This window comes from Centroberyx gerrardi, chromosome 1 (assembly GCF_048128805.1).
Source record: "Centroberyx gerrardi isolate f3 chromosome 1, fCenGer3.hap1.cur.20231027, whole genome shotgun sequence".
In the NCBI taxonomy this organism is placed as follows: domain Eukaryota; kingdom Metazoa; phylum Chordata; class Actinopteri; order Beryciformes; family Berycidae; genus Centroberyx; species Centroberyx gerrardi.
This window is the reverse complement of record NC_135997.1, coordinates 36,996,155-37,067,612: the sequence shown is the minus strand read 5'-3', so window position 1 is coordinate 37,067,612 and position 71,458 is coordinate 36,996,155. Positions and strand designations below refer to the sequence as shown.

Sequence of the window (71,458 nt, the reverse complement as noted above, 5' to 3'; positions counted from 1 at the left end):
CGGTCTTGCATTTGGTGTTTTGTACAGACAGTTAATAGAAAAAAATACAGGCATTTAGACTAACGTACAAACTAAATGTGACAATGATTTGGGAATGCGAATGGGAGTCGTCCAAAAAAAAACAGATCCTGAAGTGCAGGGTTTTTTGAAAAATTATGACGCTCCTGAAAGACTTGACCCCAGAAAGGCATTGTTTGGCGGACGTACTAATGCATAACAGTTGTACTACAAAGCGGCAGAGGGCGAAAAAATTCATTATTATGACTTTACCTCCTTGTACCCTACAGTGCAGTCCCACAAAAGTTACGCGATCGGACACCCCAAAATTATCTTTCGCGATTTCGAACCTGTTGAAAACTATTTTGGATTGATAAAATGCACTGTGCAACCTCCTCGTGGTTTGTACCACCCAGTACTCCCATTCAGATGTAACAACAAACTAATGTTTCCCTGTGTAGGACATGCGCTGAGACACAAAATCAGACCGGGGATTGTAACCACAACAATTCTGAGAGGGCTCTCTCATATGGGTCAGTTTTGAGCTACAAAAGGCCGGTGAAAAAGGGAACGTAGTTGATAAAATTGACGAGGTGACATTTTCCACAAAACAGCGACTCTGTTTAAGGAGTATGTAAAAACCTTTTTACAATGAAAACAGGACGCTTCCGGGTATCCCAGCATTGCAAAAGATAACGAGTCAAAGGCTAAATACATTAAAGAATACCATGAAAAAGAGGGCATCCAGTTAAATCCCGAGAAAATAGTTGTCAAAGCCGTGCGAAGCATCAACAAAACCGCTGCTCAATTCTTTATGGGGTCGTTTTTCAATGCGTGAAAATCTACCCACATGCAAATTAGTAACAGATCCTGAACAGTTTGCCTGTTACATGTTTGGAGATCAATACGATGTTAGACAATTTGCATTTGTGTCTGATCATGTAGCGATTGTTCAGTGGCAATATGCAAACGCACAGGTAGCTAAAACCAAAGACATAAACATCTTTATGGGTGCCATGACAACTGCATACGCTCGACTCATGTTGTATGATTTAATGGACAAACTAGGGGAGCGAGATGTTTCTATTCTGATACAGACAGTGTGGTGTTTGTGTCCAAGGAAGGAGACTAGGTTCTAGAGTTGGGCCTTTTTTAGGTGACCTAACTGATGAGATTAATGAGGATACTGGAGAGGAGGACTACATTCTGGAGTTTGTCAGGCGGCCCAAAATGTTACGCGTATCAGACACGGCACAACAAAACCCAGTTGAAATGCAAGGGTATCACTCTAAATGCCCGAAATGCCTGTGTTGTCAGGCATGACACCCTTGTAGATCTAGTTAAACAGTTTGTGTCCCATGATAGAACTCAAAAATATGACAAAAACAGACACGATCGTAAGAAATAAAAAGACCTTTCAGCTTAAAAACACTTCAGTTGAAAAACGACTTCAGGTGGTGTACACGAAGCGTAGGGTGTTTCCAGATTTTACAACATTGCCTTATGGTTTCTGTTATGACCCTGGGTCATAATTTGTATTTGAGAGTGTATTTGTGCTGTTTATCCCTCCCTGCCTGAGGGTGGCGGTGTTCACCCTGTTTGTGTGTTCTCCCCAGTATGTTGAGTTGCAGGTGGCGGCTGGTGATTGGACGGGAGACTGATGGCGCCTACTTTAAAAAGGGCGTCTGTCCGATGCCGGCTCACTCCTTCTCCTTCCTGGCTCCCAACCAGACTGTGCTGTGTGTTACCAAATGAATGCTGTATTGACCTAGTATTGTAGATTGGCTTGGTTGTTAATTATGTAAATAACTTCTGAAAGAGCAGTCCCGGTAGCCGTAGGGGTGAGAAGCCTTTTCCTTTGTTTCCTTTTCTCCTGTTTATGTTAGGGAGGCAGGTAAGCTGCTTGTACTTTTGTTTTCTTTTGCTTAAGTTAGGTAAGTTAGTTATCTTTCATCATAGATCATTAGGTTTGTTATTTTGGCTGTCCTCCCCGACGCTTTTGCTGCCGTATTGAAGAATTGTTAAATAAATCAATTCTGTTTGGACTGCACCTGCTGTGGCACTGGTCATCCTTGGGAGTGGGGAAGGAGGGGAGTCACTTTTTGTGCTATGCCCGGTTTTCCCCTAGGCCGGGCGTAACAGTTTCTGAAATGGCTGTTAAAGAAATTACTGAATTTGATTTTAGACTACAACATTCTTTTAGTCTAATTGCATCAGGCCCGTCAAACAGCGGAAAGACTTTTTTTGTAAAAATGTTAATTGAAAATGCAGACAAACTCAGGTCTAAAAACGTTTATATCTATTCGTGTTGGCAACAGTTATGATGACTTGTCGAAAATTAGAAATGCGAATTTTGTTGAAGGTTTGCCCGTTTCTCTGTGATGAATCTTTGCTACCTGTACATAAAACAACCTGTTATTGATGATTTGATGAATGATGCTAGCAATAATGTTGAAGTGCAAAATGAGTTTACAAAGTATGTGCATCATAGGAATTTGAGCTGTTTATTTAGTACAGAATTTGTTTTTTCAAGGGAAAGTTAGCAGAACAATTAATTTGAATACCAATCTAATTCTATTTAAAAATCCTAGAGATAAATATCAGGTTTTTCTTATGGCTAGACAAATGTTTCCTGGTAAAAGTAAAAATTTTATGGAATGTTTTGAAGATGCTACAAGTGTGCCTTATGGGTATCTTTTGATTGATTATAAAGCCAAGACAGTTTCTTAAACACACAGATCAACACCAAAAGAACAAAAACAAGCAACATGTCCAATTCTAATACGGTCATCGCTTAAAGGAAAACACAATTTTTTAAATTGTTGTGAGAGTAGTTTTTACATCTGAATATTTGTTTGCTCCTAGGAGCATCATGCTGGACCAATCTATACCAGGTAAATCCTTTGCTACAAGTCTAACACACCTCATCTGCTTTTTAAACCCCTGGTGTTGTTGAGATCTGTAAGCATCGACGTTATTGTCAACATCATGTAGTTCATTATCAGTTTCACACATCAACATTGTAAGCTTATACGACACACTCTGGTTTGTAGCATAATCCGCCAGAGAGCTATCTGTATTCCCCGTTTTTGTCAAACGGCTTCACTTTTTCCTCCAAATGTCGAAAGACTGCTTGACTGCATCGTTAAGTCTTTTGGTACCACACTGTTCCTTTATCTGCCTCAGATTTGGGATGATGTAGCGACTCCCCTTTAGTTCGTGCAACGGCCGCTGCAACGTCTTGAATTTTTGACAAAGATGGTGGCACAATCCCGAGACAGTCCAGAACATACGCTTGAGCTCTTGTGTAATTTTCATTAAAAAGCTCTTTTGCAATTTCTTGAAAACATTCGTCAAAATATGGAGGTAATTCGTCAATACATGAGTGATATGGCCTTGAGTGGATGGTAATAAGTCCATAGTATGGACATTGACAGATTGCACAAGCACTTCTCACTTTTAGAGTAATAACTTTGTACAAAACATGTCCAATAATTACCTTTACAACATTCCACATAGGTGTGATGGTTGTATCTTCCGTGACATCATCCGAAGAGTCTGTATGTTCTTCCAAAGAAGTATTCTGTATGTCTACTCTTTCCATGGGGCAGAAATGTCAGATTTCTCTTCCCCAACTCCTCGCCGAATCGGTCTACCCAATTGTCATTGTTGTCATCACCCTGGGAGCTTGAGAAATAAGCAGGCATGTCATGAGTCATACTCCTGCACAAACATATACAGATTTTTTTTTTTTGAGGCCTTCGTAGGATTTGTAGGTCTCATACCACTTGAACAAAACATTGATGTGAGAGAAAACATCTTGTGTTCCCTCCCAATCACTCCAGTGGATTAGAAATCCTGTAGTAAACCATGATCCCCATTTTTGAGCAGTGAGGGGGTGTAACTTGTCCTCATCAGGGGTGCCATGCCGTGCATTGTGGATAACAGAGTTATCCAGACATTTTCTGAAAGAGCTGTAGGATTCAGGGTCCTTGATGCTATATCAGTTTCCACCCGGTAGGTTTCACCTTCCACTGACCCATCCCATTGGGCCTCGTACAGTCCTTGAGTGTTATTTAGCCCCGGGCATATTTTATCTCTAGTCACACTCCAGTCTTTTTAAAAAGACAAATGTGTGGAGTAACTTCTTTCAAAAACATCTCATCAGACTCTCTTGTATAAAGACACACTTGTCCTTTCTCAAACAGATACCCAGAGACACGCCCGTCATCCATATTCCACTCATATAGTGGAGAACATGCTTTCGGTCTAGAAAACATGCCAGGGTTTTAGGAACACTCCTTTTCTTTTTGGGAGCCATAAGTAAACGCAGCATCAACTATGTTCACTCTACGAAGCGGTGTTGAAGCGTTAGAGGGCGTACCTGTGTTTTCCATCGTGATGCACGTAGCCGGAAAATACGATAGGGATACAGATGAGGACGGAAGGCGCTGGAATTAAAAGAAGAAAACAGTCCGGTCGGTGCAGCAGACAGCGGTGAGTCCTACAGCTGTCAGCGTTGATTCTGTGTTGTCTAGGCATCGAAGAAGCACTCACACTTTAAATAGTTAGAAGCGTTTAGGCCACTCCTAGAACACCCCAAAATTTTAATAAAGCCCAATAAAAAACGTGTTTAGACACAACCCCCAAATGGGCTTTATGATGACAGGACAGCTGTCAATAGGCGAATTCTTCTATCTTTAATTATCTACCTTGGAGAAATTAATTCAGAGGAGAGGACGTAAGGTTGTGAACACCCCACCTCTAAGCCTCCTACACAGACAATGTCGGTGCGGGTCACCGTTTTCGTTTTTCCTGTTATTGTCAGAGGGGTGTGACCTGGTTTGTTGTAGACCACCAGGAACCTAGTTCTGGTCAATATTGTCTCTTCTTTTATTTTCAGACTGATCACGTCTGTCAGTACAACCCAACAACTTCTAGTTGTCAATACACTATCGCGTCAGTTTTTTCTATTATATTATATTTGTTTGTCCAATTAACATAAGCAGACATGTCCCATTTTAGGCGATTCAACTAGCGATCCCTGACCTGTCCTAGCAACCCGTCGGTATTTATGAATCCCCACAGACACACCCCTCCCACCTGGACCAAACGGGCTTTATGATGACAGGACAGCTGTCAATAGGCGGAAAAGGATAGGTAAAATACAATCCCATCCTTTCTCTCACACACCCCCACCTCCCGACTGACAGGCACCAAGGCATAGGATACACACACTATCGAAACAAGTAATTATAACACATCCGATGACAAACGGACGGGGTCGGTGGCAAATGTTAAAATTATAAAAGTCACACTTCCAGAGACACACACCTAAAGTTCCTACAATCCATCCTTTCTCTCACACACACCTGCAACACACATTTGGCATCGCGTAATGGTGACAGCATATGGCACACACATCAGGAATGACATGACACCCCCCGGTCCCAATAAAAAAAAAAAATCATCTCTGGTAAATTGGCTCTGGTAATTTGGTAAACATACAACAAAACCCTCACAACTTCTGCCTATACTATATCTTATATCATGGACACTCTAGAGGATTACGCATATGAATGGCTGTCAAGAATAAAATAATTTAATAATACGGACATTTTGAGGAAGACGCTGCAATCAGACAGACAATCCTATCACAGAAGAAGGCTGGCTCTGATGAGATCCTACCACGACTTGTTGGCATTTGCCATACGGGATGAGTGAGGGAAGTTGGTCTATTCCAAACTATAGAGCAGACGATTGCAATCATGTAAAAATCCCAAAAAGTTGATCCATGCAAACGCTAGTTTTACCAGTCACCAAAACAGGATGTGAAGACGTTTTTAACCAATAAAAATTCAGATTAAATGGTTCGAATGGTGTTGTCACCAGAAATGAATCGCTCCACACTTCACTTGGAAGCGGCCTGAGACCAGCTCTTCGAGGCGGACCAGAGAGCAGTTATTTGGTCCGCACCAGGGTTCGATTAGGGAGTTCACACCACCCCAAACGATCCGAACCCAGGGGGTAAACGCTCCGGGGTTCGATTCAAACGGACTAAACAAGGCTGGTGTGAAAGCACCCTTATACTACTTCTGTGCCTCGCTCCTCATCGGATTTAAAAAATATATAATTATAGGTTAACCCAAACACTTCAATGTGTGGATGTGAAGCTTCAAATGAATGTAGCCGTGTACCAACAACTCATGTTCAGTGCCTAGTTCATTATTTGGGCTAGAGGCCCTGTCCCACTAGATGGTGCTGCTTACCATCTTTAACAGCAGAGCCTCTTCTCCCACAATGTAGTTGATGCCATGTCACTGACATACAGCAGACTTCCTTCTGTAGTTGTAGTGTCAGGGAGCCAGGAGGGGTGCCAGGTCGGCCTTTGTTGTAACAGCCACACAATGAAAGACATTTTTCTACTAAATGAACAATGCCTCTAGTCATTTAAAAAAAAAAGTTCCATATTAAGGATTATGGCATGTTTCCCCTCCATTTATATACATGATTAAAGATGTTTAATGAAGACATTGTTAATATTTCATTTTTTAAGTTTTAAAAAACCCCATCTTTCCCCAGGCAGTTTCAGTCTAACTCCAGGAAACGCAACACAGCTGGACTCGGTCTTGATTGGCTCCCTCACTAAAGGATGAATGAAATCCAGTCAATCAGGGTCCAGTCTGTAGCATTTGAACTGGAAAGCCTCCAGCAGGTTTACCTCTTTTGAATTAGGAGCCGCTGGTGTCGGCCAATCAGGAGCCATTATTGTGACGACTCAGTCTTCACATTCATTCAGTTGAACTCATTCAATTCAACTTTGAATGAAACTACATTCATCTGCAGAACATCATGAAGAACTTTATTCTGATCCTGAGACAGATTTGAAACAAAATCACTTCCTGGAAAACAGGATCATTAGTGGTGACATCATGCTGCACTAGTAGGCATAAATACAAATTCCAGCCAATAAAACATGTCATTTTTGAACAGTCCCGACCCTCCGATCAAATCAAACTGCCCTTCTCTTCCCGACCCTGATATCCCATTGGTTTAGACTTTTGCATGAGCCCTGACTGTTATGTCCCGCCCCCACATCCTGTTGGAAAGAAAATACATCCCATCAAGGAAGTAAAGATGCTGTTCCATGGGGTTTTAAGAAAAATGGTGTGTATAGCGGGGCGTAAACAACTTGCATCTCACACACACACACACACACACATAGAGCTGACAGGGTTTCAGCTCGTCTCCCCTGCCGCTCTACAAACAAAACCCCTTTGCAGCAGATTTGGCTGTTTTTATAGAGAAGATTCAAAGTACCAACCAAACAGAACTTCTTTCTCTAAAGGAAAAAAACAGTGTGTGTACAACACAAACCTCTTATTCAGCTGTAAAAGGTCTAAAAGTTTCTAGCTGGCATGCAGCCTTCCAGGTGAGGGGAAGGCAGAGCAGCCAGCAGATCGGCTCTTCACTTCCTCTTTTAAAGAGGAAGGGGAGGGGCTTCCACCAACCAATGAGGACTCAGTTAACTGAACAACAACACCTGCTCTGCCACAACTTGATTGACAGGACAAGCAAAAAGGACTGAAACTGAGAAAATGAGCAGGATTAGGAACCATGTGCCACAGAGAGCCGACAGGTTTTCACTCCAACCGAACTCTGCAGCAGCTGTCCACAAAAATAAAAACATCCACTGGACTTAACACTGAATCCTCCTTTTTTTCTTTACCGGTTGATTTTGTTTTTATTTTTTGGACATCTTACTTTACTATCAGACTGAAATGAATCTACACACATATCTACAGCAGCTGATTTCACTGATTAGCTCAACTTCAACCAGAGAAGAAGAACTCCTCAGTGAAGTCAGCTGCTGCAGAGTTTGTCACGGCACATGGTCGCCCAAACCTGGAACAATTTGTTAGGGTTCACTTTCACAGAAATATGATGTTCCCCCAAAAATGTAAATGTCTTTGGCAGTTTTAGTGGACCAATTTAATTTGGGCTACATGAGTAAAATATTTTCCGTGTAACATGTTTATCCACCATGTGCTTTTCTCAATAGAATCAGGACATACTTTTGTTATTTTCTCAGTAAAAATGACCATGAACCAGGAGAAAACTACAGTCCCCCTGTAAGAATCCAATATCTTGATTTGGTCGTGTCTTGTCTTATATTGGCTTTAGTAAAATGCTCCTGGACAACTTGACAGAGTATATTTTCACATATACTGCTTTATTTAACTTTACTTGTCAGCCATACAATGCCTGGTCTCTACAGCAGTATATTCTCTAAACATACATGTATAGATTAATATAGTGTAACGTGTACCAAGTATCTCTATAGAATAGAAAGATGAGTAAAACCCTCTAAAGTGAGAAGATTTAGCCACTCCTCACTACTAAGGGGCGAGGTTAGGGTTAGGGTTAAATTTTTTTCCCTTGTTCCCCTCTCCTTTTGCTGTCCATTAATGTTTGTTGTTTAATGTTGTCTGTCGGTTTTGTCCCTTAATATTGAATGTTTGTATGTCTGAGTTTTATTTTATCCCTGCCTTTCCCCCAAGAGGCAAACCTCTGGCCAGGCCGTCCGTGGAAATAAGAATTTGTTCTTGAGTGACCTGCCTGGTAAAATAATGGGTAAATAAAAAAATAAAAAAAATAAAATGTTAGGGTGCCTCTCCCTGCGACAGTCCACTGACTCTGCTGAGCCAAAGGCAAAACACTTTTTATTCCACAGCTTTGTCATAAACTTATATTTTTGTAGTTTTGTGTCAACTGTACAGGTTTTAGGAGCTTTATTATCAGACTTTCAGGACACCGTATCAGTAGTGTACCTCAGAATAATCTACATTTTCGGACTAAATTTACATCTTCTCAGAGATGAATCTTCCTGGTGTATTCAGCCTCAACTGGCTTTTAAGGTAACATCTCTTTTTTTAGCTCTTAGATGTAAAAGGAAATAACTCATCAAACCTGTGCCTTACGAGCTGAACTGAACTTTGTGTATTTTCCCCCTCTTTAGGAACCCAGGCAGGGCCAATACTTAACATTAGAGTCGGCTTTTGTTAACACAGCAAGGAACCCTAACCCTAACCACAAGGTTCAGTATGTTTAAAGCAACACTTAAAACAACTTTTGTACGGAATCAGCTGTTTATCAGCATGGAAAGTATGTTATGTATATTTGGTATGCAGCTGTCCTATGTGATGAATTGTTAATGGGTTTGTTAACTGTATTGTTTTAATGTTTTAAATTAATGTTGAGGACTAAGAAAGTCCACATGCTGGGTAAGAAAATGAACATAAAATAAAGCTCTTCTGGTTTCAAATGGGCTTAATTAAAATAAAAAATAAAAAATAGGGTTAGATCTTGATTGATATATTAAAAACATGTAGAATAAATCAATCAAGATCTTTTTGATTTCCCTTTGTAAATGAATGTTGTAAATTAGCTAACTCTGGCACAGGTACTGTGTTGTGAATGGTCTCTGTTAAATAAACTGAACTACAGCTAGGGTTAGGGTTTAACTTTTAGGATCTGGCTTACTGAACAATGAATAGGGGTTAGGGTTAGGGTTAGGGTTCAAATGCCTGTCTGGGCATTTTCCCATGCAGACTCCCAACCAAGGCAGAGGGTTAGGTGAATTTAAATTACAACTTCTCCCTGCACACAACCTGAAGGTTAGACGGCTGAAATGGAGTAGCTGAGATACATACCACTTAATTACCTGCAGCAACAATAAAAATTAAATAATTCCAATCAAAATACATTAATTTTGCCTCCATCATCAAATCAAAAAATCCAAATTTCAGGACACATCATCAGTAGTATACCTCAGGATCAGGATTTCACTGCAGGTTGATCAGACCTGTGTCCCGTATCTATTAAACCTATTAGTCCCCATAAAGCTCCAACATCTTACTCTTCCAGAACGAAAGAGGTTTGCCACCCCAGTCAAGACAAGGCAGAAAATAAAAAAGATCAAGGTCGAGGTTAGAGATGGGAAAACACAAAGCTGAGGGTTAAATTACAGTAAAGACAAGATTAAAAAGAAGGTAGAAGTTAAGGTAAGGGCTTTCTTCGCCTCCCTTGCTTCCGAGGAATAAAATAAAGGTTGAGACAAGATTAAAGAAAAGATAGAGATTAAGGTTAGGAGGAGATGAGGTTGAGGGATAGAATAAAGGTTAAGACAAGATTAGAGAGAAGGTAGAGGTTAAGGTTAGGATGAGATCAGGTTAAGGGTTAGAATAGAAACCAGAACTAAACCAAAACCAACAGAGGTGAAACTCTAACCACATATCCAACCTCACCAACGACCAACCAACAACAACAGTCATCAACTGCCCAATTACCACACTCCAACTACCTCTTCCTGTTATAGTAACATCTTACAATAGTCCGAACTGGTATCAGATACTTGTTAGTAGTAATTTACCTTAACTTTAGTTTAGGGATATCAGATATTGTTCTTCAGATAAATTGATCTTTGCAGAATCATAACCATCCCGTATCCCCAGCTATGACCTCTGGTCATAACTATGACTGAATTAAGACTGTCTAATTATATAGGTTTGTCCACAAAGTCTATGCAGATCGAACCCTATAGCCCAAGTCTAGGGCTTTCGTGTTTCCAAATAGACTTACTATTCGATCTCATAGATCATCAGTAAACCTAATGGAAGGAAGTCCCTAACCTCTTAATCAATTATCTAGGTTCGTCCACAAAGTCTATGCAGATCAAACCTGTGCCCGAGTCTAGGGCTTCACATTTCCAAATAGACTTACCTTCTGATCACGCAGATCATTAGTAAGCTAGGTGGAAAGAGGTCCCTAACTCATTCAACAAACTTTCTCATTCAATCCTCCTGGTATACTGTTCCCAATCTTTTAATCCATGCCGATTCCACTCTCCGTCTTTCCCCTGTCGACCGTCTCTGATTACTTATCGAACCCCAAACTCTTAAACTCTTCAACCCACTTTCCCTAAAGTGAGCCATCAGCCTAGTCTGAGCATTTTTCCCATGTCTGATATTATATCTATGTGCATACATCCTACACAGAATTGTGTTCCTTGTTTCCCCCACATATTGTTTTTGCACTTATCACAAAAAATCTGATATACACAACTAGCTGCTCCTAATGGCACTACTGGATCCAGCTTGTAAACCGCCCCTGTCAGTTGGTTCTTGACTACCCTCATTTTCCTACCTGTCCCACCCTCTTCTCCTCCTTCTTCTGGCAACTTCGCTCTAATAAATCTCTCAAATTAGTTTTTCTTGTATGCAGATATCACCTCCCCACTTTCCTTAATTGATGTACCCTCCATTATCCTCTCAAAATGACTCTTCAAGACCATATTTGCTATCGTCGTATATCCCGAAAACTCTGTAATCAACGGGATAACATTGTCCCCCTCTATATCCACAGCTCTACTAGTTCTCACTGTACCTCTCCTCCTTAAAACTCATTCCTTGCTGCTCTTAACTCCGACCCAGAATACCCCCTCCTTCAAATTTTTATTGCTTCATCTCTATCCTCCGTGTGTGTACAAATCCTATCAACAGCTGCGCTTTCAAAATTCCCTTATATGTGTGCCTAGGGTGAAAACTCTTCCTATGTAATAAGGCATGGGAATCTGTTGGCTTAAAGAACATCTTAAACGTCATTGTATCCAGGAAATTCATCTGGACCTCACTGAGCTCATACTTCACTTTAATTGAAGCATGATGGCTATTCAGGGTGTTCATAAACTCTTCAAATTCTCCCTTTTGTTCCCTCCCATACCCCCCAGATATCATCCAAATATCTCAAATACTTTGTGGGCAACTTCTTCAACTTTTACCCATTGCTGTTCCTTTAATTTGTAAATAATACTCCTTATTTCCTCATCTGGCCTACCCTCTTCTGGGTATTTCTCAAAACACCCCCATACTGCCTGTAGCCCTCTTGGAGTTGCAGTTTTGGTGTGTAAGCTGTCCACAGAACCTTCCTTCTTCAATCTCAATTGCTCTATTTTTGACACAAAGTCCTCCATATCCTTAACATAACTTCCGTGCCGGTTAGATAATCAATATATTCTGCAATTCTATATCTTTCATTGCCACAATCCAAAACAATAGGCATCCCAGGTGGAATCACATATGGCACTGTCCATGACTTAAGAATCCTTATGGATTTTAGGTAGCAAATAAAACCACCTTGGATGTGGAGGATCTTCCCCTTCTAGGTATTCCACCTGAGTCTTGTTCAAACTCTTTTTCTCCACCAATCTTCCCAAAACTTCTTCTATAATCTCCACTGATTCTTCAGCTACTGACTCCTCCAGCTTCTGATAATGCTCCTCATCATTCAATTGTCTTAATCACAGTGACACTCCCCTTGTCCGCTTGTTTAATCACAATATCCGTATTCAGCATCAGTTCCCGTAAAGCTTCCTCCTCCTTTTTTATAAAATTTGGCTTGTCCCTCCAACAGTTCACCCCCAACCTAGACATGGCTTCATAATCTGCCTCCATTAGTCTTCACACCTGGAAGATCATCATCTTTTGGTTCCCATTTCGATTTTGGCATAAAAGGCTTTCTCCTTCTTCTTCTTTTTGTCCCTTTACCCCCATTAAAAGGTAAACATTAAAAGATGAATCACAGCACACAAAATATCAAAACTCATAAAATTATAATAAGTGCTAATTAGGTTTAGGTTAGGAGAGGGTGAAGGTTAGGGAATGAATCAAGTAAATAAAGGTCTAAATACAGCAAAGCAAACGTGTGTGTGTGTGTGCCTGTGTGTGTGCATGTGTGATTGGATGCAGGAGTCCCGGGGCAGCGCCGGGTCAAATCCGCTCATTCATATTCGCTGTGACTCCGGGACTCGTGCTGCAGCGGGGATTTGTTGCATCTTTTTTTTTTTTTTTTTTAGAGTCTAGTGTTGGTGAGTGTTTATTTGATTGCTGAATTTAATTTCAATCCTCAGCTGACGAACGTGAAAAGGAGCCGGTGGAGAGCGAGTGATTTAATGTGTGTGACTCCGCGAGCTTTAATCAACCTGTAACCTGCATGAAAATCGACCCGGGTCGGATTAATGCGATACTCAATTATAATCCTGCAGCATGGAGAACTGCCCTTATTTAAACTCACAGGCTGAAACACAGAGGGACCAAAATGGAAACTAATGTATTTCATCATAAATGTTCATATTAAATAGGAATAAAAACATCTGTAAATATCAGAGTGGTTGGGTATGAGAGTAATATTTCAGATTAGACTGAAGCATTATGGTGGAAAACAGTCATTCCATTACAAATATTCAATAAGGATTCGTATTCAAATAAATTCTAGATTATTTGGATTACAACTAAATATATAAATACTATATATAATATTTTTTTATCAATAAAAGATATATTGTAAAAGATACATCGCAGCATTTATAATGGTTATAACCTTACTAATTAAGCTTTATATGTGACCAGCCAACCTGTTATTTATCTGGATTCTTCATCCAAGTCATCTTAAATTAACTCCTTTTTTTTATTTGACCTTTATTCAACCAGGTAATCTCAGTAAAACCAACAACACCCAACAATTTATTGGACTAAAAATACAATAAAAATAGCTGTAAGGACTGTAAGCCCGGGTCTGGAGTGAAGCTGGCAGGACAACCGCTGTATTTTATGAAATTTCTGAAAGGAAGAAAATGTCGACACTCTCAGGAAGAGAAACAACAGAAACATGAAGAGTGCGATGAAGTTGAGTTTCTCTGACTGAACCAGTGATGGAGTGTTGTTCATATCGTTTCACCTGCCAACACAGTAAATGATTAACCTCTAAACAGAGTAGTCGCATTGACATTTCATCTTTAAGTGAACATCATGCAGAACGCACCATGCTGCAAGTTACAAAATGCCATCCCACTTTGGACGTCTCTCTGCTGCGTGCCAGTGTCATACCTTTATTTTGTCAGGGGTGAAAAAAAATGTAAGTGCTACAGATAAAAAAGATTCAAGAATACCAAATGAAGGTAGGCCTGTTAGATTATTTGTGGAATTATTTTAAAGAGTTGTATAAATACAATGCGTTTTGTTTGTGTTTTCCTATAGCAACAAGAGAATCAATAACACTTGAGTAAACTGTTAAACTCTTTCATTCTCATTTTCAAGACAAATTGAGTTGTGATGGCCTCTCCTGCCAGAGGGTCGGTCAGGTGTGATGGGGTCAACAACATCAGGGGGTGAAGGGTTGCAGTGGGGACTCCCTCCTTCCTTATGTTGGATATATTATAGAGCACCACACATGCTGACACACCTCAGATGCCCCCTGTGGAGACTCCCTCAGGCCTCGACAGCTGAATCTGGTCATCTCTGTCCTGACCCTGGTTTTACTCTGGGCCACGCTGAAGCTGATTTGAGGTCAGGATAGCAGGTCATCAAATACCTCTGGCAGCCATAACCCCCGTCTCCCACCAGTATGCCACCAAGGAGTCCTGTCAAAGGGGAGCGGTGGAGAAAGGCATAAGTGTGACAATAATCCAACCCATTTATAGTGCCAAGTGTTGTGTGTGAATGCCATACCTGCACATTGAGGCTGTGAGAAGATTTTCTGCTCACACTCGCCTCATGTTCCCGGGGCTGCGGTGAGAGGAAGAGGGGTTCAGTCTGTTGCACCGATCACTCTCTGGAGTCCGATCCTCTTTTACAGCCGGAGTGGGGAAACTATGGTTCTTGGCACACCTATACCAGGAGACAGGTGTGTAGGAGAGGACTGGGAAGCCGGCAGAACATAAGAAGAGATTCCCGCGCACTACTTGCAATTAAAACATTTATTAGAAAATAAGCAATGTTTCGGTACTGAGACCTTCGTCAAGCAAATGTGGGCAAATGGCCTGGAAACACTACAAACACATCAAGTCGTTCTCTGAGAGCGTACTTACTACCGCGAGGCAGACTGTATGTTTGTTGAGATTTTCAGCATCACTGATGGTATGCAGATATGTGCCGGTAGCCAAAAAACGCAAGGCAACGCACACAGTCTGCGGCACAGTTACGGCATCGCTCCGCAGAGCTGCGTTTGCTATATAAGGCTCTAACAGAGTGCAGAGGTAAGCCAGTCCCTCAGCAGAGAGACTATATCGCTGGTATGATAATTCATCTGGGAAATCGAAGCGGTTCTGACGGTCTCTAAACCGGTTTCCCTGTGAAGAGCCCTTCTTACAGTCTGTGCACCCAGGTCTAGAGGATCCTGTAGGAGAGTTGACGCCATTTCTCCAGTGAGCTGATTGGTCAGGAGGTGGGTTTTATATGTCCTGGTCTGATGTCCTGAACGTGAAGCTGCAGGTTAGCTGTGTAGCTTCAGTTACCATGGTGATCTACCCCGGTTAAAAGTGAGCCACCTTTGTGAGATTCAAATTACTTTATTTTCTGTGAGGAACTTCATTTGTGCAGCGGACAGACAAGAATAAAAAGGACAATCACAAGACAATCGGCACGGGCTCACCATTGGTCTTAAAGGTGAGTCGATGGTGGTGCCAAGATATTTATACTGCTCAGTTGTCTGGCCGGGGTAATGGGCTATAAGTTTTATCCCCTATGGATACTCTCATACTGTCATACATCATCAGTCTGTGACGTTCAATACATTCCAGGAGTTATTCTGTCATTTACTGTTTTGGTGAACCCACTTCCTCTTCACCTGCCTCGTCTACTTCTGCTGCAGTTAGTGATTTCCTACATCTCCCAGAATGCCTTTCGTCAACCGCCAGAAAATGGGCACTTGTTCCGTTCAGCTGTGGGTTTTACATGTTGGTGGAGAGAGCGAGAGCAATAGAGTGAGTTTTTCCAGTCTAGAAAAAGTGAGTCTCCCTTTATTGGAGGTGGGTGGAGAAACTGGTCTCTCTCCTCTTCTACGATGGATTTCTCCCTGTATGATTGTTGAACGTCTCTTGGTGCAAAATGGCGGCTCTAGAAAGAAGCCCTCGCTCTTTGATGCTGAGGGACTGACACCAAAACCTGACGTTTACCGCCGATGTTTTACATCCTGAAACATTTTCTCATATCAAACTCCACTGTAGCTGCTGGAAATGTCTGGAGGTGACGTCACCTCGTCTACGATTGGCCGGTTATCCACCAAGAAGAAAAACACAACAAACTACTGAATGGAGCCAGGAATGAAAAGAACATCACCAATAGCTGTTTTTATGTGTTAAAGTGTTTTAGGATGGATTTGTCATGTAAAGAGCGCCCCAAAACACTCCTCAGAATATTTGGTCCCCAACAAAAATCACATGAAAAGATGAGCGCATAATCTTAAAGTTCTGTATCTGTAGTTTTTGACAGGAGAAGGTTGATTTGTACTGTATTGTATTGGTGTATATATTGCATAAATTGTGTCCTATTGTACTTGAAATTTAGAAGTGTTCTCTTGTAACATCTGCTGCTGTCGGGCCTGGATAAAGGCCCGTACTGTACACAGGTCAATCTCCTACATATATCCATTTATGTTTTGCTTCAATATATTGCAAATCCATTTACACTCCATTCTTTATAACATCTGTAGAACGTCTCTCGCAGCGCTTCCCCGTCCCATATGCACAATATCCTTGTGTTTCCCTGCATGTTTGAAAGCCTTTTTGGAGCCAGAGTTGTCCTAAAGTAGATTTACCTTCAATCACCATTTATTAAATCTCCATCCATTAAAGAGCACTGCCCTCTGTCCCCAGCCATGTCCATTAATCCTGATTACGGAGAGAAAGGCAGAGGAAGAGGGACGGGGTCTCTGTGTCAAGCTGCTGCTGCTGAGCTTCAGTCCCAACTCCATCATTTCCTATTTGTCTTTGTACCGAGCGCAGAGGAGAGATCAGCAGGCGGAGGGACGGAGACTAAATTTGGACGATTGAAGCACTGGGTGTCCCGGAAGTCCGGCTGTTATCAGAGTCGAGTCTGCAGAGTCCGAGTGTTGGTTTGCGCTCCGGTTGGGATGCGGGCTGAAGTTGGCGGAGTGGAGGGCGATGAGTGAATGAAACAGAGAGTCGAACCGCAGGATCAACATGGAGAGCCGAGGCTTCGCGGGCCGGAGAGGGACCAGCGGCTCGTTCAAACGGTCCTCCGTCAAGCGCAGCGCGTCGTCCGCATCGCAGAAGGTAAGACCGGCCTTCTCCTTTAACCCCGACCCCGGCGACGCTGGGGCTCCCGTCCAGTGACCAGCAAATTCAAGGATTTAATTATTCCCCGAAATTGTCAAAGGTTAATAGTTTCAGGATTCCTACTGGAATTCACTGGAATTTAGAAAGGTGTATTCCAGACTGAGAAAGTCAGAGGATTTCATAAATTCTCGGGGGAATTTTCCAAATGGGTCACTTTTAAGGATCATAGCAGAATGTTTTTTCCAGCTTGTTTCCTACCTTCATTGATGGTTTTTTAGCCCAATTGGAGTGGAAACCAGACTGAAAAGCAACTTTAACAAACCAGGAAGGAAGAACAGTCTTAGCTCACGGAAGCGCTCCGACTTAGTTATGTAAAGTCCTGGAATCTTACATCCGGTCCACAGTGGGAACCTTCTGGTTTCTATGGTTCGTGGTTGAGGAATACCAGCCTGACAGAGTTTATAGAGAACCGTCCTGTATCTGACAGGTCACAGGTTCAATCCTGACAAAAAACACCTAAAAAACACCAAACCCCAGAGTCACACTGATAAGAGTGTCAGCTAAATGCCTGAACTGTAAAATGTTAGAGCACACACCGACACACCACCATGTTGGAGGAGTGGCAACAAAATCAGAGATTGTAATATCGGCTCTTCATCTCTGTGCTTGGTGTATCAGTTATCTTTTCCCCATCTCGTAGCATTCAAACAGCCTACAGCTGCACAGAAATTTGCAGTTTTCTTTGTTTTGTCAGAGAGGAGGAAGGACTGCTGATTCTGGGGATTGACGGATATGGATTTTTGAAGGCCGAACAGATACCGATCTTTCATTTTCATGCCAAAAAAAATAAAATACAAGTATTCAGTGCTTTCCTCAGGATTTTATTATTTATGGGATGGAAAAGCCTCTGAAGCAGCATTTAGACCATGAGACACTAAATCTCTCTCCACTGAAAATAAAACTGTACAAAAACAAAAAAATCTTTATAGGGTCAGTAGCTCTTTAAGGCAGGGTTTGACCCTGTGAGTCTGAAACGGCAGTAACTGTGTGAGAAGTGAAACTGAAGTTTATCTCCTGTTCCAACAACATTCTCCATAACACCACACACTGTACATCTGTGCAGATGAAAACACAACAGATGAAGTTGTCAGCGAAAAGTTCTCTATTTCTCTTTTGATTTCATTTGAGACTGATTCAGCTTCAATCAGTTTCTGTACTTAATATTGATTAGCTGTGTGTGTGTGTGTGTGTGTGTGTAGCCACGTTTCTGGATTTCTGCCTGTTGCGATCCCTGATCACAGCATCATTTAATCAGGCAGGTTTTAGGGGATTTTGCCTTCACTTCCAATGGGGAGTGAGAAGCGAACTCAAACACAAACTGCTGACCTGAAAACCAAACTGAAGGCACGTGCCTCATCGGATATTTGATATGTAATATCTCTCAGGTATAAAATAAATAGGGATTTTTATAGAATTTCATTTTTGATATTCAGTCATGATGGTTCACATGTGAAATGGATCGTTCCTCGGTAATCCATCCTCCTCATGTTTCCAGTTCCTTCCACAAATAACTCGGCATCACCAAGCTGCCAATAACTGTTCACATGTGTTCAGTAGTGATTTACAATGTGGAAATGTTTGTGTCAGTTTGTTCCCTCTCTTTGGATGCACTGCAAACCTGCTGAAAACAAACAGGATCTAAACACCTGACAGCAGCAGGAAGGTTCAGTCCACCAGAAGAAACAGTCACAGAATATTTTGCGAATTGAGCAGGAACTCTGAAATACAGATTCTGTATTGTGGACAGGAATCCAGTTCAGACCAGGTTCCTCCAGTAAAGGATTCTGGTCCAGTAGCAGGAATTGTTCTGGACATTTCCACCTGTTGGTCATGTAAAGGTTAGCTAACGCTTCAGTTCAGCAGCTGAAACAGTTAGCTTCAGGTTAGCTTCAGGTTTTGCTCACGGTTCAATAAATGAAAACTTGTTGTCATGAGTTGGGAGTTGAACCATCCGACCTCCACACCCACCGCCAAACTACTTCCTGTTTCCAGTCCTGTCTCCTCCTGATCCTTTCTGCTGGGAAACACTTTTCCTGCACTGAGCGACTTATTCGCATTTTAAGACTTAATGTTCTTTCACTTAAACACACTGAATCCCTCCCAGCTCCCTGAGTCACTCTGTCCTGCCTGTTGGGGGCAAAAGGATAAAAAAAATTCCCCTCAGGGATCAACGCAGCATCACAAAAAAAAGAACAGAAGAAACATAATAAGAACAGTATAATAATTTGTAGTTTTTTTATTAATCTTCCAGCCACTACTGTCTTTCAGTGAGTGTTCACAGCTGCTCTGTAGCTTTAGGAAAGATTTCTGAACCTCAGAAATGGATAAATAAAGTTTCTAAATTGCATCCCTGGAACAGTAAAGCTACAGTAGAAAGTAACTGTGTAGTCGTGGCAGTCTTCCCTCCCAACACCTCTGCAATATAAAGGACCTTCTAGGTTTATAGTTGATTTATTTTCAACCAAAAGGTCTCTTTTTGATATGTGATGAGATTTGAAATCACTTTAAATATTTGCTTTGCTCAACAAATCATTATTGTATGAGTATTTTTCCCGTCTTTCCAAGACTTTAAAGCCACAAGGAAAAAGCATTTTCATGGCGTCTTGCTTCTGTAATTTGACGCATTTCCAGTTGAAGAGAGGGGCAGTTCAGAAGTGTGTGTGTGTGTGTGTGTGTGTGTGTGTTTTGTAATCTTGAACTTCACAAACTCCAGATTCTTCCAAATGAATAAGTTCAGCCACCGGGACAAAATCACTCAGTCTTAGGAAAAGGAAACGGGGTTTTCACCACCGCACCATGTTGGCACTCTGTCACTTTGAAAGATGTGAAGTTGTGAAGGTGTTGCATGATGGGAGAAGGAGGGGAGGGTCAAGTTGTAGGTGTTGCATGATGGGAGAAGGAGGGGAGGGTCAGAGAGGTCAGAATCTGTGATGGTGTTATTGGTTGGAATTCTTTATGTACCAATAAAACTACACTGTATTCCAGGAAGGAAAAGTAATGGGGTTTTGATGTAAAAATACAAGAAAATTAAAATTTTGGGGAATTTGTCAACATTAACACTCCTTTCTATATTTCCATCTGTAACAAAATATCTCAAAAGGAAATCTGATGTATTTCAAGTCAGTTTTCTCTGATCCTTTGTGGGAAACAGACGAACACTAATCAGACAGAGAGTCGGAGAGCAGCAGCCGTTCCTCCTGCCGCCGACCAGCTGACCCGGTTTTGTTTCAGGCTAATCGACGGCACGGCGCCTCCATGTGACTCCGCTTCCTCCGAGCCGTGCGGACACACAATCGGCCGCTTCATCGCTCGCTCCGCCTCCAAACGCTGACGAACTCATGCGACCGTGAAATCGCAGACTGAAGACAGAATTTAAGCCGCCATCAGTTCCAGCTTCGCCACGCTGCGCCCAGCTTCGCTCCCGTCAGTTACAACCAGACACCAGAAATCAACGAATGAGTCCTCAGATATCCTCAGAGCAGTGAAATATTTTACTGCTAATTCAGTTTGATTTTTCCTCAACTCAGTTAGAAAACTACTTAAGTAAAAAAGTATCTCCCTAAAGAAATACTCAAGTACCTCTTACTTCTCGCAGGATCTTACATCTACACAAAATCTTACACAAAATTAAAAAATAAAATTACTATCCATTAACTAGAGTCGCTGCAGCTTGTTCAGTTGAGAGTGCTCACTTCAAAAAATCCTCAAGTAAAAAAGTGGCTCACTACAAAATATTCAAGTACCTGTTACTTTCCAGCAAAACCTCACTGTATTTGCTGTTCTTATGTTTAAAAAGAAAACATACAGGCGTGAAATTGTGAGTACATGTTCTTAATAATTCTTAAAGTACAGACTTTTAAGAAGTACTCAGAAAACCGGCATTGCTCTAAAAGTCACTGAAGTAAGTCGAGTATTTGTAGTTTTATTCCACAGCTTATTTAATCAGTCTTTCCCCTGCTTCTCTCCGTCTCTTTTCATCTCCATCAGTGGCAGCTTACATTTAGCTCTGATCCCACATCATACTCTCTGAGGTATCTGTGTGTGTGTGTGTGTGTGTGTGTGTGTGTGTGCTGTTCAGTCCCAGGTCGTCTTTATATTGAAATAAAAACAGTGATATAACTGCTCATTATGCAAACAACTTGTTCCCTTCTAAGCGCCAGTAATCTCATTTTTAAGCCTAAACCCCCATAAACCCAATCCTTCTGCTGCATTTGCACTCTCCATCTCTCCATCCCCTTGTTTATTGTTTTCCTGTTTCCGACAGTCTTTCATTTAAAACCACTAATAAGCCGGACAGCTTGTTTTGCAAAGAGGAATAAAAACCTGTTCATTTCTAAAAGTTGGATGCTGCTCTTGTTGATTTGCTTAAGAAATAAAATCCTAATCTGATGCCGTTGTTCACTGGAGCTCCTAACAAAGTTATTCATTGCTGCTGGGATTTCCGTATTAAATAGTGTTAAAGTTGCTGTAATAGGTTTGACCTGTTGCTCATGAGGCTGAGCTGCGCGTGGATTTCATTAGAAATCCCACTGGTTTATTTCTCCCACATGAAGCCGGGTGAACTTCTCTGGTTTCTTTTTTCCCCTCGACAAATAAGGAGATGCTGAGAGAGAGAGAAAAGAGATTTGATGTCAAGAAGCTGACTGTTGATGCTTCTTATGGTTAGAAAAGAGACACAGAGAAAACTTTAGCTGTGGAGATGAAATATCTCTCCATTCAGCATCTGGTTAAACTGTAAAATACACTTTTCAGGCTTATACTGACACTCACGCTCTAATAACACTGGACTTAACCATGTTTATGATTGATAAAATGATAAAATCTTTAGAAACTCAAATAAATCTTTGAGATCTTCATGGACTCAGTTAAACCTCCTAGATTCTGAATCATCTGTGATGTGTCCAAACTAGATCTAACTTCACCCAGGTTTCGTCACACACCGGGATAGAGAACCACATGTTGACCAACACTGGTGGTCAGGTCTTCTGTCCTAAATAGTTATCAGTCATTAACAGGAACGGCCCACTGTCCAATTCTTTCAATTATGCAAATAGAGTTCAACTGCAGCAGTGGGGGGTGTGACACACTGGAATAAAAAATAAAAAACAACAACATTACAGGCGTTTTGTCCCACATTTTCTTTTCTCTTTCTCCATCCTCTCTGTTTACGCTTCCTCTTTCCCCATTCACACTTTTTTTTATCTGCACAACTAGAAGAGAAAACTGTGAGAAGAAAGTTGTCTCCATTTGAGATTAGAGGAAGGAGGGGGGGGAAAGGGCGGGGGGGGTGCAGTCTCTGAAAGTAGATTTGTTGTGCCTCGTTCCAGCCGGGGATGAAAATACCCTGTGTTCAACTGGACGGGTCATGGGACTCCCAAAAGGATTACCTTGGCCCGGAGTCATGAGACTCTCCTGAACAAAGAGCCTGCTGCCTCACATGCTCATCATATGAACCTCCGGCTGCATAAAGTGAACAAGTTTCTTATCTGCCGGAGCTCATTGGGCGGCGGCAGCGGGGGGCGAGGGGGTTTCCCGCTGGAAGCCCAGGAGCGTCTGAGAAACCAAACCGCTGCTGCAGGATGAACTGCTGCTGCAGACCGGTGCTGCTTCTGCATGTGTGAGGCTGGTTGTCCCGGAGCTTTGCTGGGGAGAAGGTAAGCTGAGGAGTTCATGGTTCAGTCTCCAGTATGTTAATGTGTTGTCGTTCTGTCAGGCGAGGACTGGAGTTTCCCACTGTGCTTTTCAGAAAGAACCACAATGTGTTTTGTGTTTGTGCACGCAAATTATTTTGTTTTCCAGATGGTTTATATCTCATCGTGGGACGAAATGCTTCATTTCTGTCTGAAACTCTCTGCTGCTCAATGATTCATTGTAGGATTTTTTTTGAGGAAGGTACTAAATGGAGATTTCTTTCACTGAAGTCTGGCAGAATTTGCAAAAAAAAAAAAACGACAGCATCTGTAGGTTTTAGGCAGAAGGTTGGTTTTACACCAAGTCTGAACAACTTTTTACCTCCAGTGCTGTTTGAAGAAGAGACAGCTGAATCTGAGCAGCTTCTGGATGGCTCAGTATTTTTCTGTGATGCATCTCATCTCCCACAGTTCAGAAACAGCAGGCCGCAGACATTTGGTTTTAACTCCAACAAGTGGAGAAACAAGTTATTTCTCCTGCAGGATCCTCTCAGTCTCTCATACTGCTGGACTCTCCTCAGCTCCACTGCAGCATCTGGGGACTAAATGTTTTGCTCAAGTGCATTTAGAAAACATTTTTTAGGGTTGAGAGGTTTTCCCGCCAGGGTGAGGATCTTAGCCAACAACAAGACACATCCCAGCATGCTTTAGTCATGGAGAAGTGAATCAGCTCTCCTAATGATTTTAGCAAATATGCCTCTTTGATTTGTGTTTCCCACTTCTTTGGGGTAAATTTGCTGCCACCTCCATGTCAGTTAGTGATTAAAAGCCACAGTCAACACTTATTATGACAAAACTGGTGAACATTTAAATTGATTAGATTAATTTCCTGGGAAGGATGACAAGTAAAACACAGGATGGTAGTGAGAGCAGCAGTCGGTTCAGTGTTTGACAAACTGAACCAGATCAAAGCTGAAGCAGACGAGCTTCGTCAGATAAATCCTTCTGCTGAAAGAGCTTCACATTTTAAGGAAGCTTTGTCTTTCTGAAACCTTTTTATCTGAAGCAGCTGGACCATGATGGTTTATAAAACTAAACTGTCTCCAGTAATTGTTCACCAAATGTGCCTGAAAATTTCCCTTTTTTCAAATTATTAATAAACTCAAACGCTTTGGGCGAACGGTGAGGTTGGACAGATGGGATGAAGATGAGATGAGTTGACTGATCCTCGTGGGGAAATCAGGTCGTTACAGGTGGAGGGAGGAGAACGAGAGTGAAAAAGGCAATAAAGAACATTAATTTAAATATATATATGTATACACAAACAGAGCATTGCTCCTAAAAGGTTTCTCCATTAGCGTTAAAAGTAGAATTCACTCACAGATGACTATTCACAGATTTACAGATGTCGTCAGTTTGTAGATTCACTAATTTACAGTTTTCATTTTCTTATTAGAGGAATTCTGCAAGACAACTTGAGTAAATGTTTTCTGCTCTTGTTATATCATATGATAAAGACAATGCTGGATATTGCAGAGACTGCAGTATAAATGGTATTGTAGCTCATGTGACTCGATGATGTAGAGACATCACAGTTTAATCCACCATTATCCAGAGTGAATGTATTTTCCAAAGTGCAGCCAGAAGCTTCTGAGCAACGCTGGTTAATCACTGCGCCGCAATAATACACAACGTAATAATACAAAGTCATTAGAAGTGTATGGATTTGCACACACACACACACGTATACATACACACACACTGAATATACAAATGCACACTGTGGGTTTTAGTGTGTTCTTGTACTTTGCAACAGCATTTAAGCGGGATTAGGAACAAGCTCCCATAAGAGGATTTGATGCATAAAGAACAGAGAAATTTGCTGCTTGGTGAAATGGAAAGCTGCTGCCGTCTCCCAGTAATTAGTCAGATACATTCAGGCATTAAAGCCTTGAGACGTGGAGAGAGCAGCGCTGTGTCTACTGGACGGGCTTCAGCTGTGTGTGTGTGTGTGTGTGTGTGTGTGTGTGTGTGTGTGTGTGTGATCAGAAAAACACTTTAACTCTCCGTGTTTCACAAATACTGAATACACCAGTGTGTTCTGTATGACACACATATATCCTGTGTTTATCATCCAAAATAACTCATGATTCAAACATAAAATATTCAAATCAGCCATCAGTTAAAAAAAATCTTCCTTTGATTAGATCTTTCCATTGTATGTTTATTTTTTCATTTAGATTTTTATGCCGCATTTATTGAAACAGGCAGGAAAATTAAGAACAAAACTGTGTTTACAGATGAAGCCGCTGTAGAAGTCTCACTTTTACAAAACCAGAGGGATTGTTTGGAAAGGTTTGGCTCCTGTTGAAGTCGTCAGAAGAAATGCAGAAATAGTTTGGTACCAAGTGAGTTCAGAGAAACTAAAGTTTTGTGTTACAGTTCACTGATTTTGTTCCGCTGCAGAAGGATTTATCTGCAGCTCCAGTGCAGGATAGATGCAGAATAAATGCAGGAACGACGACTTTACGATTCTACAGTGTCTGCCAGTGTTTACTGACATCCTGATCGAAGTCACAAGACCCACTGAAGGGAACAGGGAAAGGCTGCGAACTCATCTCTAATCTTTCCTCCTTGTGTTTTTTCTCCCGTTTCCCCTCTGCAGACTCAGAGAGTCTGGATCGAGAGAACCTTCCAGAAAAGAGAATGCATCCAAATTATTCCCGGCAAGGACGCGAGCAGGTACTGTGCATGTTTATCCCCCATTTACCGTCCCATATGCTTTTAAATCCATTTGATGAAATAAACAGGACTTTCACTGACCTACTTGCTAAAGGATGAATGAAGGAGACGCTCGACACAAACAAACCGTATCAACAAATGAACATGAAATCCCTTTAAAAGTGCAGCTTAGCATGAAAACCAGACAGATGAAAGTGAAATTTGTTAAATGCAGCAGCTGCTTTTAGCGTGTGAGAGAAACGCTGCAGAGTGAAAGTGATAAAGTCTTCAGTCAGTTGCTGTTTGCCGTGATCCATCTCTCACACACACACACACACACACACACACACTGTTACTTTCCCCAGGAAAACATCAGCATTATCTGCATTAGGGCTGTTTTGATCTGCTGTATTTCCCTCACTTATGTATTTTATTATTTTTAGCCCATTTTTAGCCCTTTTCAGTCTTGATGGGATTTGTGTTTCATTTTCTCATCTTGATTTTTGCCTTTTTTTTGTTTGTCACCTGCACAGTTTGTCTTTTCCTTTCTCTCTTTTTTCCAGTGCTTTTTCATTTGTGAAAACTGACTAAACCAAACAAAACCAAACTACACCAGGTGGCTTAGGTTCTGCACCTCATTATTCGTATTCATTCTCATTAACTTTTATTCTACCAGCCAGTACATTTCTTTCTAGTAAAAGAATAATGGAGGACAGATTAAATTGTTTCAGTTCATGTGTTTTCTGTTGAGCGAAATTGCCTAATTTGGTAACTGAAGAAAACTGAAGTAATAAAAAAGAATGAAAGACTTGTGTTCAGAGGATCAGGTCTGAGGATGCAGCGGTGGACTGGAGGTTAGAGAAGCCGGATTGTGACAGAAAAGTCGCTGGTTCGAATCCCCAGGATGGCTGGGAAACACTCTGCCCTCCAACCATGAACTGGTTGTACTGAGTGTGAATGCATGAAAGAGTATAGCTTTACTGGAAACAGCTAGGTTGAGTTTTATATTCTCATATTCATATTTTTACTGTATTTTTAGTGTATTATAGTGTATATATCATATTATATTATATTTGATTCATTTTTTCTTTGTCCCAACATACTGAGTCTACCTTCCCTGATAAATAAAAGTTACACTACAATCTGTAACTTTTCTCGAGACAGGAAGTGTAATGTTAGCCCCGCCCTCCTCCGCCTCCACGCCACCTGTCAGTCATCTTGATGATGTCATCAGGTCACCGGCAGCGTAAAGCCTCCACAGCCGATCTGACGCTGATGTTTCCGAACGTTCAGTTTCGCTCTTCTTTCTTTTCTTCCTGCTTTGCTCTTTTTGTTGTTGCATGTTGTTGTTCCCCAAAACGCCCCGACATCACTGAAAAGACAATTTCAGAAAAACCGGGGATTTAGGCCTGAACACACAGACTGATAGATTGATTTATTTGTGACAAAAGTTTCTTATTGCAGCTTTAAAAAAAGACCCTAACCCTAAAAATGGCTAAATTCTCAGCTTTCCCAGATGAAAGCAGTGTGATGTAAAGCGCTGCGTCTCGTCTCGTCTCGTCCCGTCTCCTCAGGTGCGGCTGCGGTCAGCTGGTGGCGCAGCACGCCGCCGTCCCGCCCGGCGGCAGAGAGGAGGGGAGCGGCCCGCTGGTCCAGGTGGAGCTCCAGCCTCCGGAGCGCTGGTCCGTCCCCAAACACACCCAGGCCACGCCCACCGACGCCTACGGCATCATCGAGTTCCAGGGAGGCGGCCATGTCAACAAGGCCATGGTACCAAACTACAAGTTCATATGTTTAGTGTCTTTTCAAATCGCACGTTTTCTTCATTTTTTTTCTTTGTCCTGTTTGTTCATTCCAGTGAGCTGAACATAAAGATTTTGGTCCATTTCAGTCAATATTTCTGCTGTTATTTTGCACACATGCTTTGACTCATTTATTTTCAAACTTTCCTTCATATATTTCTACTTAATGTGTTTTTTGTGGTAATTCTCAGTTGCATTATCTTTTATATTTTCTCTGTTCTCATTTCTATTCTATTTTTCTTTGCTGTCTTATTAGTTCCTGTTGCAACGACCCAATTTCCCAAAAGAGATCATTCCAGTATCACCTTTCTTAGCTTAAACAACAAAAATACAATCACATTAGCAATAGATAAGAATGGCAGCAAAAAGCCCACACCTACAATTTCTATGAACAAAACAATGAATGAATTAAATGCTCTTTTCTCTGCAGTACATCCGTGTTTCCTCCGACTCCAAACCGGACAGCCTGCTGCACCTGATGGTTAAGGACTGGCAGCTGGAGCTTCCCACGCTGCTCATCTCCGTCCACGGCGGCCTGCAGAACTTCGACCTGCAGCCCAAACTCAAGCAGGTGTTTGGGAAGGGGCTGATCAAAGCTGCCGTCACCACCGGAGCCTGGATCTTCACCGGCGGAGTCAGCACCGGTGCGTTCTGCTTTCATAACCCTGTTTTTCCATTCATGGCTGCATTTTTTTTTTACAGTTAGATTGAGTTTGTTTTCACATAGAAAGTGTTCAGAAACCCCAAGGGGCTCGTAAAAATGTCTAAACCCATAAGAGAAAAAAAGACGATAAACAGAGAAACTGGTGAACTGGCAACAGAAACCACATGGCATCAAAACTCAACACAGAGGAGAACGGTGCAAAAACAACAAAATCCATAAAGAACAAACAGGGAAATGAAATTAATTGAAATAGTAAAACATGCAGGGCAAGTGAGTGGTGGTAGAGAGATTATTGTTTTTATTATTGTTTTATTGTCTGTAACGCAATTTTGAAAAGTAAATTTGACGGTCTTTATAGCCAATCCTACATGAGTCTTGGCTGTAGGTGTAGTGTAGAAATACTTTGTTATAAACTAAATACTTTTGATTGGCACGATAAGCAAAATTCTACTAAGATCATTTGTGTTAAGTATGAAACAGAAAGTCTGGTTTGATCAAATGCGAGAAAAAAAAAATGTTAGCAGCCACTAATGCTAAAAGAATCAGAGTCATTAGAGAAACAGCAACATACAAGTTCAGTTAAAATCCATGCTTAGCATTAAACAAAATATTGTTATGGACTTAAGCTGATTTAAGGTAATTTGACAGAGAATTATGAAACATGTTGCCAGTATCACTCCCATTCCTTTAATCCATTAGCGGGGGATAAATTTTGTGTGGTGATTACCAGAAAACCAAACCAACCGCATTTGGGCCAAATATCCTCCTGAATATCACAGGAAAATATTATCCTGACTCATTTCCAGTTATCAGATTTGGATTGAATACTTTTCTTTCTACCAAATAGCTTCTCCCTTAGAACAGCAACTGGCTGTTAACAGTTTTCTCCCCTCTGATCCTGCAGGAGTGATCCGCCATGTTGGAGACGCGCTGAAAGATCATTCGTCAAAGTCCAGAGGGAAGGTGTGCGCCATCGGCTTCGCACCGTGGGGGATCGTCGAGAACAAGGAGGATCTCATTGGGAGAGATGTGAGAAAACATACAAAACCAATACTGTTTCAGTGCTTTAAAAGGTTACAAAGTGATAAAACAATATGTTGAAGCTGCAAGACGAAATTAACTTGATTTTTAAGTTTACATGTCCAATTTTACATTTTTAGGCATTTAGTTAATATGTCAACTTAGCTAACTTGACTGGTTAAAGGGGTGGCATGTAACAATTTAAGATCAATAAATCATTACCACATTAATTTTGAGACATTAGTAGAATTACCATAAACAAACAAGACCACTGCATTTTACTTTGTGTGCCACCGGATCTGGAGGGAAATCTGCTGGATCGCTTTACGGCACAAAACAGGAAGAGTTTCTGTTCTTCCAGAGCAAACGGAGCTAAGGCTAAATGCTAAATATCCAAAGTTCTTCCCAAGTTGTTTTGGAGAGAACGATCTTCTCATGAAAGCGAACAGAGAAGCATCTTAACAGTTTGAGATAGACTGTGTGTTTTCAATCAGTTAAGATGCACAGCCGTTACTTTCCCCAGCTGATTCATCTGGCTCTGTACTACAGACTGTTTGGACGTGATGTCTCGTTCTCACAGTGGATCTTGGGGCTTCTCATTCTTCCTCTTTGGTCAAGTCTCCATCCGATGCTTCCTCGGTTGGCGTTCTTTGTTTTGGATTTGTGCTACTGAGTTACGTATTATGTAAAAACGCGTCATGGACACAAGAACGCACAAGAACACAAAGGGGAAATATTATGCAGTTGATCAAAATTAGTGTATTGTAACGCAAAACGCTAATGTCTTTCCACCAAACAGTCCTCAGTCTAGTTCTTGTAACTTCTGATGGCTGAAAAGAGGAAAATTTGAGTTCAGCAATCATGCAGTAAAAAGTGACTTCTATAATGTACATATCACTCCCTCTATATACTGTATATATACTGTATATGTAGTACTTTAATGTGTCACCGGTGTGTTGCAGGTGACGCGGCCCTACCAGACCATGTCCAACCCCCTCAGTAAGCTGTCTGTCCTCAACAACAGCCACTCCCACTTCATCCTGGCCGACAACGGGACTTGTGGGAAATACGGAGCCGAGGTCCGTCTCCGCCGGCAGCTGGAGAAACACATCTCGCTGCAGAAGATCAACACACGTGAGTGAGAGTGATGCGGTTCTCCTGAGTGAGAGTGATGCGGTTCTCCTGAGTGAGAGTGATGCGGTTCTCCTGAGTGAGAGTGATGCGGTTCTCCTGATTATTCAGGACTGGAGGAACTTCAGCTGCAGCATCATGCTGCACAGCTAGCTAGGCGCCGTGGGACTGGACAGCATCTGGACTGGTTTCTTATTATTAATTGTGCATCAATGTGAAAAGTTTGGAAGTTTGGTCACCCTGCTGTGATCATGTGACCAAACATGTGACCAGTCATGTGATCAATCATGTGACCTGTGGGTTTCCCTTTGTCATCCTATGCCTGGAGCTGTCGGTAAGGCAGGGACAGCAAAGGGAGGCTCAGCCGTCACCTCTCACTTCACCAGCCGAGCCTGGAGGCCCAACACATTACTGAACTGTGTGTGTGTGTTCTTGTATTTCTACATATTTATAAGGACCATATGTCCTCATAAAGATAGTAAGATGAGGAACATCCTACAAAATGACATTTTGCCATTCCTCCCTTCTTTAAAACCACTTCTACCGGCCGGTTCCTCATGCAGGACCATCATTACAAACATCGGTTTCACAGCTATGTTTTGTTCAAACCCACAGAACTGTTTCAAATTCTAGTCAAGATCCTAAGGTTTCCAAAGACACCAAACATGTTCTGCTGAATTACAGGGAAATGTGTGATGTAGGCTACAAGACATCTGGATTTTGTCCAATTGATGTCATGCTGCAGCCATAAAAAATGGCACCTTGGGTTTGCATATTTCCCTCAGTATAAGTGTGTTATAGCTTCAATGAAGTGTTGGAATGAGCAGATACAGAACATGTATGAGACATTGTTATACAGTATGAAAAACATGTTTTTTTCTAACTTTGAAGCTCAGGGTGCAATGGGTGCTAGTTTAGGGTTAGAATTATTATGCTTAGGTTAGGAGGAATTAATATAGTTAATGAAGATCCTCACAAGTATAGTAATACAGTACAAATGTGTGTGTGTGTCAGGTCTGGGTCAGGGCGTCCCTCTGGTGTGTCTGATCCTGGAAGGCGGACCCAATGTGATCTCCATCGTGCTGGAGAGCCTGAGGGAGGAGCCTCCGGTGCCCGTCGTGGTGTGTGACGGCAGCGGCCGCGCCTCTGACATCATTTCCTTCGCTCACAGATACTGTGAGGAAGACGGGTGGGTGTCAGAAACACACAGTCTCCATTCCCTGTGTCGCTCAGTGGATTTCTAATGACTGTTGTTGAATGACGGATTTCCTTATAGGGTTCTCAGTGTTTCCTCTGTACTTTTATGTAAGAGTGTGTGGTAAATTTTATGTTTTGGCTTTAACACTGCCAGGGTTGGGGGTTCGATTCCCACCAGGACCACCCAGGCTTAAAATGTATGTTCCCTGGGGGAGGCGGAAGGAGAGTTTCCCTACAAAGCATCATATTATTATTCCATGTTTTCCCACAGGGTGTTGAGTGACAGCGTCAGAGATCAGCTGCTGGTCACCATCCAGAAAACCTTCAGCTACAACCGCAGCCAGGCGCAGCAGATCTTCCTCATGGTGATGGAGTGCATGAAGAAGAGAGCGCTGGTAGGTTCAACAGCAAGTGGAACAAACAGTTCAGCTGCTGCTGGGGAGAAACCCGACAAAGGTTGGATGTTAAAATCCAACGCATCTATAGCCTGAAATAGCCTCCGTCAGGGTTACAGGATTACAAAAAACAAGAAAACAAAATGGCTGCCTCAGAGCCCATAGACCAACACAACAGCAATAAAACAAGCTCATAGGTACAACCACAGAACTTGATTGGATAGAACAGTCATTCCCATTCAAATCAACATCCCAGGACGGTCTGAGCGGCGGCCATCTTGCTGTGACCCGTTGGACTAGCTTCTGTATGAAGCGACTCACAGCAAGTCACTGAGCTGAGAGGTTTTACAGCAAGAACCAAAGCAGCTTCTCTGTCTCCTTGCTGCCATGGATTGCTAACATGCTAATGTTGACTAGAAGAGCTAGAGAGAGAAGTACAGTCTGTGATGAAGCTACGTTAGCCTCGTCGCTAACGTTAGCTTCCAGTTGAGTTCTGACAGTTTGCTAACAGACTCATCTGCTCAGTTCTCACAGTGACAGACTTTACACCTTAATGTCCAGACTGTGTTGTCACCATGGCAACTAACACTTAAAATTCTATAATCGCCATTTTATGCTGAACTAGACAAAATACCATGACAAACAGTGGAAGGACCGTATCCATTCAAGTTCTGTGGGTACAACAGCAGTAAACCAAAACAGGCAATAGAGGAGTTAACAGTATTCAATTTCAAAATGATTTTCCATTGTTTCACATTCATCTGAATTCATCTGTTTTTCCATTAACGCACCAATAAAACCGAGCTGTTCTTTCATATTTTGCACTGTCATTTGTGTGTCATCATCCGTCTCACACCAAACCTCCTACCCACTACTCAACATGCCCTTCATCATCATCATCAAGCTTCATTTTATGTTATATTATCCTTTTTTTTTTTTAACCATGGTAGTTACAAACAGATAAACATACAGTATGAGTCCTGGCTTGGAAGGAAGCAAACAAAATGTTCCACATAAAAACATTTTCTGAATAATTCTCACCTTGTTCATCCATTATGCAAACTTCATGTTTTATCATTTTATAAAGCAGGACAGAGACTTCTGAACGGCATTTCTTACAAAAATGTTTTCAACTCAACTTTGCATATCGCTAAATTCCATGTCAAAAACCTTCATTACGTACCTAATAACTGCTGTATAAATACACAACATTCAAGAAAGATCCAGAATTTCTCTCATTACTGAGACATTAACCTTTGTAACATTAATTTAATGACAGGACATACTTTTATTCCTAAGGAGAGTCTTGGAAGTGTTGGAGCTGGAGAACCAGTCAAATATAAAAAAAAAAAAAGGAAAAAGATCTTCTGTACTCTTACATCTATGCAATTTACAGTGAGAAATTCAATTTAGAATGAGAATTCCCAGTTCTTTCAGGTGTTTTATTGTTGTATATTTATAAAGTAGTTATGTGCTTTATAAAGGGATGAAGCATGAAGCAGGATAATGCATTAATGTAAATGCATTAATGCACATAAGATCTTTTCACTATTCAAACATGATGACATGGTTTACCTCTGACCTGAAACTCCACAGCTTAATGGAGACAGTCAGTTGTTCTCTGACCGGTGTGCCCCCCCCCCCCCCCCCCCCTCCCCCGCAACCCCCAACATCTATTTAATCCCACAATCCACTGCATGTTTCTGTGAACAGCTGGGGATCATGTCCCATAGATTTAAATAGGTAGACAGAATTCCTTTTATAATCAACTCAATTCACTCAAAATGATTTCTACCCAGATTAATATCCGCTGGCTCTGCTGTGACCTGGGACGTCATACACGATAAAATAAATGGTTCTCTGGTTTGAATATTGTTCCACAGGAGAGAATGGAAGAGTGTCGATCTGAAATTACAAGTGACAAAAACTCTTTGATCGCTGACAAACACATTTTGGAGAAAAAAAAAAATGAGTTTTTTGGTATTTTGCAATATTGTGACAGTGTTTTGGATGTAATCGATACCTTGGTGATCTTCAAACGTCCGTATCCCTCCTCCTCCTCCGCCATCATCAGAGAGAGATCAGCAGAGACAAATTTGTGTTAATGACACAAAACCTGTCTCTCAACCATTGAGCTTCAGACCGCTGAGGAGAAAACACAATCTGAGTTTCAGTTCCTTCTTTGGCTCCTTCACCAGCAGTTCCTCTTGGTGAAGGAGCCACAGTGCAGCAGAGGTTAGTGAGCAGCAGTATAAGAGTGAGACTTCATTTGCCCCAAGTCAACCCTGTCATCATGGCAGACTGTCAGGGTTAGGGGTTCTACTGTCATCATGTTTATTTATATCACCCTTTATCACAAGTTTCAAAGGGCTTTACATACCGTGATGTACATCATATATACTGTTCATACATATACATATCATATACATACTATATATTATATACTACATCCTATACTGTATATCATATACCATACTACATACAAAAATGGGCAATTTAGAGTCTTCAATCCACCTGACCTTTGGACTGTAGGAAGAACTCCACACAGAAAGGAGCGGGGCAGATTTGAACCCACAACCTTGTTGCTGTGAGGCGACAGTATGACCCACTGAGACACTGTGCCACCACTGGGACGGCCCATGCTAAAAATACATGCACGCATGGTTCTGTCAAGCAGTTGAGATAAAAGTGTCCACCAAATAGCTGGTATATTATTTTTGAATCAATAAGTGATAAATTTCAAGTTACATTCCTTTTTTTTTTTTAAATGGGCCTTCTATTGGAACCACGAGGGATCTGCCAGAACAACAACGCAGCTCCTTATCAGTCCTGAATGTGGGACCGTCCCAGATCTGCTGACACACACAGCCTGGCTGTGTTCGGCCGCCATGTGACCGCCTCACCGCCCTAAGTCAATTTGGAGAGACGGCCGACAACAAAGATGGCTCTCATGCTGAATTAGAGTCGATGTACTTCAGGCTGCGCTCCGGCTTCACGCACGGTGTCACGGTTCACGAGGTCGCTGCGTTATTTCGACCACAATGAACAACGAAGAGCTGAGTGACTCCACTTAGCTCTGAACACACAGTCTGACCTCTGACATCACTGTCATTGGTCGAAAAGCAATGGCTTCAACATTGCGTCTCTGCTTTAGCTCTCATAAAGCCCTGGATCTTTCTGGCTATGTATAGCTCAATCTTAGAAAGCACTAAATACATTATTAGAGTAGACTAGTAGAGTATTTGGTGAGATTCCTCCATTCAAACAAAACTAGAGGGGACAGATCTAATCGACCAAGTGTCTGAAACAGTTAGGATCGGGGTGTGAACTGCAATTTCTGTGTCTTCTGTGACAGACTGACCAGAAGTGGCATCTTTTGTTGTTGTTCATTTGCATTTTTTACAGGCTATGATGTGTACCTGCGGGTCATTTCAGGATGGAGGTCCGTTCAAACTGATATCAGATGTGCATCATTTTCAGAAATGAATGTGAACAGTCAGACAAAAGAATCGGACCAGAGCAAAAAATCTGAGTTGAGCGCTAAGGCCTGCAGTGTGAACGGAGCGTATGTGCAACAAAATCGGATCCCGAGGCATGTGACATACATTCAACTTGTATTTGAATGCTCAGATCAGTTTGTCAGTGTTGCCATGACAACAACAAAATCTGCTGGTTGTCTTCATGTAGTCAGTTTGTCTGAGCAGAGTTAGCATGGAGGAAACGAGACAAACAGGCGACCGACGCTTCAGTTCAGTGCAAAACGGAATTGAAGTGTGTTGGAACAAAAACAGCCGTGACGTCATTTGCTGTTGTTACTCTGCTCATCGCTGTCCGTTCATATTATTATGGGATATACAGTATATTGAGCATGAAGGCCTGCAGTGTGAACGGAGCCTCACTGCTCACTGCAGGATGCTCCTCGCCTGTCTGAAGGGTTTCTCTGGTTGTGGGTTCTGTCAGCATTCATTCAAAGGATGATGCTGACGAGAGGCATGAGATTCCCATTAGGAGAAGAGCTAAAATCTATTATTGAGTCTATTTGTTGTGTTTCTATTGTGCAGATCACAGTTTTCCGCATGGGTTCAGAAGGCCAGCATGACATCGAGATGTCCATCCTGACGGCTCTGCTCAAAGGTAACGAAGAAACTTTTACCCACCTCTCTGTCTGTGTGTGTGTGTGTGTGTGTGTGTGAGAGAGAGAGATATAGGTCCCATCACATTCAAAGTGTTATCTAGTTATAAGCATCTGATAGGTGTTTGTGATTGGTTTTCTGTTTCTCTTCAGCATGTATGCATTACCTTTGAACTTACAGTTTACTTAGATGATGTTAACTGCAGTATTCACCTTGGAGAAGTGGACACCCGGCAGATGTTCATTCATTTCTTTTTTTGTATGATGTCTTATGAAAACGTTATTCACCCCTTGATTCGTACTATACCCACACATGGCCAGCCGAATATCCAAATATCCTGCGGTGAAACGTCAGGTGTGTTCGTGTGGTTTCAGGTACGAACGCCTCGGCGCCGGACCAGCTGAGTCTGGCTCTGGCCTGGAACAGAGTGGACATCGCCCGCAGCCAGATCTTCGTCTATGGACACCACTGGCCTGTGAGTGTAAACAGGCAAAATCAATCAAACTATCTATGCATCTAGTCACAACAAGATCTTTTTAATTTCATCCAGGTTTATACATATTTCTATTGAACATGCGATTGATGCATAGATTAGTAGTATTTGTATCTGTCAAGAATCCCAATGCATTTTTATGTAAATGGAAAAATAAACTTGAAACTTGTCTGCTTCTACCCATAATCCCTTGTGTTTCCGGGAGTTTTCCTGTAGTTGGAGTTGCAGTTCTCTTGTTAGAGGACTCTCTGTGTCATCATTTGGTGCCACCAGAGGTCAAAGGTCATTGTTCTCACCTGGACAAACCAACCAACTGAAGGAGGAAAATAAACCAATCAGAACATGCTGGCTGTGAACGCAGCCTGAATGTTGCTTCCCAACAGCAGAGACACTGTTGGTTTTTGTTGTATATTTCTGTATGTCGCTGGTAGACTCTGCTCTGTCTCTGTTAGCAGTGAGCTGGCTGGGCTTCGTCTTGTGGATTGTGGTGTTTCAGTGATAAAAGAATAAAGTAACACATGCAGGTTCCTCATGCTTGGAAAGCCTAGCAGGACAAAATGAAGTCTAGACTGATGCTCATATTCAGATTAACTGGTATGAACACCACAGAAGAAGAGACAAGTCCATCATGTTAGATAAAGTTACAGGGAGTGGAATGACATTTGTTTGATTTTTTGTCTCTCAGTCAGATACTTTATATGCCCCTTTGTGCCAATAAACTAAACCTAAACCTCGAGGAATATGTCCGTCTCACTGTGTGTTTCCTGGTGTTTCTCCAGCCGGTGAGCGCCTTGCCCACCGACCGGCCGAAAAGCCCGACGCTCGCCCAGCGAGGAGGGGGAGGAGGAGGAGGGGGGGCAGGTAAAGGGAAAGCCAGGGGGAAGAAAGGCAAAGGAGGCAAAACCAAACCTGAACCGCCGGAGGAGACCGACCCCAGGAAGCTGGAGCTGCTCAACTGGGTAAAACACAACATACTGGAATACATCTGATGTTATGATTTAGGGTTCAATTCCCAACTCATGACAACAAGTTTTCATTTATTGAACAACAAGATTAAACTGTTTTAGCTGCTAAACTGAAGCATTAGCTAACCTTTACATGTGACCAACAGGTGAAAATGTCCAGAACAATTCCTGCTGTTGGCACATAATCCTTTACTGGTGGAGGAACCTGGTCTGAACTGGATTCCTCTCAGACTGTATTGGTAGTGAAGGTATTATTCATGCAGATATGTGTGTCTGGAGGTAAAGTGTATGTTTTTCTGCAGGTGAACTCTCTGGAACAGGCCATGATGGACGCTCTGGTTCTGGACCGGGTGGACTTCGTCAAGCTGCTGATAGAAAACGGCGTCAACATCCATCACTTCCTCACTATTCCCCGCCTGGAGGAGCTGTACAACACGGTGAGCAGAGAGCACTGGGGCACCTCGGCTTTAAGAGATCAGTCTGGGTTTCAGTGGAGAGTTTTAGTGTCCCATGATGGTCCACATTCTGTTTCAGAGGCTTTTCCACCCTGATGAGAAGAAAACTCTGGAGGAAACACTGAATACTGGAATGTTTTGATAGATAGCAATATTGAATATCAAAAACTTTCTGAAATGTGATACATTTAAAAGCCTTCCCTTCAGTTCGTCGTTCTAGAGCTGTAGCCAAGATAAACTGTGGAACAAAAGCTTTCCTCTTTAAGCTCCATATTCTCATTTACATGTTCATCAATGGCTGGAAATCCATCAGTGGTTCATGTCTGCTGTTCTATCTCTTAACCCCGGTGTCCAGATGTCACTAATCTTTATCTGCTACTCTGAAAAAAGCTCTTACAACAAGTTAGTCTGAATGCATTTGAATGGTCATGTGAGCCACATTATTCTCAGCTTAAAGGGCAGTTCCAGCGTGATTTGAGTTTTTGCTCAGTTTTTACATTTTAATGTTGATTCTGACTGTTTTTACATGCATGCACCACGATTAAAGACATTTTTAAATCAGTTTCTCCAAACCTCTCAGCCTCATTCACTCCCATTCAATTCCAAACAGCAGAGAAAACAGTTGGAGACTGTAATTCAGATGGTAAAGATAATCCATCACTGTGAATGAGAAGCAACAATCTGCATCAGAACGCTGATATCAGACTGGAAACTTTTACATTTTGAAAGAAGTTCAGTCACCATTTCATATTAGGACCAATAGGAAGGGCAGCTTCCCAGCTTTTTCATTGATTACGTTTACATGGACAGCAGTAATTAGACTATTGGCCTTGTTCTAAATAAGACAATATTTCGATTAATCTGTTTCCATGTGTTGCTTATAGAACTGTTCCATTAATATTCCTGTTTCCATGCTGAAGGGGAAATTATCTTTTATCTAACTTTCTCATACTGTCGGTCCTTGTATCAAAAGCTCAAGCAATAAATGGAATGAAAAATGAATAAAAATGTTTTAAGTTCTAAAAACTTTGATGCAAATTAAGCCAAACCAGGGTGCCAAGACTGAGCCTGTAATCAGAGAGTGTGGAGGTTTTGATCAGTTTGTGTGTGTACTGGATTTAAGGTTCGAACTGGAGCCACAAACCACCAGGAAACAAGGGTTGCAATCCATTGTCCAGTTTATTTTTCTAAATGTTGATGGCCATGAGGATTGCCACGGTTCTAAACAAAGAAAGAAACAAATATCTTGCCCTAAGAAATCATAAATCCAGCATTTAAATCATGTCAATTCTTAAGCACAACATAATCTCAATCAGTAGAAAGAAACTGCTGCTTACATTGAAGGTTATTCAAAAGACACATGGCAAACACGTACAAACAATCAAGGTGAGGTGAAGGTGTTTGGAGACAAATAGGAGGAAGTCCTTATCCAGGCCTCTATTTGTAAAGTGGGAGGTACACTGAACCACCACTTGGTGTCTCCTTGTGGAGATGAGGGGAAATAAACTTGCAGTTTCTAACAGTGTGTTTTTCTGTATTTTTCCCTACAGAGGCTGGGGCCAACCAACACACTGCACTTTGTGGTCAGAGATGTCAAAAAGGTGACTATTGTCTTTTTACATGATATGATGTGAAATGTCTTCACAGAGATAAAGCCGGCCCAAACGTCTGTGATCTGTGAAATGTCAGTGATCCAAAATGCTGACTCAGACCTGCATGAACCTCATAATAATGAAGGAGTGATTTTTCAGGGGAATCTTCCACCAGATTACCAGATCACCTTGATCGACATCGGGCTGGTGCTGGAGTTCCTGATGGGCGGAGCTTACCGCTGCAAGTACACCAGGAAGAGCTTCAGGACGCTGTACAACAACCTGTACGGCCTGAAGAGAGTGAGGGAACACACACACACACACACACAGGAAGAGGAAGAACATGCTGAGTGTACAAAATAGGAATCCCTTCGTAGTACTGAGTTTAGTTTGTACTTTATATTTTCAGCATTCAGCTGACCAGAGTGACTTACAGCGAGTGCAGCAGCAGAATAAGTTTAAATTCCTTGATCTCCAACATTATAAGCAACCGATAACAAAACCTTACACCCACTTCTGTACAATCCATGTCTTGGTTTCTCAAGGCTTCAAAATCCCCACCTTTAACACTATTATTTATTTTTTAAGGAATTCTAGCTTTCACCTGGATTCACCTGATCAGTTTAGTTCATGGAAGAATCAGGTGGTTCTGATATTTGTACACTTTGTGTATTTTGTGAGTGAAGCAACTCTACTAGTAAATTGATCTTTCTGTTTTTTTCTCTTGCAGCCTAAAGCTCTGAAACTTCTTGGAATGGAGGTATGTTATTTATAATTTACAAATTCATTTCCAAAAAAAAAAGGCATCCATGTTGGAAAAAAATCTGTAACTGAAGTTCATTATTCAATATCTCTTAAATATGGAGGATCTCAAGGACTAAAGTTACCTACTGTCTTTTTTAAAAAGTACCATTATTTGTTTTAATTTTGTGCTATCGGTCTTTTCGTAAGAGTTGGTTTTCCTGTTTTCCAACCATGGATTTAAATTTGGAAAGAACCACATTAATGTTCCTCCATCAATTCCCTCCAGGACGACGAACCGCGTCCGAAGGGTAAAGGCAAGAAGAACAAGAAGAAAGAGGAAGAGATCGACATCGACGTGGACGACCCCGAGGTCAGCAGGTTCCAGTACCCGTTCCACGAGCTGATGGTGTGGGCCGTGCTGATGAAGCGCCAGAAGATGGCGCTCTTCCTGTGGCAGCGGGGGGAGGAGGCCATGGCCAAGGCTCTGGTGGCCTGTAAGCTCTACAAGGCCATGGCCCACGAGTCGTCCCAGAGCGAGCTGGTGGACGACATCTACCAGGACCTGGAGAACAACTCCAAGTGAGTCGCACATGCTGGGAGAGGTAGGATAGACTGGAAGAAGTAACTGAGTTGCTGTGCGGTCACACTGCGAACAGCTTGGCTGATGGTTTGCTTTATTCTGACCAGCTGCAGGCGGTGTGAGAGGAAACAGTAGAAGAAGTTTCAGTTCCTGCATGGGCAACATTAGAGTTAATCACTAGGAAGTAGGGATGGGACGATCTGCTTTTCTCATGATATGATTTGATATGCGATATGGGGTCCATGATTCGATAAAACCACAATACGATGTAATAAATAAAAGTTCAATGACAACAAAGTCTGACTGTGCAGAATTATGTTTATTTCCGTCTCATTTGTGATTACTATAGCAGAATAGACTGAAGCTAATATCATGATTTTCCCACAACCCACAATACATATTGTCACATTTTTGTATTGCGATATATTTCGTTTTGCTATATCGTCATATCTCTAGTATTAAGGAATGCAAGGGTCAGAGGTCACAGCATCCTGACAGCAGATACAACTAGAAGGTTCTTAATAGAGGACAAAACCTCCGCCAATGCAGAACAATTCTCCAACTCTCAAACTGCAGCCTCTGTAACGGTTTATGTTTATTGTTTCTCTTCCAGGTTTGATTTTCTGACAAAATAGCATGTGAAAGCAACGCTGTTTAGCAGCCGACTTGGAAATCCCGGTTGTCAGACTTTCCCAGCAGCACATGAACGCAGCATAATAGTTTTGGCAAAAAATCGATAATCAGATCCAGATCACCACCAAAATCGAATCAACTGATCCTTGGAACAAGAGAGATCTGTCCACCAAAATTCAGCCCAATCCGTTTGTTACTTTTTGAGAAATCTTGCAGACAGACAGACAGACAGACAGACAGACAGACAGACAGACAGGCAGACAGGTGAAAACATCTCCTTCCAACTTTGGTGGAGGCAGCAAGACTTTCCTGTCACCCTTGAATGATCATGTATGATGGAGACGTGCTGAGAAAGGGAATAAGAGGTGAGGAGAGCGGCAGGAAGAGCAGACTGGAGCAGCAGAGGACGAAGATATGGGACGTGACTCAGAATGAGGACGTGAAGTCTAATCCCTCCATTTGTACATCTAACCATCCTAGTTTCCTTTTGCCCCGCAGGGAGTTCGGTCAGCTGGCGTACGAACTGTTGGACCAGTCGTACAAACACGACGAGCAGGTCGCCATGAAGCTGCTGACCTACGAACTGAAGAACTGGAGCAACTCCACCTGTCTGAAGCTGGCTGTGGCCGCCAAGCACCGAGACTTCATCGCTCACACCTGCAGCCAGATGCTGCTGACCGACATGTGGATGGGCTGCCTGAGGATGGGCAAGAGCAACGGCCTGAAGGTGCGTCACCGTTCAGTCCTGCGTCAGGCCTGCTGCAGGAAGGCTCCGCTCTCTGATGGAAATGTGTCCGAGTGAGAGGATCTGTTCATTAGCTGCTCGGGCTCTGTGTGTTTGTTCCTTTTTGTTGGTTTGTTTGGTGTTCGTGCGTTTCGGTGAATTGATGAGAATCACAGGCTAGCAAAATCAGTATCATCTTTTAGATGGTGTTTTCTACTTTTAAGTCCTTTATCTCGTGTGATGTTTTATAGACTTTTTAAACTCAGTTTTGAGAAGTGCGATGTAAATAAAGTTTATTATTATTATTAATTACAGTCTGCACTGTTAGGGTTAGAGTCTGCAGAAGGAAATCCATAACGTAGATATATAGAGATTCTATTGACTGTTCATCTTGTCCCCAGGTGATTTTAGGCATCGTTTTTCCTCCTTCAATCCTCCTTTTGGATTTTCGGATCGGAGACGAAGCGACGTATAATTCCTCCAAGGAGAACGACGAGGGCAAAGAGAAGGAAGATGACAACAAGTCCAGCAAGGTACAGAACCAGCCGAGCATCTGCAGTGAAACAGCAGATTCAGAAATTCTCATTATATATACGGGCAAAATTGTCATCCTATAAACCAATTCTTAAAACACGCTTTTATTGGCAGGCTATATCATTTGTTTTATAAAGGCTGTAGCTACCTGTTTTATTCCTATATGATTCTGTTTTTAATTTATGTCCAACATTTTCATTGATTTTTTTGTTTATTCTGTATTGAAAAGTGCCTCAGAAAAAGTTTATTGTAAGTCAGTTTGTGTAACTAACTGATTTTCAGGACGGTGTCTCTAATTTTGACGCCGTGTCTAAGAAGGGTGATGAAGAGGAAAACAGCAAGAAGCAGAGGAGGAGGATTCCCATCGGGAAGAAGATCTATGAGTTCTACAACACCCCTTTCACCAAGTTCTGGTTCAACACTGCAAGTAGACATTTGATGATTAAAAACACTGTCGCTTCCAGATCCACTTCTCAATGTACCGGTTTTTAAAGTCACAATGAAATGAACCTGTTAGCTAATTTTCCATATCATAACTTCACAGAAGCAAGATGTTCTCAAAATGACATTTCATTGTGACTTTAAATTGGTCCAGTTCAGACCAAGATCCTCTTTTGACAAGTGAGACGTGGCCAAGACAGCAGTGGCATATAGTTACAGACAAAAATAATAATCCAAAAAATAATTTCAAGGTAATAATTTTAAGAAATCACAGTAAGTAAGTGATAATGTCAGAAAGAGTGAGAGGAAGAAAGGGAGAGAGGAATATGTGAGAGGAAGGAGAGACAGAGAGAGAAAGATCACTTTATTTATCAAGTACAAAGTTACATTTGATGATGAAAAAGCACCTTGTAGCTTTTCAGCAAACCACATTTATTTATCATTTATATTTTTTTATTTAACATTAAATTCTGAAATCTTGAAACTCCAATGGGTGGCCAGTTTTTGTTCCGAAAAGGAGTCCGGGCCATAAATCTCAGCAGCTGGACAAGTAATCATTGAGTTATTGGTATTGACGAACAACCTATCAATCCACAGATATATTATGGTCTATTTGTGCTATGGGACAGTAAAGATCTTATTGCCCCTTTAAATAACTTTTAAGCCCTGTGGAGTATGAATATACAGTAATTCCTGAGCCTCAAGTGGCGTAATGTACAAAAACTTGTGCAGTTACATTATGAGTAGTGCAAGATTACACTGATGCTGGGTAATTATAATAAATAGGACAGACTGGACAGCAACAGAACTGGGATTACAGATTACAAATTAAAAACATATTGCTGCCTCTGTCTCTGTCAGATTTCCTACCTGGTCTACCTGATGCTGTACAACTACATCATCCTGGTCAAAATGGAGCGCTGGCCCTCGCTGCAGGAGTGGATTGTCATCTCTTACATCATCACTCTGGGACTGGAGAAAGTCCGACAGGTAGCCTACAGATTTAAAACTGTTGAAGTCACTTCTTCCTTTAAGTTTACCCAGGTCCGGCTGCTGTTCGGCTCTAGGAGAATCAAGTTTCACGCTCTTATCAGACGTCAGGAGTTATCAAGGGTTTGTGTGAAAGGGGCGCACGTGACATTTCGGCCAAAAATGAGTGTTATAGAGTATATCATCAGAAAGATCTTGTTGTTCTCCACCTGATGGCCAAAAGAAGACATTTGGAATTAGAAACAAAATTTAAATGAAGAGGAAAATCCAAAACTCAAGTGTCCAATACTCAAATCCAAGATGAAATTTGGTGCAAAAACGGCGGAACTGCACTTAATAGCTTTTTATAGAACAGTTTTCTGAATCTTAATCACTGTAAAAGTTATATTTGGAGTAAAAAAGATGCAATCGTTTAAAGTTTTGTTTTTGCTCTGCTTTAAAATAGGAAAATGTCACGTCAATTAAGACTCGGTGAAGAGGCATTTTTGGGTAACAATATACTATTTAGGTTCAAGAAAGAACTGTCTGCAGTACTAATGCAGGAAAGATGCACAATGGATTCATTAAAGAGGACTGTGAGCTTTAAGCTGCATACAAATTAATGAAAGAATAAAGCAAGATTAAAAAAAACAAGTGATAATAAGCGATTAACAGAATAAGAGAGACACTAATGTGTGTGGCCCACACAGACTCATGGATGGATTAAGCATAAACTAATATGACCATATGTCCTGACATACTGGGGACAACACACATTTTGTATTAATGTTCAACACAATGTATACTGCTAACATATGGCAATAACAACAGATGGTGTGTCAGTATCTGATGGTATTAATTTATTATGTTGAAGAATGACGCAATTATGTCTTCTGTCTTTTTGCGTCATTTTGAATTTTTTGTTTGCTTTTTTCTTTTGTTTTGAAGTGAGATGTTTTTATGAGCTCATCGTTCATCATCTGCACAAATTACTAACCGGTTTCTCCTCTTTCAGTGTTTTTTTAAAGTAACACAGGACAACTTTGCATGCTGGCCGCCCCAAGTGGCAGAGGGAGATAAATGTTTGAACTTTGGAAATTTTGAAGGACTTCATTACCCAGAAATCCTGTGCGGTGACATCCGTAAACTAAATGTCTTCTTCTCAGTGTGTCTTTGCAAATAAAATAAACTTAACCAAACAGACGCACATGAATGTGTTGAAGATTGACCCATCCTTTTTAAGTGTGTAAGCTGGCCTGAGACTCTCCTCCTGCCCTCAGATCCTGATGTCGGAGCCGGGGAAGCTGAAGCAGAAGATCAACGTGTGGCTGGAGGAGTACTGGAACATCACGGACGTGGTGGCCATCTCCGTCTTCCTGATGGGGCTCCTGCTGCGGCTGCAGAACGAGCCGTACATGGGCTACGGCCGTGTCATCTACTGCGTCGACATCATCTTCTGGTACATCCGGGTCCTGGACATCTTCGGCGTCAACAAGTACCTGGGGCCCTACGTCATGATGATCGGCAAAATGGTAGGATGGACGTACAGGTGCATGAAGCATGTTCACATTAACATCAGTGTGTTTGCCGGCTAGTTAGCTAGCTAACAGTTTGTTCAGGTTAACTGAGCTGACTCTTCTCAAGCTACAACTCAGAGTGTTTTGGAGTAGAGACTAGGGCTGAAGACAAGACAGTTTACTGTGTCACAGTAACCAAATCCACCTTATCACACTATTCACTTTTACTGAGAACGTTACTGAATGGATCTACAGCCACACCACAACAAGCTGACTCAGCTGCTTTCTGCTTCTAGCTGCTTGGTAGAGATTCAGATTTCAGTCCTGTGCTTTTGCTTGATTTTATCATGTCTGCTTTACGTTCTTGTCTCTGCAAAGCATTTTTAAGTGCTGTATAAATATAGCTATTATTATTAGTAGTAGTATTATTATTCCTCCTTTGTATTTTCCACTGCATCCCTGGATATATACATAAATACATTGATGCTTTATTGTAAACTGGTCAAATCTAATGTGCACCCTGCTGTGTCTCTGTCTCTCTGCAGATGATCGACATGCTGTACTTTGTGGTGATCATGCTGGTGGTGCTGATGAGCTTCGGCGTGGCGCGGCAGGCCATCCTCCACCCGGACGAGGAGCCAACATGGCGACTGGCCCGCAACATCTTCTACATGCCCTACTGGATGATCTACGGCGAGGTGTTTGCAGACTCCATAGACCGTAAGACTAGAATTCATAGTAAGATACCCGTTTGTCCCGGATGATCAGTCAGTCGTTTCCTCATATCGTGATCGCTTCCTGTCCCAGTGAGAATCTCTGTGGTTTAATCCCCATGACCCCCGCCCATCACACACACACACACACACACAGACTATTATGTTGATTGCATTGTGTTGTGATGTGTGAATGTGTGTGTGTCCAGTGCGTCCTCTGCTGGCAGCTTTATGAAACCGTTTCAGTTCAGTTTCTGGTTCAAAATCACTCTAAAAGGGAATTCCACTAAAATTATATAAGAAGACATTTTCATAAAATGTTCCAGTATTTTTTGTCTGTTGATTTTTTATGTTTTATTTTGGAATGCCCAAGATCAAGGAACATGCATTCCTATGACCTCATCAAATTGCTTATTTGAAGGGTAAAACAAGACATTGTTCTCCTGACCTGTAAAATTCATTCACTGATCCTTATTTAGATAATACAATAAAATTAAAATAGGGGTTTAAATAAAACAGAGGAAGGAAAAAGAAATGAAATTTGAATTTTAATCATTCATTTTCAATCAATTTGAATAATTTGTGTGTCATTGTGATAACACATCAATGAAAAGCATTTTTAAATATGGTGTAAATATATATATATATATATATATACATATGACTTTTATGATGATCCTCTGCCTGTTAGAAGTAGATGAAATGTGTTTCTGACCTCAGTGGAAGAAGACTGCATGGATTCACAGTCTGGCTCTTAACACAATATACAGCATGAACACAGAAAACAACAGAGAACAAATTAACATAGAAAACACTCCAGTTCTGATGTTAAAACTTTGAGTGAAATTAAAACAATTAATAGCCAGTGGTATTTTTAGCTTTTTCTTCTTTGTATTTTTATTTTGCATGACCTCAAAAACGACTCAGTTGTTGAGCAAATCAGTGGATATAAAGTGGAGATGCCATCTTCCTCCTTGCTGACTGGTGTTGGATGGTGTTTATTATGTTGTTGTTCTTTTTGTGGTACAATTTTCTGTCTCTTTTCTCTTCAAACCTTTCTGCTTGACTTGGACTGTTGATGGATAGTCTATGCGATGGAAATCAATCGTAAGTATCTCACATATACTGTATAAACTAAAAAAGGGCTTTCAAAATTTATATTTACAATTACAATACTAAACTCCACCTTGGACATTTACTTGCTAGTTAAATTATTCACTTACCGGTACTTCCTTCTACACATATCTACATGTTAAAGGAATACACCAAGTTTTGATAGATTGTCACGTTGGTCAACTTCCCCGTTCAGTGATGAGGACAGAAACCCCAAAATCATCCATGCGTCCCCGGTAGGTCATCGGTGCTCCATGCTAACACTTTAGCATACACCAGTTTGAGTGATAGTATGTTAACACTTTAGCATATAGCAGGTTTCATGCTAACACTTTATGTTAAGTGGTAGTAGGCAGCTAGCATCATCTAGAAGACTGACTTTTTGTAGTAAAATGTTGCTCGTAGTTTTTATAATATGGCCTGTAGATTCCTAACTTTTAGAAATGAAATATCATTAACTCAATTTGATGTAGTCAGGTTTATTTTTGGAACTATTTCAGGTGAGCACCACATATTCATCCGCTGTCCAGTGATTTTTAGCTGAACACAGTCTCACATCACCCACCACCTTCACTTGGAAACGAGGAAAGCACTCTCTGCTAGTTCAAAACGTTATTTTATATCATATTTTGTGTAAATTTTACCAATCTCCTACACAAAACTGACAGATGTAGCCATATATTGTTTAAGATTACTTACATTAAGCTTTAAAGCAGATTCTCATTTTCTCACTTTTGAGATATCGTTAGCAGCCTAAAGTGTTAGCATGGAGCACCAGAGCCAAAGTTCCAACCGGGGACACATGGATGATTTTGGAGTTTATGTTCTCATCACCTAACAGCTGACGGCCCTGCTCCACTACACCCATCGGGCGTCAGCCATCGAAGGAATGATTCCTTTACCAGCAGTGAAAGATGCTCCACTGCTCGCGTTGCGTCCGCGTTGCGTTGCATCCGATGGCTGCGTCCAAGCGAAAAAATCGCCGAGGTTCAATTCTCGATGGCTGACGCACGCGTTCTCCCGCATTGGAATAAAGTTGAATTGATTGTTTTCTGGTGAATCCATTCAAAAGTCAACGCGCTCTGTGGAGCAGGGAGAACGCCACGTTGGCGTAACTCTGATGGTGTGGCGACACAACGCTGGTAGTGGAGCTCTAACGTAAGGTGACCAATGGGACAATCTAACAAAAACTTTAAGGACTACTTTATTGTTTCTTTTGAGATGAGATGTTTTTTTGTGTAGCTCACCTGCACAATCACTTTTCTCTCCCTCTTCTTTCTGTGTTTTATATGTATATATAACTAACAAAATCAGCAAAAGAAATACTTGATACATGATAAAAAGGACTGAAGAATGAATTGATGCGAAACATTAACTGTAACCTTGTTTTCCAGCACCCTGTGGGGACAACATGTACGATGAGGATGGTAAGAAACTCCCTCCCTGTATCCCCGGAGCCTGGCTCACCCCGGCCATCATGGCCTGTTACCTGCTGGTGGCAAACATCCTGCTGGTCAACTTACTCATCGCTGTCTTCAAGTGAGTCCCAGTCTCCCTTTTCAAGCAAAACATAGGCTACACTTTTTCTGGTAATTTTCCAATTACAACACTGCTGATTCTCCAAGCTAACTTTTACATTCACATTACAGTTTAGGCATTTAGGCGTTTACCCACTAATTCCTATTAATTTAACAGCAATCCTTTACATTCTTTTGAAAACGATAAATATTCACATTTAAAGACAAAGCAAATTTTCCATGTTCTAACATACACCTATTTAACAATGTGTTCCAAAATGTTTTAATTCAAATTTCCTTCCTTTCCGAGTTTTTAGTGGTTACGTCATTTACATAGAAATTCCAACCAATAATATCATCATAGACTTTTGAACCCCGCCCCTTTTTGACCGATCATTCACAATGTATGAAAATGTGTTTTCTTTTATTCTGTTGTTGCACTTATTGCCAGTCTCTCTGGATACAAGTTAAAGGCCTAAAAAGTGAACAACTATCATCTTTTCATTCTTCGACAGCAACACCTTCTTCGAGGTGAAGTCCATCTCCAACCAGGTTTGGAAATTCCAGCGGTACCAGCTGATCATGACCTTCCACGACCGTCCGATTCTTCCTCCCCCCCTCATCATCTTCCCCCACATCTACATCGTCCTGAAGCGTCTCTGCTGCCGCTGCAAACGAAAACACGAGGGCGAACAGGACGACAGAGACCGCGGACTCCGTAAGAACCGTTTCAAGAGCTTTTTCTGGACATGTTTTAAGAGCAGTTTGGGCAGCAGGGTGGAGTGAGGAGGAAGACTGGTTGTCAGGATTGGTCATGGAATTTCTAGAATGTCAGTGAATCCTGAGAGGTGCATTCCAGACAGGGGAAGTCAGGGAATATGATAAAATCTCCGGGGAAGTCACGGATTATCAGGGAACTTTCCCAATGAGTCACTTTCCAGGAATGTAGCAGAATGTATTTTCCATCTTGTTTCACACATTCATTGCATTAGATGGTTTTCAGACTGAAAAACAACATCAACAAAGTAAAGTCTTAAGACTTAACCATGACATCCTCAAGACTTTTATTCATGTTTATTGTGTTTTTAAAATCAGCAAATCAAGTCAAATCAAATTACAAATGTTGGGATCAATACACTCAAGTCTTCAAAATGTGAACAAAAACTGTGATTCACTTTGTTATATTTCCATTTTAACCATTTAGCTGATGCTCTTACCCAGAGTGTCTTGCAATGAGCAGCTAGGAGTTCAGTGTTTTGCTAAAGGACACTTCAGCAGGACACATGGCTGTGTGTGGATGGGTGCAGAAGGGAACCTGTGACCTTTAGGTTACGGGACGGTCTCTCTAATCACTAGGCCACGCTGCTAAGTACTGCCATTAATGACAGCGTATAAGAACCTGTTCATGCTGAAGCTTTTTAAATACAATTTTAGTCACTCTCCAAGACACACATGACTGTTTTGATCCTTTTCCTATTTAAAGATGGAAACATGTTTGTGTTCCTTAATATTTGACAGAGCTGGTGCTGAATGCAGAGGAGCTGAAGAGTCTGTACGAGTTCGAGGAGCAGTGTGTGGAGGAGTATTTCCGTGAGAAAGAGGATGAAGAGCAGTCGTCCAATAACGAGCGGATTAGAGTCACATCCGAAAGGTAGGAGTCACTGTCAAGTTACAACAGTTGGAGGCACATCTGATATTAAGTGTTTTACTTTACAGTGTCCTTATTCCAGTGTTACCTGTATATATGACAGAAAAGCACTGTAAGTCCACATTAAGTCCACAATTGTATGTTAATACAAAACATACTTACAAAGGTGTAACAACACAAAGTAAGTACAGACCATTGCATTTGTACACATTGCACTTATATTGTACTGTTACACCCTTGTATGATATCTGATGTGATATGTATTGACTGGCCGGTTGCAATCAACATGATGCAATACTGCATAGTATGATTAGTATTAGGTTTCAACCTATATGGGTTTTTGAAGACCAATACAGATACTGATATTTTACCAATTTTACCATTTTCATGCCATGAAAAAAAAGAAACATATTTCCCCCAGAATTGTATTCTTGTCAGGGTGAAAAAGAGCATGGGACACTAAAACTCTCCATTGAAACCCAGCTTGGAAAGCCTAGCAGAACAAAATTAATTCTGGACTGATGCTCATTTTCAACTTTTTCTTGATGTGTTCTTAACTGGTATGAACACCAGAGAAAAAGAGTGCAGACAAGTCCATCATGCTTAGCTAAGGTTACAGGGATGGGAATCAGATTTGTTTTGACCTCTAATCTGGTGGGATGACGTTTCCAAAAATCCAACCAATCTAAGGTACATGTGTGTCCATGTGACTTATGTTTACAAGCCCTGGTTTGCTTGTAATTGGGCAGTGTGAACCGAAACGAACCAAATACAAAAATGCAAAGTAAACTTTTCCACTATGGCTTGGAAAAAGAAAGCCAACTGTTGGTGTGATCGTACCCTAAGCCTGCATCTCTCTCCTCAGGGTGGAGAACATGGCCATGCGCCTGGAGGAGGTGAACGAGAGGGAGCACTCCATGAAGGCCTCCCTGCAGACGGTGGATCTCCGCCTGACCCAGATCGAAGAGTTCTCCAACCGGATGTTGAACGCCGTGGAGAAGCTGGCTGGTATCGACCGGGCCGAGCTGGTCCGGACTCGCTCTTCCATCTGCGAACCGTCCACCCTGCTCCGCCACAGCAGCATCAACAGCACCGACGGCTACAGCCTCTACCGCTACCACCTGGATAACGACGAACGGCTCTCTGTATCTGGAGACCTGGAGGCCGGCGAGAGGAGAGTCCAGCTCAGTCCCGAGAGACGGGGGAGCATCAGTGAGGGAATTCCTGTATCAGGTAGGATAAGACACGACAAGACATGACACAACAAGACATGACAAGCCAAGACAAGACACGACAAGACGAGAAGTCGAGACACAACATTACAAGACACAGCAAGACATGAGAAGACATGACATGACAAGACGAGATGACACGACACAACATGACATAACATGTCAAGACACAACACAACAAGACACGACTGATCACTGTGGGAAAATTGGGTGGTTGAGGCAGCAAACAGTAATAGGATACAGCAAAGATGACTATGGCAAAAATTAGTATAAAAAATGAGTATAGCAAATGGGGGGTTTTCAAACATAATGCAACTGACAAAATGTGGAAAATAACAAAAAGTATGCATTACAGCATTGCAAGGGTGTGCAAAATAATAGCGGTAGTTGTACTGAGGGCAAAGAAAGACTAAAAAGAATGAAAAGTGTGTGATCTGAAATTGTATCAAAGATGTGAAATATATGCAGCATAAATGAAAAGTTACAAAACTGCCAAGATATATGCAATATGTAACACATTAGAAGGATATGAATGTGACGAAAACAGCATGTGAATTTCCATCTTATATGCAGGATGAGTTAAACATGTGTAATGTTCACAGGTGATGGAAACTCCACTGTCAAGGAGTATGGGTTGACCTTAGAGGTGACGGGACAAAAGGACCGAACTCGTTCCACCTCCAGCGTCGACATCCTGATTTCCCCTTGCGACTCGGACCAGAAACTTGTAGAAACTTTTCCCACTTCAGCTGAATCCGCCCCCACTTCAGCTGAATCCGCCCCCGTCACGATGGACGCTGCCATAGAGAAAGCGGGGCCGGAGAAGACCAAACTAGAGGCAGCTGTTTCGTACCCCCTGGAGAGGTCAAAAGTCATGCACTATTTACCATCGCCGACTCTCAGCGGCTCCCCGTCCTCCAACCGGAAGTCCATGAGCGGTATCGTGTACAACCCCGTGGACAGAGAAGAGAATTGGGCGGCAGACTTCACCACAGCAGCTACCCTCTCAGAACAGGGCTTAAAATCTCCCACTATGCATCACTGGGGAGCTCGCTTTGAGTACAAAGTCCACCCTTCCCCCTTTGGCCACTTGCCCAAGGTGTCTGTAGTGAAGTCCGGTGAGAACGTACCCAACACCAGTGAAACTATGCAGGAAGTCGAAGGGAAAACACCCAAGCCATTCGTCGGGGAACAGGAAGTAGCAAAGGCAGACAGCAGCCAGGGTAACGGGGACGAGGAGGTGTCAGAAGACACAGAACATTTGCTGGTGGCCGAGGACAGGATGTACCCAGCGCTCAGGTCCAAGAGCCTGAACACCAACCCTCGGAAGGGGAAGGTGAAGAAGGAAAGTCAAGAGAAGCCCCGTTCAGCTAGCAGTGTCAAAGACCTGGTGGCAACGTTCGGCGGTCCGGGTGAAGAGGCAGGTCAACGGTCCAGGACAGGCTCCAAAGACAGTTCTGGCTGTTGATGCTGGATGGCTGGTTTGAACTCTTATTTTATTTGTTTTATTTACTTATTAACTTACTTACTTAAGGGGCAATATCTCCATATTAAACAACACAGGCCAGCGAGCAGTACTGCCACTGGAAATATCAAAAATTTTGACTCAAGTATTTGCAGTGGAAAGGTCCTCTAAGGTGCACAAATCAAAGCCAAAGGAATGAAAAATTCAGGAACTCTCAGAGAACAACTGACATCAAAAACCAATGTGTTTCAGCTGTAATAGAACCCTGATGAAGGCTAAAATGCAGTCGAAACACATATATTAAAGCTTTGTCACTTGTTCTCCAAGAGTACCTGAATTTTTTCATTCCCTTAGCTCAAAGGGTAGAGCAAGGCACTAACACTGCCAGAGTTAGGAGTTTAATTCCCACTGGGGACATCCAAACTAAACATTTCTGCACGTGAGGTATAGTTGATAGTTGGACATCAGTGTCCACTAAATGCTTTATCACATTTGATTTCATGGTCTTACTGTAAAAGTAATTTTGTGTTTCTGATAACGGAGTTTCATGTGAATGGAGAGTGAGAGAGTGAGAGAGAGGGTGAATTTAGCCTGAAATGAGACATTTAACATTTCACTTTACATTTTTACATTTTCAGAATATACTGTCTCTTACGCCATTGCAACAAATCCATAGCCTTCCACCAGGAATTCACTCATTCCAAATGGGAGAGTTCGTTACTGCTGCGCTATTGCGTTGGGTTTACAATGCAGATGCAATGCATTGCGCTGTGTTGCATGCGTTGGATTTATCCGTCAAATGCAGATAAACCTTGCATGCTACTCTTGCAAACGTTTATGTTACGGAAACAGTGTCTTCACAGCGTTACACTCTCTCTGAGATCCCAGTCTTTGTCTCACTCTGATCAGAATGCACAGAACACTTGATAGATTTACTGTACTTTTCTGCTTTCTACACCTTTTACACCTGAATGCTTGTTGAAAGATACTATACAGTGGAGAAAATTGTAATTAAACACTGTCTTACTTGTACTGTGGCAACACCTGAAACTCCACTACAGCTGAAACTTTGATGTTATATTTATATACTGTATTTTAAAGAAAAACTTTTGGACATGTTCTGGATGCTCAAACAAGGATTAAAGGGAATGATAACTACCTCTGTGTAATACAGACTAATCTTCCATTCTGAAATAAAAGACTCTGAATCTTCACATCAAGTGTTAAGAGTCATTGAAGAACGTGTGGCCTCTTCTTATGATCCTCTGACTGGTGCGCTGCCAAGAACAATATACTGACTACCAAACCATCCTGAAAATCATGGAAATGGAAGGGTTTAAAAAGACTTTTAAAAGAAAAAATTAAATGCCATATTTGTATTGATGCGAAGGCTTATACTGAAACATACCCTGCTGTCACCGTCAATAAAAATATGGTGTAGCTAATTGAGGTCAAGTCTTGCCTAATTATATTTTAAAGTCTTGAAGTACCAAAATGGTATTTACCATTATACACCACACAAAGAAGCATCAAGAAAGTGCCAGGTGATGAGATCAGAGAGGGAGTCAGTAGCTTGATACAATGCAAAAATACAAAGGGCTTTTCTAGGCACCAGAGTCTGCATATTAAATGTGCAGATGAAACAATGAATTGCATTGGGGATAAATGAGTTCATGGTTCTTTTCTTCTTGATTTTAGAGACTCTGCACCCAAAGGGCATCAGCTCAAACCTCCAACCAGTGCAGTCAGTCAATAAAGTAATATTTCATGTTGCAACACACCAATACTTTGTTCAGTGTTGGATGCTTACAACACACTAACATTTTCACTTTAAAACTCAGAAAAGACATTCCTTTGAAACTCTTTATTAGCATTTTTTCTGTTAAGCCCGTCACCTGGTTGGCACGAGGGGTTGTGGACGCTGCCACCAGAAAACAACAAGCCTTGGCAAAAGCAGGACAGGGGGTTAACAAAAAGCAGATGAGAAACATAGTTTGGAAGGAAAGGAGAAGGAAGATGAGGCAGTAAGAAGCAGCTCGCCGAGACCAGGGGGTCACATGTCAGCAACAGACTCACTGAAAGACTGTGAAAATGTCATGTCAGCAATAGGCTCATTGAAAGATGTCATGTCAGCAACAGGCTCGCCGAAAGATTGTAATGTATGTGACCATATTTAGCTGTGATTCAGCTTGCTTGCTAACTGAAATGTAATGTTTGATTTAACTAAAGACAGTGTCCACCTATAAGAAAACAGGACACGCCTTTAACTGTTTTAATCATCAGGAATATGTTAAAATATGATGAGAAGGGTGGTAAGAAAAACACCCCGCAGAAGCTTGCTATATATATCCAGCTTGCTTGCTGAAGAGACAGATGCACTTCTTCCCTTTTCTCTGCGCCGGGGACTGAGAAAGGTAAGCCTGCAGACACTTTTTCAGGGGTAATAGTTTGCTCTCACCAGGGCGACCTGTTTAAACTTGGTTGACTAAAACAAAGTCTAGATACAGAGATAGGTCATAAATCTAACAAAGTTAAAACTACTAACCTTCTCTCTTGGGGGAACTCAGGGAATATCCCTTTTCCGGCTTCTAGGCCTACGGGAGCTAAGGTTGGGTTAGTGACCAAGGGCAAAGGGCCTTAGGGACGAGTGACAATAATACAGGGTCAGTTTAAGTGGGGCCTAGGCATGGCAAGCCTGCCTGTGTAAATCCATTGATTGTGTTATTGATTGATCTTAATTTGGTGCGCTCAGCCAATCAAACTTAGGGTTATACAATAAGACATCGGTACTCAAGCAATAGTAACACACACACACAAACACAGCTTAACGTTCAGACACAGATCAAATAAAACCCAATTATTGATGTAAGAACCTTTCCTAATGTTCTTAGCAGCCGTAGAGCCGGTTGATCCTCAGGATGTCGACGCGGGACATGCCCTGCCTCTGGCCGATCTGGACCCTGGGGTTGGGGATGGGGGTGATGCTGTCCCTCCCATACTGGATGGAGAAGGCTGTTCTCCCATAGTGCATGATGGAGGAGTAGTCGTAGGGAGTGTCCAGGTTGTTGGTGCGCTGCCTGTGGAAGTTGTAGGCCATCCGCGGGTCGATGTTCTCCCAGTTGATGCGGACGTACTGGTCGCGGTCGCTCCTGGTCTGCTCGTGCTGGAAGCCCAGAGCGTGGTTGATCTCGTGCTGGATGATGCCGTGGTAGAGGCAGCCCTGCTTGTTGAGAGAGAGGACCTGCATGCCTCCCGTTTTGCCCAGAGACGAGAAGCAGCCGTCTCTGTTCTCGATGCTGATGAAGTCGCGCTGGTTCGTACGGGGAACGAAGCGGATGCAGGTGCTGCTGTGGAAGGACTTCATGGCCCTGTCGATCTTCTGCCTGTCCCAGCTGGAGAAGACGCCGCTCATTGTGAAGGGGATGGTCACCATGCCGTTGGAGGCTTTCCTCCACAGGCAGCTGTTGCTCCAACACGTCATGGCGTTTCTGGTTCTGGGTGCCACCAAGTCACCCTCCAGCAGGATCTCACTGGAGCCGTTGTTGGAGGCCAAGATCCTGGTGCCGATGTCTATAGCGTCGGCCTCGGGGTCGTCAACTTGGACCTCTGACCCGCTTCCTTCCTCCATGAAAGGAAGAGCCCGGGAGAGGCCGAGCAGCAACAGCAGGAGGCCGAGAGAGGGATTCATCTTCAGGTTTTTGTCTGGTAGCTTCTTGGCTCTGAGCTTCTCTGCAAATGTCCTGGAGATGCTGTGGAGAGACTCCTTGCAGCTTGATGCTTGAGTCTGCTCAGTCCTGCTCTTTTATACTCTTCTTAACAGGTGTGTCTGCTGGAGGATTAAGGGTTGGGGTCCAGACTGCTAGGCCTAAATAAACCTCTGAAGGGAGGACGCCACGCACAAACCCACAGTTTCAACATGGTTTCTTATTTCTGCTCATTAAAAGGATGACGAGGGCTGGTTTACAGGGACATATTTATCTAAACACCTGATGATGAATGCTTAAAGAACAATGAAGGAAAAAGAACACATTAAGGTTTCCTTTAAATGATTAAGACCATTTATGGACTTTGTTAATGGCTGCTGGGTTTTTGATGGAAGGTTTTTGTGTTCAGGTAAGAGCAAACCACAAAATGGAGAGAAACATGTTCAGTGAAAAAGATTTTCCATCACTGCAGAAGACTGACTCCAGGATGGAGACTGGTGATAGATATTTGATATTTCATGTTGCAACACACCAATACTCTGTTCAGTGTTGGATGCTCACAACACAAACATTTTCACTTTAAAACTTGACTTTCCCTGAAATATTGCCCATAGTTATGAGGTGTGTCCTTTTTCTAGACTTGTAGCAGTGGATCACACTCAAAAACACAGTTCATGAACTAAATTACTTCTAACATCTTTCATTAATGATGGCGCCATGTAGTCTGTTTAATCTACAGACTGTGTTTTTGAGTCCGAACCAATGCTCCAAGTCTTGAATGATCCTACTTGGTTTCACACATCCAAATAAAGTTCATGTAACAGTGGATCTGGTTGAACACGCTGGTGTTGCCTCTCTGTTTCCTTTCTGTACGTGATCTGTTTATCTCTTTGTTGACAATATTCTCTTTTTGGCAACATCCGTTCTGTTAAGTCATGATTAATCATGATGCATTATATATAGTCCCTCATTGATTCTTTGACTTAAGTCTACAGAGCGATCCAACTCAGGTGAGTTTGGCATTTTGAAACAACACAGTACTGGACAGTAATAACCATCAATACTAATGGGAAGCCATACTAAGAGGATGGCCTGGTACCGTGTATGGGTAGGATATAATGCATGGCAAATATAGTTTAAATCAGTAGTCTAAATAATTGATTCAGATGAATGTGGCATTGTGTCTGTGTATGGTTGTGCTCTGTGTGATCACACGGAACATTTTTACCTGAACACCTTATGTTGTGGTGAACCATTTCTTAAAGACTTTACATCATCTACATTAAACTCACTCGAAATTAACCAGCACATTTATATCTTCATTCCTTTGGAACTCTTTGTTAGTATTTCTTCCATAGAGCTTATTTCAGTGTGTACAGTTCATGGATTATGTTATTGATTGATCTTACTTAGGTGTGTTGAACCAATCAAACATAGTGGGTTATACAATAAGACATCAATACTCAAGCATAATAGTGATGTAAGAACCCTTTCTAATTTTCTTAGCAGCCACAGAGCAGGTTGATCCTCAGGATGTTGAGGTGGGACATGGTTTCATGAATGAAATGAAACCACCTGAGCAGGGAAAATCATTCTGTGTTTGAACTGTTCACCACTCTGCATATGCAGCTGGTGACGGGCATTGCGTTGTTTTAAGAGGTCAGGAGCAAAAAAGGTTGCAATCCAGTGCTGTGGATGACTGTATATTACATGTTGTTTATGTTTATATGATAGTTGTACATCCTCCTCCAGGGTCCCAGGTTTGATCCCCCATAATCCCAAGTTGCTCTACCCTGTTTGAAGTGTCGGTGAGCAAGACTCTGAATCCCTACCGGTCTCACCAGAGCGGTGGAATGTTGTAGCAGTGGCCATTTGCCCTCAACTCCGATGACCAGGATTCCATTCACAAATAATTCCAAGAAGACTTCTACCATGAGGGAAGTTTAAATTTGTAGATATTTTTTCTTATTTAACCATGGCCAAAGCCTTTCCCTAACCATAACCAAGTTCTTTTAGTTGTGGAACCTTAACCGTAACTTTAACGGAAACCTTTAGAAAAGTTTTTTTGCTTGACTAAACCTGACAGCTGTGAAAATTGCGCGTTCAATTCTTTCTATTGTCACATAATCCAATGTTTGGTGGAGGAATGTAATCTTGACGTAAGTTGAGTTTGTCTCATGAGATCATGTTGCATCAGCTCAAACCTCCAACCAGGACAGTCAATAAAGGCATATTTCATGTTGCAACACACCAATACTCCAGTTCTGGATGCTCGCAATGCACATTTTCACTTTCAAACTCAGAAAAGACATTCCTTTGAAACTCTTTATTAGTATTTCTTCCATAGAGCTTATTTCAGTGTGTACAATGAATTGTTTGTGTTGTTGATTGGTCTTAATTAGGTGTGTTGAACCAATCAAACTTATACACTAAGAAATCAATACTCAAGCATAGTAACACACACACAAACACAGCTTAGCCCTCAGACACAGATGAAATCAAAGACAATAGATTTAATGAAGTAGACGGATGATGTAAGAACCTTTCCTAATGTTCTTAGCAGCCGTAGAGCCGGTTGATCCTCTGGATGTCGATGCGGGACATGCCCTGCCTCTGGCCGATCTGGACCCTGGGGTTGGGGATGGGGGTGATGCTGTCCCTCCCGTACTGGATGGAGAAGGCTGTTCTCCCATAGTGCATGATGGAGGAGTAGTCGTAGGGAGTGCCTAGGTTGTTGGTGCGCTGCCTGTGGAAGTTGTAGGCCATCCGCGGGTCGATGTTCTCCCAGTTGATGCGGACGTACTGGTCGCGGTCGCTCCTGGTCTGCTCGTGCTGGAAGCCCAGAGCGTGGTTGATCTCGTGCTGGATGATGCCGTGGTAGAGGCAGCCCTGCTTGTTGAGAGAGAGGACCTGCATGCCTCCCGTTTTGCCCAGAGACGAGAAGCAGCCGTCTCTGTTCTCGATGCTGATGAAGTCGCGCTGGTTCGTACGGGGAACGAAGCGGATGCAGGTGCTGCTGTGGAAGGACTTCATGGCCCTGTCGATCTTCTGCTTGTCCCAGCTGGAGAAGACGCCGCTCATTGTGAAGGGGATGGTCACCATGCCGTTGGAGGCTTTCCTCCACAGGCAGCTGTTGCTCCAACACGTCATGGCGTTTCTGGTTCTGGGTGCCACCAAGTCACCCTCCAGCAGGATCTCACTGGAGCCGTTGTTGGAGGCCAAGATCCTGGTGCCGATGTCTATAGCGTCGGCCTCGGGGTCGTCAACTTGGACCTCTGACCCGCTTCCTTCCTCCATGAAAGGAAGAGCCCGGGAGAGGCCGAGCAGCAGCAGCAGGAGGCCCAGAGAGGGATTCATCTTCAGGTTTTTGTCTGGTAGCTTCTTGGCTCTGAGCTTCTCTGCAAATGTCCTGGAGATGCTGTGGAGAGACTCCTTGCAGCTTGATGCTTGAGTCTGCTCAGTCCTGCTCTTTTATACTCTTCTTAACAGGTGTGTCTGCTGGAGGATTAAGGGTTGGGGTCCAGACTGCTAGGCCTAAATAAACCTCTGAAGGGAGGACGCCACGCACAAACCCACAGTTTCAACATGGTTTCTTATTTCTGCTCATTAAAAGGATGACGAGGGCTGGTTTACAGGGACATATTTATCTAAACACCTGATGATGAATGCTTAAAGAACAATGAAGGAAAAAGAACACATTAAGGTTTCCTTTAAATGATTAAGACCATTTATGAAGTATCAGACCGGAGAGGAGTGTACAAACTGGTCATCCATGTCAGAGTCACTGAGAGCTGCACTACAATACTGAACGGACATTCACTGTTCATTTTTTCAGGACTTTGTTAATGGCTGCTGGATTTTTGATGGAAGGTTTTTGTGTTCAGGTAAGAGCAAACCACAGAATGGAGAGAAACATGTTCAGTGAAAAAGATTTTCCATCACTGCAGAAGACTGACTCCAGGATGGAGACTGGTGATAGATATTTGATATTTCATGTTGCAACACACCAATACTCTGTTCAGTGTTGGATGCTCACAACACAAACATTTTCACTTTAAAACTTGACTTTCCCTGAAATATTGCCCATAGTTATGAGGTGTGTCCTTTTTCTAGACTTGTAGCAGTGGATCACACTCAAAAACACAGTTCATGAACTAAATGACTTCCAACATCTTTCATTAATGATGGCGCCATACAGTCTGTTTAATCTACAGACTGTGTTTTTGAGTCCGAACCAATGCTCCAAGTCTTGAATGATCCTACTTGGTTTCACACATCCAAATAAAGTTCATGTAACAGTGGATCTGGTTGAACACGCTGGTGTTGCCTCTCTGTTTCCTTTCTGTATGTGATCTGTTTATCTCTTTGTTGACAATATTCTCTTTTTGGCAACATCCGTTCTGTTAAGTCATGATTAATCATGATGCATTATATATAGTCCCTCATTGATTCTTTGACTTAAGTCTACAGAGCGATCCAACTCAGGTGAGTTTGGCATTTTGAAACAACACAGTACTGGACAGTAATAACCATCAATACTAATGGGAAGCCATACTAAGAGGATGGCCTGGTACCGTGTATGGGTAGGATATAATGCATGGCAAATATATAAAATATAGTTTAAATCAGTAGTCTAAATAATTGATTCAGATGAATGTGGCGTTGTGTCTGTGTATGGTTGTGCTCTGTGTGATCACACGGAACATTTTTACCTGAACACCTTATGTTGTGGTGAACCATTTCTTAAAGACTTTACATCATCTACATTAAACTCACTCGAAATTAACCAGCACATTTATATCTTCATTCCTTTGGAACTCTTTGTTAGTATTTCTTCCATAGAGCTTATTTCAGTGTGTACAGTTCATGGATTATGTTATTGATTGATCTTACTTAGGTGTGTTGAACCAATCAAACATAGTGGGTTATACAATAAGACATCAATACTCAAGCATAATAGTGATGTAAGAACCCTTTCTAATTTTCTTAGCAGCCACAGAGCAGGTTGATCCTCAGGATGTTGAGGTGGGACATGGTTTCATGAATGAAATGAAACCACCTGAGCAGGGAAAATCATTCTGTGTTTGAACTGTTCACCACTCTGCATATGCAGCTGGTGACGGGCATTGCGTTGTTTTAAGAGGTCAGGAGCAAAAAAGGTTGCAATCCAGTGCTGTGGATGACTGTATATTACATGTTGTTTATGTTTATATGATAGTTGTACATCCTCCTCCAGGGTCCCAGGTTTGATCCCCCGTAATCCCAAGTTGCTCTACCCTGTTTGAAGTGTCCGTGAGCAAGACTCTGAATCCCTACCGGTCTCACCAGAGCGGTGGAATGTTGTAGCAGTGGCCATTTGCCCTCAACTCCGATGACCAGGATTCCATTCACAAATAATTCCAAGAAGACTTCTACCATGAGGGAAGTTTAAATTTGTAGATATTTTTTCTTATTTAACCATGGCCAAAGCCTTTCCCTAACCATAACCAAGTTCTTTTAGTTGTGGAACCTTAACCGTAACTTTAACGGAAACCTTTAGAAAAGTTTTTTTGCTTGACTAAACCTGACAGCTGTGAAAATTGCGCGTTCAATTCTTTCTATTGTCACATAATCCAATGTTTGGTGGAGGAATGTAATCTTGACATAAATTGAGTTTGTCTCATGAGATCATGTTGCATCAGCTCAAACCTCCAACCAGGACAGTCAATAAAGGCATATTTCATGTTGCAACACACCAATACTCCAGTTCTGGATGCTCGCAATGCACATTTTCACTTTCAAACTCAGAAAAGACATTCCTTTGAAACTCTTTATTAGTATTTCTTCCATAGAGCTTATTTCAGTGTGTACAATGAATTGTTTGTGTTGTTGATTGGTCTTAATTAGGTGTGTTGAACCAATCAAACTTATACACTAAGAAATCAATACTCAAGCATAGTAACACACACACAAACACAGCTTAGCCCTCAGACACAGATGAAATCAAAGACAATAGATTTAATGAAGTAGACGGATGATGTAAGAACCTTTCCTAATGTTCTTAGCAGCCGTAGAGCCGGTTGATCCTCTGGATGTCGATGCGGGACATGCCCTGCCTCTGGCCGATCTGGACCCTGGGGTTGGGGATGGGGGTGATGCTGTCCCTCCCGTACTGGATGGAGAAGGCTGTTCTCCCATAGTGCATGATGGAGGAGTAGTCGTAGGGAGTGCCTAGGTTGTTGGTGCGCTGCCTGTGGAAGTTGTAGGCCATCCGCGGGTCGATGTTCTCCCAGTTGATGCGGACGTACTGGTCGCGGTCGCTCCTGGTCTGCTCGTGCTGGAAGCCCAGAGCGTGGTTGATCTCGTGCTGGATGATGCCGTGGTAGAGGCAGCCCTGCTTGTTGAGAGAGAGGACCTGCATGCCTCCCGTTTTGCCCAGAGACGAGAAGCAGCCGTCTCTGTTCTCGATGCTGATGAAGTCGCGCTGGTTCGTACGGGGAACGAAGCGGATGCAGGTGCTGCTGTGGAAGGACTTCATGGCCCTGTCGATCTTCTGCCTGTCCCAGCTGGAGAAGACGCCGCTCATTGTGAAGGGGATGGTCACCATGCCGTTGGAGGCTTTCCTCCACAGGCAGCTGTTGCTCCAACACGTCATGGCGTTTCTGGTTCTGGGTGCCACCAAGTCACCCTCCAGCAGGATCTCACTGGAGCCGTTGTTGGAGGCCAAGATCCTGGTGCCGATGTCTATAGCGTCGGCCTCGGGGTCGTCAACTTGGACCTCTGACCCGCTTCCTTCCTCCATGAAAGGAAGAGCCCGGGAGAGGCCGAGCAGCAGCAGCAGGAGGCCGAGAGAGGGATTCATCTTCAGGTTTTTGTCTGGTAGCTTCTTGGCTCTGAGCTTCTCTGCAAATGTCCTGGAGATGCTGTGGAGAGACTCCTTGCAGCTTGATGCTTGAGTCTGCTCAGTCCTGCTCTTTTATACTCTTCTTAACAGGTGTGTCTGCTGGAGGATTAAGGGTTGGGGTCCAGACTGCTAGGCCTAAATAAACCTCTGAAGGGAGGACGCCACGCACAAACCCACAGTTTCAACATGGTTTCTTATTTCTGCTCATTAAAAGGATGACGAGGGCTGGTTTACAGGGACATATTTATCTAAACACCTGATGATGAATGCTTAAAGAACAATGAAGGAAAAAGAACACATTAAGGTTTCCTTTAAATGATTAAGACCATTTATGAAGTATCAGACCGGAGAGGAGTGTACAAACTGGTCATCCATGTCAGAGTCACTGAGAGCTGCACTACAATACTGAACGGACATTCACTGTTCATTTTTTCAGGACTTTGTTAATGGCTGCTGGATTTTTGATGGAAGGTTTTTGTGTTCAGGTAAGAGCAAACCACAGAATGGAGAGAAACATGTTCAGTGAAAAAGATTTTCCATCACTGCAGAAGACTGACTCCAGGATGGAGACCGGTGATAGATATTTGATATTTCATGTTGCAACACACCAATACTCTGTTCAGTGTTGGATGCTCACAACACAAACATTTTCACTTTAAAACTTGACTTTCCCTGAAATATTGCCCATAGTTATGAGGTGTGTCCTTTTTCTAGACTTGTAGCAGTGGATCACACTCAAAAACACAGTCCATGAACTAAATGACTTCCAACATCTTTCATTAATGATGGCGCCATACAGTCTGTTTAATCTACAGACTGTGTTTTTGAGTCCGAACCAATGCTCCAAGTCTTGAATGATCCTACTTGGTTTCACACATCCAAATAAAGTTCATGTAACAGTGGATCTGGTTGAACACGCTGGTGTTGCCTCTCTGTTTCCTTTCTGTATGTGATCTGTTTATCTCTTTGTTGACAATATTCTCTTTTTGGCAACATCCGTTCTGTTAAGTCATGATTAATCATGATGCATTATATATAGTCCCTCATTGATTCTTTGACTTAAGTCTACAGAGCGATCCAACTCAGGTGAGTTTGGCATTTTGAAACAACACAGTACTGGACAGTAATAACCATCAATACTAATGGGAAGCCATACTAAGAGGATGGCCTGGTACCGTGTATGGGTAGGATATAATGCATGGCAAATATATAAAATATAGTTTAAATCAGTAGTCTAAATAATTGATTCAGATGAATGTGGCGTTGTGTCTGTGTATGGTTGTGCTCTGTGTGATCACACGGAACATTTTTACCTGAACACCTTATGTTGTGGTGAACCATTTCTTAAAGACTTTACATCATCTACATTAAACTCACTCGAAATTAACCAGCACATTTATATCTTCATTCCTTTGGAACTCTTTGTTAGTATTTCTTCCATAGAGCTTATTTCAGTGTGTACAGTTCATGGATTATGTTATTGATTGATCTTACTTAGGTGTGTTGAACCAATCAAACATAGTGGGTTATACAATAAGACATCAATACTCAAGCATAATAGTGATGTAAGAACCCTTTCTAATTTTCTTAGCAGCCACAGAGCAGGTTGATCCTCAGGATGTTGAGGTGGGACATGGTTTCATGAATGAAATGAAACCACCTGAGCAGGGAAAATCATTCTGTGTTTGAACTGTTCACCACTCTGCATATGCAGCTGGTGACGGGCATTGCGTTGTTTTAAGAGGTCAGGAGCAAAAAAGGTTGCAATCCAGTGCTGTGGATGACTGTATATTACATGTTGTTTATGTTTATATGATAGTTGTACATCCTCCTCCAGGGTCCCAGGTTTGATCCCCCGTAATCCCAAGTTGCTCTATCCTGTTTGAAGTGTCGGTGAGCAAGACTCTGAATCCCTACCGGTCTCACCAGAGCGGTGGAATGTTGTAGCAGTGGCCATTTGCCCTCAACTCCGATGACCAGGATTCCATTCACAAATAATTCCAAGAAGACTTCTACCATGAGGGAAGTTTTAATTTGTAGATATTTTTTCTTATTTAACCATGGCCAAAGCCTTTCCCTAACCATAACCAAGTTCTTTTAGTTGTGGAACCTTAACCGTAACTTTAACGGAAACCTTTAGAAAAGTTTTTTTGCTTGACTAAACCTGACAGCTGTGAAAATTGCGCGTTCAATTCTTTCTATTGTCACATAATCCAATGTTTGGTGGAGGAATGTAATCTTGACATAAGTTGAGTTTGTCTCATGAGATCATGTTGCATCAGCTCAAACCTCCAACCAGGACAGTCAATAAAGGCATATTTCATGTTGCAACACACCAATACTCCAGTTCTGGATGCTCGCAATGCACATTTTCACTTTCAAACTCAGAAAAGACATTCCTTTGAAACTCTTTATTAGTATTTCTTCCATAGAGCTTATTTCAGTGTGTACAATGAATTGTTTGTGTTGTTGATTGGTCTTAATTAGGTGTGTTGAACCAATCAAACTTATACACTAAGAAATCAATACTCAAGCATAGTAACACACACACAAACACAGCTTAGCCCTCAGACACAGATGAAATCAAAGACAATAGATTTAATGAAGTAGACGGATGATGTAAGAACCTTTCCTAATGTTCTTAGCAGCCGTAGAGCCGGTTGATCCTCTGGATGTCGATGCGGGACATGCCCTGCCTCTGGCCGATCTGGACCCTGGGGTTGGGGATGGGGGTGATGCTGTCCCTCCCGTACTGGATGGAGAAGGCTGTTCTCCCATAGTGCATGATGGAGGAGTAGTCGTAGGGAGTGCCTAGGTTGTTGGTGCGCTGCCTGTGGAAGTTGTAGGCCATCCGCGGGTCGATGTTCTCCCAGTTGATGCGGACGTACTGGTCGCGGTCGCTCCTGGTCTGCTCGTGCTGGAAGCCCAGAGCGTGGTTGATCTCGTGCTGGATGATGCCGTGGTAGAGGCAGCCCTGCTTGTTGAGAGAGAGGACCTGCATGCCTCCCGTTTTGCCCAGAGACGAGAAGCAGCCGTCTCTGTTCTCGATGCTGATGAAGTCGCGCTGGTTCGTACGGGGAACGAAGCGGATGCAGGTGCTGCTGTGGAAGGACTTCATGGCCCTGTCGATCTTCTGCCTGTCCCAGCTGGAGAAGACGCCGCTCATTGTGAAGGGGATGGTCACCATGCCGTTGGAGGCTTTCCTCCACAGGCAGCTGTTGCTCCAACACGTCATGGCGTTTCTGGTTCTGGGTGCCACCAAGTCACCCTCCAGCAGGATCTCACTGGAGCCGTTGTTGGAGGCCAAGATCCTGGTGCCGATGTCTATAGCGTCGGCCTCGGGGTCGTCAACTTGGACCTCTGACCCGCTTCCTTCCTCCATGAAAGGAAGAGCCCGGGAGAGGCCGAGCAGCAACAGCAGGAGGCCGAGAGAGGGATTCATCTTCAGGTTTTTGTCTGGTAGCTTCTTGGCTCTGAGCTTCTCTGCAAATGTCCTGGAGATGCTGTGGAGAGACTCCTTGCAGCTTGATGCTTGAGTCTGCTCAGTCCTGCTCTTTTATACTCTTCTTAACAGGTGTGTCTGCTGGAGGATTAAGGGTTGGGGTCCAGACTGCTAGGCCTAAATAAACCTCTGAAGGGAGGACGCCACGCACAAACCCACAGTTTCAACATGGTTTCTTATTTCTGCTCATTAAAAGGATGACGAGGGCTGGTTTACAGGGACATATTTATCTAAACACCTGATGATGAATGCTTAAAGAACAATGAAGGAAAAAAAACACATTAAGGTTTCCTTTAAATCAGCGGTGCTCACACTTTTTCAGCATGCGAGCTACTTATAAAATGACCAAGTCACAAAGATCTACCCACTACAAAAATTATTGCGATGGTAGACTGGCAGATGAGGCAAACGCACTTGGAAAATGACATCGTGAAAAAAAAGTCCACCTCCCATTCCATATGAAAGTGATATGTTTTTGTCTTCTTACTTGGTCCAGCAACCCCACTCATTTTTGATGGTCATAAGCTTTCTTTAGTTTTAAAGAAAAAAGCGAGGGCTTAAAATTGGAGATAACTCGCTGACTAGCTTGTTAGTTTTGCTGCACTTAGCGCCTTTTTGCGCATGCGCGGTGACCTAAAGGTCAGAAAAATTTAGTTGTCATCTGACTGGCTGCCCTGTATGTCAATCAAAAAAAAAAATAGACGTCTATAGACGTCTATTTTTTTAATGTCATGCGATCTACCAATACACTTTTGCGATCGACTGGTAGATCGCAATCGACGTATTGAGCACCCCTGCTTTAAATGATTAAGACCATTTATGAAGTATCAGACCGGAGAGGAGGGTACAAACTGGTCATCCATGTCAGAGTCACTGAGAGCTGCACTACAATACTGAACGGACATTCACTGTTCATTTTTTCAGGACTTTGTTAATGGCTGCTGGGTTTTTGATGGAAGGTTTTTGTGTTCAGGTAAGAGCAAACCACAAAATGGAGAGAAACATGTTCAGTGAAAAAGATTTTCCATCACTGCAGAAGACTGACTCCAGGATGGAGACCGGTGATAGATATTTGATATTTCATGTTGCAACACACCAATACTCTGTTCAGTGTTGGATGCTCACAACACAAACATTTTCACTTTAAAACTTGACTTTCCCTGAAATATTGCCCATAGTTATGAGGTGTGTCCTTTTTCTAGACTTGTAGCAGTGGATCACACTCAAAAACACAGTCCATGAACTAAATGACTTCCGACATCTTTCATTAATGATGGCGCCATACAGTCTGTTTAATCTACAGACTGTGTTTTTGAGTCCGAACCAATGCTCCAAGTCTTGAATGATCCTACTTGGTTTCACACATCCAAATAAAGTTCATGTAACAGTGGATCTGGTTGAACGCGCTGGTGTTGCCTCTCTGTTTCCTTTCTGTACGTGATCTGTTTATCTCTTTGTTGACAATATTCTCTTTTTGGCAACATCCGTTCTGTTAAGTCATGATTAATCATGATGCATTATATATAGTCCCTCATTGATTCTTTGACTTAAGTCTACAGAGCGATCCAACTCAGGTGAGTTGGGCATTTTGAAACAACACAGTACTGGACAGTAATAACCATCAATACTAATGGGAAGCCATACTAAGAGGATGGCCTGGTACCGTGTATGGGTAGGATATAATGCATGGCAAATATAGTTTAAATCAGTAGTCTAAATAATTGATTCAGATGAATGTGGCGTTGTGTCTGTGTATGGTTGTGCTCTGTGTGATCACACGGAACATTTTTACCTGAACACCTTATGTTGTGGTGAACCATTTCTTAAAGACTTTACATCATCTACATTAAACTCACTCGAAATTAACCAGCACATTTATATCTTCATTCCTTTGGAACTCTTTGTTAGTATTTCTTCCTTAGAGCTTATTTCAGTGTGTACAGTTCATCGATTATGTTATTGATTGATCTTACTTAGGTGTGTTGAACCAATCAAACATAGTGGGTTATACAATAAGACATCAATACTCAAGCATAATAGTGATGTAAGAACCCTTTCTAATTTTCTTAGCAGCCACAGAGCAGGTTGATCCTCAGGATGTTGAGGTGGGACATGGTTTCATGAATGAAATGAAACCACCTGAGCAGGGAAAATCATTCTTTGGTTGAACTGTTCACCACTCTGCATATGCAGCTGGTGACGGGCATTGCGTTGTTTTAAGAGGTCAGGAGCAAAAAAGGTTGCAGTCCAGTGCTGTGGATGACTGTATATTACATGTTGTTTATGTTTATATGATAGTTGTACATCCTCCTCCAGGGTCCCAGGTTTGATCCCCCGTAATCCCAAGTTGCTCTACCCTGTTTGAAGTGTCGGTGAGCAAGACTCTGAATCCCTACCGGTCTCACCACAGCGGTGGAATGTTGTAGCAGTGGCCATTTGCCCTCAACTCCGATGACCAGGATTCCATTCACAAATAATTCCAAGAAGACTTCTACCATGAGGGAAGTTTAAATTTGTAGATATTTTTTCTTATTTAACCATGGCCAAAGCCTTTCCCTAACCATAACCAAGTTCTTTTAGTTGTGGAACCTTAACCGTAACTTTAACGGAAACCTTTAGAAAAGTTTTTTTGCTTGACTAAACCTGACAGCTGTGAAAATTGCGCATTCAATTCTTTCTATTGTCACATAATCCAATGTTTGGTGGAGGAATGTAATCTTGACATAAATTGAGTTTGTCTCATGAGATCATGTTGCATCAGCTCAAACCTCCAACCAGGACAGTCAATAAAGGCATATTTCATGTTGCAACACACCAATACTCCAGTTCTGGATGCTCGCAATGCACATTTTCACTTTCAAACTCAGAAAAGACATTCCTTTGAAACTCTTTATTTGTATTTCTTCCATAGAGCTTATTTCAGTGTGTACAATGAATTGTTTGTGTTGTTGATTGGTCTTAATTAGGTGTGTTGAACCAATCAAACTTATACACTAAGAAATCAATACTCAAGCATAGTAACACACACACAAACACAGCTTAGCCCTCAGACACAGATGAAATCAAAGACAATAGATTTAATGAAGTAGACGGATGATGTAAGAACCTTTCCTAATGTTCTTAGCAGCCGTAGAGCCGGTTGATCCTCTGGATGTCGATGCGGGACATGCCCTGCCTCTGGCCGATCTGGACCCTGGGGTTGGGGATGGGGGTGATGCTGTCCCTCCCGTACTGGACGGAGAAGGCTGTTCTCCCATAGTGCATGATGGAGGAGTAGTCGTAGGGAGTGCCTAGGTTGTTGGTGCGCTGCCTGTGGAAGTTGTAGGCCATCCGCGGGTCGATGTTCTCCCAGTTGATGCGGACGTACTGGTCGCGGTCGCTCCTGGTCTGCTCGTGCTGGAAGCCCAGAGCGTGGTTGATCTCGTGCTGGATGATGCCGTGGTAGAGGCAGCCCTGCTTGTTGAGAGAGAGGACCTGCATGCCTCCCGTTTTGCCCAGAGACGAGAAGCAGCCGTCTCTGTTCTCGATGCTGATGAAGTCGCGCTGGTTCGTACGGGGAACGAAGCGGATGCAGGTGCTGCTGTGGAAGGACTTCATGGCCCTGTCGATCTTCTGCTTGTCCCAGCTGGAGAAGACGCCGCTCATTGTGAAGGGGATGGTCACCATGCCGTTGGAGGCTTTCCTCCACAGGCAGCTGTTGCTCCAACACGTCATGGCGTTTCTGGTTCTGGGTGCCACCAAGTCACCCTCCAGCAGGATCTCACTGGAGCCGTTGTTGGAGGCCAAGATCCTGGTGCCGATGTCTATAGCGTCGGCCTCGGGGTCGTCAACTTGGACCTCTGACCCGCTTCCTTCCTCCATGAAAGGAAGAGCCCGGGAGAGGCCGAGCAGCAGCAGCAGGAGGCCGAGAGAGGGATTCATCTTCAGGTTTTTGTCTGGTAGCTTCTTGGCTCTGAGCTTCTCTGCAAATGTCCTGGAGATGCTGTGGAGAGACTCCTTGCAGCTTGATGCTTGAGTCTGCTCAGTCCTGCTCTTTTATACTCTTCTTAACAGGTGTGTCTGCTGGAGGATTAAGGGTTGGGGTCCAGACTGCTAGGCCTAAATAAACCTCTGAAGGGAGGACGCCATGGACAAACCCATAGTTTCAACATGG

The 71,458-nt window shown here is 42.4% G+C and overlaps 6 protein-coding genes across 6 annotated transcripts; 1 reads left to right on the top strand and 5 right to left on the bottom strand.

Moving 5' to 3' along the window:
• Positions 1-17,032: 17,032 nt before the first annotated feature.
• trpm1a (transient receptor potential cation channel, subfamily M, member 1a) lies at positions 17,033-53,219 on the top strand. The gene is made up of 28 exons (XM_071913679.2): positions 17,033-17,125; positions 25,484-25,560; positions 27,114-27,309; positions 27,772-27,985; positions 28,910-29,034; positions 29,988-30,159; positions 31,171-31,345; positions 31,625-31,748; positions 35,810-35,882; positions 36,256-36,356; positions 37,154-37,333; positions 37,642-37,776; positions 39,345-39,395; positions 39,546-39,686; positions 40,117-40,146; positions 40,417-40,709; positions 41,842-42,070; positions 42,469-42,600; positions 42,884-43,024; positions 43,904-44,032; positions 45,292-45,543; positions 46,074-46,266; positions 47,328-47,348; positions 48,749-48,893; positions 49,387-49,589; positions 50,390-50,522; positions 51,385-51,731; positions 52,354-53,219. The coding sequence occupies exons 1-28, from the start codon at positions 17,033-17,035 to the stop codon at positions 53,217-53,219; spliced, it is 4,971 nt and encodes a 1,656-aa protein (XP_071769780.2).
• Positions 53,220-56,103: 2,884 nt separating this feature from the next.
• On the bottom strand, positions 56,104-56,907 carry LOC139923007 (hatching enzyme 1.2-like). The gene has a single exon (XM_071913680.2). It carries the CDS (start codon positions 56,902-56,904, stop codon positions 56,104-56,106), a length of 801 nt encoding a protein of 266 aa, XP_071769781.2. The 5' UTR covers positions 56,905-56,907.
• Positions 56,908-59,476: 2,569 nt separating this feature from the next.
• Positions 59,477-60,280, bottom strand: LOC144542325 (high choriolytic enzyme 1-like). The gene has a single exon (XM_078288422.1). The coding sequence runs from the start codon at positions 60,275-60,277 to the stop codon at positions 59,477-59,479; it is 801 nt and encodes a 266-aa protein (XP_078144548.1). The 5' UTR covers positions 60,278-60,280.
• A 2,680-nt stretch (positions 60,281-62,960) lies between these two features.
• LOC144542182 (high choriolytic enzyme 1-like) lies at positions 62,961-63,764 on the bottom strand. Its single transcript, XM_078287966.1, has one exon. The coding sequence runs from the start codon at positions 63,759-63,761 to the stop codon at positions 62,961-62,963; it is 801 nt and encodes a 266-aa protein (XP_078144092.1). The 5' UTR covers positions 63,762-63,764.
• A 2,680-nt stretch (positions 63,765-66,444) lies between these two features.
• LOC144542178 (high choriolytic enzyme 1-like) lies at positions 66,445-67,248 on the bottom strand. Its single transcript, XM_078287940.1, has one exon. The coding sequence runs from the start codon at positions 67,243-67,245 to the stop codon at positions 66,445-66,447; it is 801 nt and encodes a 266-aa protein (XP_078144066.1). The 5' UTR covers positions 67,246-67,248.
• A 3,177-nt stretch (positions 67,249-70,425) lies between these two features.
• On the bottom strand, positions 70,426-71,229 carry LOC139910192 (high choriolytic enzyme 1-like). Its single transcript, XM_071897413.2, has one exon. It carries the CDS (start codon positions 71,224-71,226, stop codon positions 70,426-70,428), a length of 801 nt encoding a protein of 266 aa, XP_071753514.2. The 5' UTR covers positions 71,227-71,229.
• Positions 71,230-71,458: the final 229 nt, after the last annotated feature.

Excerpts from the sequence above, each read along its gene's own strand:
- LOC144542178 (XM_078287940.1), bottom strand. The coding sequence starts at position 67,245 with ATGAATCCCTCTCTCGGCCTCCTGCTGTTGCTGCTCGGCCTCTCCCGG.
- trpm1a (XM_071913679.2), top strand. The coding sequence starts at position 17,033 with ATGGAGAGCCGAGGCTTCGCGGGCCGGAGAGGGACCAGCGGCTCGTTC. Across the intron at positions 44,033-45,291 it reads GACTGGAGAAAGTCCGACAG|ATCCTGATGTCGGAGCCGGG; the intron begins GTAGCCTACAGA and ends TCCTGCCCTCAG. Across the intron at positions 51,732-52,353 it reads CGAGAGACGGGGGAGCATCA|GTGATGGAAACTCCACTGTC; the intron begins GTGAGGGAATTC and ends TAATGTTCACAG.
- LOC144542182 (XM_078287966.1), bottom strand. The coding sequence starts at position 63,761 with ATGAATCCCTCTCTCGGCCTCCTGCTGCTGCTGCTCGGCCTCTCCCGG.
- LOC139910192 (XM_071897413.2), bottom strand. The coding sequence starts at position 71,226 with ATGAATCCCTCTCTCGGCCTCCTGCTGCTGCTGCTCGGCCTCTCCCGG.
- LOC144542325 (XM_078288422.1), bottom strand. The coding sequence starts at position 60,277 with ATGAATCCCTCTCTGGGCCTCCTGCTGCTGCTGCTCGGCCTCTCCCGG.
- LOC139923007 (XM_071913680.2), bottom strand. The coding sequence starts at position 56,904 with ATGAATCCCTCTCTCGGCCTCCTGCTGTTGCTGCTCGGCCTCTCCCGG.